The following is a 71524-nucleotide window of genomic DNA, read 5'->3' as shown; positions in this document are numbered from 1 at the left end:
CTAAAAGTAGAATAACCAGTGAGTGCATTCAGTCCTGCCTTTTTTGGTGAAGTCTCGAGACAATTGAAAAAATAATGCCCAATGTTAAGATATTAATTTTGGGGAACTCATTAATTCTCCTAATTCTGTTTCTCTCCTGCAGCTGTGAAGCTTGTTTTGTCTTTCTTTTGAAGATACATATACTTACAACATTACGCATGCTTCAATGGAGTACTTCTAATCTTTGATTTAAAAAAAATCTGTTGTCAGTTTAAATACACAATGAAACATTCAATCTTCTTGCATATCCTCAGCCTTGTTCATTACCAGGTTGTACACTACTCTACACCAAATAAATACCTTGATAATACATGAAGCACATGGTTTGTGAAGGCTATCCTAGCAGTTGAGTCAGACTCTGCTCTAGTTTCCACCACCGCTACCAGCTTCACTTCTTTCTCAGTCTCTTTTCCTCAGCTCTCCTTGATGTCACAACTTGGCTACCTCCTTGACTTCAACAAGCAAATTGCTTATTAACCAGCTAGTGTTCATTGACTATTTTGAGGGTGTTGAGTGTTAGAACTGCTGAGAATTATTGGGGTTTTTTTATACAAGCAGTTCATTAGACTCCTAAACAAAGACTTACATGAAGGCAGCACATGGGAGGGAACAGCGCAACCATTTCCTGCATTGCAATTAAAAGTGTATTCCCTCCAGCCTGCTCCAACTATCTGTGTGGCTTTGTTTGCAGTGCTGTGCACAGACCTGTGAGGATATTTTTGCCAGTAGTATCATGGTGGAGTTTCTTAATCTTTTTACCCTCTGAAAAAAGACAAGTTCACTTAAAATCAGCTAGTAACTATTTTAACATGTGTTATTCCTGCAACAGCTTGGCAGCTGGGGAGAGGAGTCAGTCACACTCTTAGAAATGTGTAACCAGCAAAATGTGCAAGCTGACCCTGTGTTATCTCTGTTGTCGCATTAAGACACGATGTTAGGTTGATAGAGGATAGAGTGGGGGACTATCTGGAGCCCTTTTCAATTTGACCAGTCTACCAGTTTCCCAAGAAAAACAAGACCCTTGTATCTGACCTGCCTGCCACACTCTGTTGGAGGGGAAGGGGCATCTCCTCAAACCCTTTGCAATTTGACCAGCCTGTCAGACTTACGCTGACAGTGTCACTGGGCCAAATCCCTCTGGACAGCCCACAAGTTTGGAGGGTGGTCGCCTAATCTATTCAGCGACTGTCACGGGCAGTGACACCGGGACAATCCCTTGTATCCTCGGTATCAATTGTTGAAGTTTCTGGAAACTCATATTTACAGATGACAAATTTTGTTACATATGCTCATGACAGGATACAGGTTCGAAGATAGATAGTGATAAGATATTGACTGCAAAGCCAAAACTTATCAGTGATAATTCTAAATAGCTATCAAGATGTTAGTAACTAAGCACGCATAACACTCAATAGGCATCCATATTGGGGGGGAGAAGAGAGGTGCAGCCTGTCAACTGATCCCAGCTGTTCTGATGGAGGTCTTCCCCCAACATCCCCTTCTCTTAAGCCATTTTTATACTTTCAGGTGGAGCTTGAGTGACTCTAGTCAAGCATATCTTTGTCATGATTGGTGTAAATTTTCCTCGCTTCAATTTAAAGCTATAGACTAGAAGAATTTCGGGGTGCATGCTCAGTGAGGGGTGGTCGCAGACCGGAGGCCAGTAGCTTTTGGGATGGAGGTGTGTTTTGGTATTATAATGATATTACAATGAGCAAAGTTCACCTAAAGAACAAGAATTTCGTGACTTGTTAAACATTAACATGGCCAAATTGCCTAGGTAAATGCCTGGTTAGGTCTTGGCGTCCTAACTTGATCCACCACCATTGTTGATGCAACAGTCTCGATCCGCCTTTCTTGACAGCTGTGCAGTTACCTTTGCCAGCATTCTCCGTCCCTGGTAACAGGGATGAGCCGTGGTACCTTTGTAGCACTCTGCTCCCCATTTCAAGGATATTGTACATTCTGTTCGGCCAGGGCAGGCCTTGTCCACGCCGACGACATTCCATTCATGGGAGCAGCAACTGTGTCTCTCCTCAAAGCTGCTTTAATATTATAGCTTGTAAGCTGAACTTTGGGGAACAGTGTTCTTCCATTTCCCTCATTTTTGGTTATTTTTCCACATCTGTGCTCTGAAAGAGCAAGGAATGGGGTACTTGAGTTAGATTTTAAAAGCACTTGCCAAAGTGGCAGACCTAGAAAGAGTATTCACTGCATAAACTTGCTAGCCTCATCCTTTGTCAGAGCACAAGCTCTCTACCTGCCAAACCAAGGAAGGTGCACATGTCCTCAAACATCACCTGGTTTGGGTATACCTCTTCATCTTTCAAAGCACCACCATTTAGGCATCTCTCCACACATGCCCCTGATCCAGGAGGTTTTCATGAAGCTGCCTAAGGCTCAATTTGGCTGCTATATTTTCTTTTGGACTTGCTGCTGTCAGCTCTAGCTGTTAGCAAGCTCTGTTGCTAACAGCCTGCCCTGGTGCTGTGTTATCCCAGCACCTTGCTTTGTACTGCATATTGAATCTAGGACTCTGAACATCCACCGAGGATTCGTGGTAACTGAAGGTGCCAGGCAGAGCCAGCGCAGCAGCAGAGACGGAGCCTGGCTCTGTTACTCAGTGGTTAGGTAAATTAGCAGGGGTACTGCCATTTTTTTTCTTTTTTTCTTTTTCCCCAATGTCTAGTCCATATGTTATCTCAGTCCATAAGTACACTTCTAGGTATCATGCCACGTAGTCATAATATGGCAGAGTCAACAGGTCTGCCTTGTATAATGCAGAACACAAGAGAAGTCCAAGTTAGTAACCTGAGAACAGCTGCCTTTATCTAGGCCAGAGGAGAAATTTGGCTCTTTCTCCTTGTAGCACGCCCTGAATCCAGGGCACTGGTTAAGCTGGAATTAATGACACAAAGCAGCAAACTGTGAGGGGCTGTGTCAAGCCATCAGAGCACTTGGCGAACTTTTTCTTTTGAAACTGATATTGGTGAGTCTCAGACGTGCCCAGAAGACAGCAAAGATTGCTGCTTGAACTAGGAAACAAATTTTTTTATGAGCTTCTTTATTCATTGAAACATCATGCAGTTGCTTGGTGAGGCTTAAATCATACTTTGCTAGCTGAATTCACCAAGGAAGGTGCTCATTGCTGTAAGGGAACTCAAACATAGCTCATGCATCTGTTGGGGAAACATTAAGCATCTGTCACGCATCCTGGTCCCTCTCCCTTCCCAAGTTTTCACATCCCTTTTCACTTCAGATTTACTTTTCCCATTTTGATGTCTCCTATCAGGACCCAATTGTGTGAGGTAATACATACATGTGACCTTGTTCACTGGGATACCACTCAGTAGTAGACCTGGGAAGCTTGCCTCAGTGTGCTTCCTATTTACCAGTCTAGGAATATCTTTCTATGTGTTATCACATAGACCTTATTGCTGCTGTGACTTAAGTGTACGTCTCTTTGGACTGATGGAGATACACTGGTGTGAAACTGTCTTGAGATGTGGACCATGGCCTGTCTCTAGCTGAGCATTTCCCTTGTGCCCTCCTGATGGGCATAAGGGGCTGTCTTCCATGAGAAGACAATGGCAACAATAATAAATCCTGGTAAAATAATACCCTTGTAAACAACTGAGTGCTTCACTATCACTTAATACTGCCAATTGAAGCATTCTTCTGAGAAACTCAAAGTTGTGTGTGTTGGGACTGCTCATGTCTTTAAGCTGTTTCTCTAGGAGGAGCAGTCTCTCTTCAGAAAGACCTAGTCTTCCTTCTACTGAAATCATGGCAAAGGATCCAGAAACTTGTGAAGCCATGTCTTCTCTTTTAACACAGATTATAAATTCAGTACTGGTCCATGGTAGAAATGAGTTTGCAAGTTATAAAGAACTTGAGAAGAGGGCTCTATACTCCCCCTATTACCCCTATAACCCACCTCTTTTCCTCCGTGGATCCATTGTTTTTTTAGTTGTCATTTTTATGATTTTTGAAAAAGTAGAATGGCTCTTCCACATCCAGGGGATTTTAACTTACTTTCACTACACTAACAATCTACAGTTCCTCTCCAAGGAAACTTGCTCTGGTACCCGCTTCACAGCGTGTTCCTCCTCAGAGAATATCCATTGCCTCTTTTTTTCTGTATCAGGACAGCCTGATCAGGGCAACCGGAGGAGGAAGGGCTGAAGTAGAAGTTGTTGTGAGAAATGGTGCTGAAGTGCTGAGAAACTATGAAATGGGAGAACGGATATGAAAATGCTGTAAAAATAGAGAGACATAGTGAAGGAAAGAGCAGCATAAATATCATCAGGAAGTTAACGTAAAATTTACTGTGTGAAGTAGCATTTCATGATGGAGTACAGCAAAACAAAGAATAATTGCCTTTGTGACAGGGATTACTGGGTAATGTTCTTTTGTTTATGCTGCAAAAGTTTTCAAGCAAGGTGAATGTCAGGGTACTTTCTGGCTATTCTGGCTGTGCATTTAGACCTGCTGTCCCATTACCTACTCAGCAGGACCACTGATACTTTCCAGACATATTCTTCCTTCCACAGCACTGGTTAAAAGTGAATGCCGCTCATTAAGCTTCATACTAGCCCTGACAGGGGCCACCAACAGATCAAACGTCTGCTTCTAAGGAAGAAACACACACAGTTATGACACTTCACTGCTGACTTATAGCACATCAGCAGAGAAATGATAGATACTTGGAAACCTGGGGACAAAACAATGAGAAAAGGTTTTTTTCATTAGAGGTGTTACCGGTCTGAACAGGACAAATGCAGAACTGGATTTTGGAATCTGGTTTTGCAAAACGTACACTGAGGAGTACTTAAATATTTATTAGAGTAGGGCTAATTATGTTGATAAATAATGATGCATTAAGATAATATAATAACAGCTTTTATTTGAGGATAAATTTAAATGTAAGGATAAATTATCTCATTTGATTGTAAAGAAAACTCTGTGAACAAGTATTATTAGTCTATTACAGTAATTAATGTCACTATTTATTCTAGACGTAGTGATTAGGAACAAATTCAGACAAATATCCAGATGGTCAACACTTGGCTTCCTTGGAAGGTCGGGGTTTTATCCAGGTTGATTAATAGACACTCTTGACGATCTTGAAGCTATTTCTGAACAGAAATGAATTGGGTATCACAGCAAGATGTTGAGACTAATAAGTAACCATACCCTTGTTTCACAAAGGAGGAAGCTGAGTCAGATGGAAAGATGCCACTTCGGTAGTGCACGTGCTTAACTTCATGCCCACAGGTAAGCCCCTGTTCAACAAAGTGCTTGCTAAGTATGGAAATTATGCACCTAAGTGGTTTACTGAAATGTGGGGGTACTGTTACACATCAAGACAGCCAGAACTAGATCTCGGACATCCAATTTCCCATTTATGCACTCTCTACTCAGCTGCCTTGCTGCCTTCTCTTTTTGGCCTTCCTCCTAAGGAAAAAAAAAAATCATGGCAGCACACCATTTGCTTGCTTATCTGTCTGTTCTTATCTATTAACTTTGGAATCTGCTGAGCAGTTCCAGGCAAATACAATGAAGAGAGAAGACCACGAGCCGATTCCTGACAGTTACACGGAAATAAGCAGCTCTGTAAAAAAAAGAGTTCTGATGCATGCCCTAACCAAAATAAGGGCCACAGCATGATACTGTACTATCTTTCATTAAACACAGTACGAGATCCTCCTCAAAGTACAATTCTGATAGAAATAACTTTCCTCATTCTATTGATCACAGAAGTGCTTCATTTACTTTGGTAAAACAAGATACTAGTTGCACGGTAGTTTTGCACACAACTGGTTCTCTCATATCCCGTGCTACAGACTTCTGCTTAGGTCTAGTCACCTGTAGCCGAGGCTGGTACGTGACTTAGTTGTAAAACAAAGTAATGAAAAATTTCAAAACACAGCTCCTCTGGCACCTCTCTTGTTACCGGTGCTGCAAAACAAGTTTATCTTGCTGTAGCATTACTTTCCTAACTCAATCGTGGCACGGTGTGATTGTCTGTCAAGGCAAATGGATGTTTTCAATAACACCCATTAGAAAATGTGTGTACGTGGTAATCCACAATTCGATGAAGCCACGGGCAATGGAAGCATAAAGGCAAAATGATGCCTGGAAAAGCTCTTCTTCTTTTACCTGCCTAGAGGACCAATGCTGCTGATGGATGTCTCAGTTGTGCGGAGCGCCTGCGGTTCGCTCTGTGCTGAGATTTGTGTGTTTACAAGCTTGCCGTCCTCCGGCACCTTCGCTTTCTTTCTAAGAAGAGAAAACATCCCAAGTTATGGCCTGGGAGGGCTTTGTCCAGCTGCGTGCAAGGGCTGCATGAAATCTGAACTCACTCTTTACCCAAGTCAGGAGCGGACCAAGCCCCGCGCTCGGCAGAGCAGAGTAGGGTCCGGCGTCCCTCCGCTTTGAGCATCACAAATTTACCACTGGCCTTGCCCTCTGCTGACAGCTTCCGATATTGCAACGCTAAACATTCTTGTCCTCTTGGAAGTAAGCCGAGTGCGTGCTCTGTTGCAAGTCACAAAATAGCGACTTTGGGTTACCTTAGGTTATACTTGGTCTATGGAACTATACCGACTATACGCAACTGTGGAAATGAAGGAAAAGATGTGATATAAGACTGCCAAGTTATAATCAAAGGCTATTTTTGGCATTTAGGTACGTAACAGAGTCTCTGGTGCAGTCTCCGGAGAGGCCACGCTGTCCAGCAGGACAGGTGGCTGTGGCACGTCCTGTCACCCTGGGATTATGAGAGGAAACATGAGCTCGGTCCTACACTGAATGAGGCTCCTGGATTTTGTTACTTTTCTGATGGGTCACACCTGATTGCTGGTCCTTTGTGCTCTGAGGTCGGTTCATGTGTGTTCTGAATCTTTGCCTTTTCTATTGGAAGCTCTAGTCCATACTTAGGTCTCTTCTGGTTAATGTTCAGCTAGCTATACTCCAGAAGCATGTATTTATGTGTCTGCATCCCCTCCATTCAGTAATTCAGCAGGTATTACCTGAACTGCTGTATAGAAGCCCTCGGATGCAGAGGCTTTGCAGTAAAGGTATTCAAATCTTTTTCTTTCAAGTTTTCCATATGTTCTCCTTCAGACATTCTCTATTGATCTCTCAGCAGGTTTAAGGCTAATAGATTGATGATATTCAGTGTATGAGGTTCTTTTCCCTAGAGAAATGTCAAAATTTTAGATGGTGAATCATAACCAGCTATGAGATCAGTCCCATTTTTCTTTCTGCACTGTGGAAAAAGTAGATCCAGAAATGACTGGAGAAGGAGACTTGGCAGGTACGTCTAGTTATTCAGTGCAGAAATCTATCAGGGTGATAGATATTTAGATTAGGATAGTTTATGCATCCAGCCCTGTCAAACATATGCTTTTACACTGTTTAATAAAGTAGAGGAGTGGCAATGTCAATGTGAGTTGCCTGGAACAGAGAAGTAAGACAACTCTTCAGAGTGATCTCCACATAAGCATCCACCTTGGCTGCCAGTAGAGATCCTGCAGTCACTGCTTGACTCTAATATCCCAGCAAAGAAATAAACAGTTTGTTGATGTGTTTAGAATAATAAGTGTATCCATCTTGTAGCTGGAGTTCATTCAGCAGCCTCCCATGCACTAGGAAAACTGGAACGGGACGCCGGCAGCTTTTGGTCAGCCTGCCAAGCAGCTGCGCATCATCTGCCAAACTGGCTGTGTTAAGCAAATGGTTTTAAATCTCCAGCAGGTAGATTTGCAATTTCTGCAGCTGCTGCTGTCTCATTACCTGCTGAGAACCGTGAAGGCGAGACCAGCAGTCAGCTGATGTGTTTTGAGTTCCTAGATGGTATTATCATGTCATGCGTACATGGCAGTTACCTCACTGAGTGTTGGTCAGTCTTGCCATTCATCTGAATCCTCTCCGCATCTTCAAGGGATACCAATTTGTGTGCAGTCTGAGTTTGCAGGGCCACAAATGGTCTTTTCCATTTTTTTCTGTAGTCTGTATGTTTCCTTTTTCAGGCCAGGATATATTCTCCCTTTTTACACAAGCTTTCCAGAAGCAAAGACAATGTCCTTCTCAGGGCTGCCCTCCAGCATTGGGTACACACAGCTCTGGGTGTCAGGTGCTACTTGTCACAGATGTTAGTAACAAGAGGTAAAAGTATGTAAAGTGCTGGGCTCTCTAAGATCGAATCTTTCACTTTTCCAGAAGCAGCCAGCGCAACCTCTATCTAAAGTATGCTAGACACTCAACAAAACAATGGTACTAATCTTTCATTAAATTAAACATAATTAAGAGTAAACATTGCACCATGATGTAACACTCAAGAGAGAAAACACTGCTTGCAGTTATTTTAGAGCTGGGAGTTTTGAAACTTAGAGCCCAAGTGACGTGTCAGTCACCCTGGAGAATTTTTATGACCAAGATAAGATAACTCTGCCTATCAGTCAGTGCTTCATCCTCCTGATTGTCAGATTTAATGTGAATCTTTCTTCATTTTGCACTTACCACTTCCGGCAGGATCCATCCATGGGCATGGTGGATACTGTCAGGAGTGGTAAGCTTAAAATGAAGCATTTTATCATTCCCCTCTTCAAACTTTCCTTCTTGCAAACCAACCCAGCTTCATTCAGGATATCAACTTCCCTCAACCTCTGCCTTTCCTCTCTGCTAGGCTCTCTCCTCTTGGTCCCCCTCTTTCTCCTACAGCGCTACTCGGCACATAAAGTCTTCCCTATGATCAGTAGTGCGACACCTCCCATGTCAGAGTCTCTACAGCTTCTTATTCATCCCACATTGTATCTTTGTGTTCTCTCCAACACTGTGATGTTTGACTGTCTACAGTTATTACCCATCCCCTTTGCTGCAAAGCTGCAATTGATTATTCTTCAGTACATGTGACACCCTCCTTTCATCCTGAGTGAGCCCTATGTATTTTTTCCCAGATGTATCTTCTCCAAGACCATTCTGAACGCTGACTCCGTCCTCCCACACTTGCCATCCCTCCCAGCTTGCCGTCGCCTGGAGGTGTAGTAAGTGTGCTCTTCCCTGTGGGAGCCGAGGAGGGAATTTAGCCTGTCTGAGGCACTGGAGCACGAAGGGAACAGAGAAAATGAAGTAAAGCACCAAGAGGGGCTTTTTCCTCTCGTGCTTCGTGCTCTGGCTCTTTGGTGAGCGGCACGTCGTGAGGCTGGGCGGCACTCGCTCCCCCACCGGCGAGCGCATTTGCAGATCCCTGGCTGTGCGCTCTGCTGAGCAATGCCTCGCTGAGCCGAGCTCAAGCAGGCCAGGCTTTTAACGCAGGAGGTCCTGGGACAGCCTAAAGTGATTTTCAAGGCAAGATAGGCAGCACGAAGGTGCACGCTCCTGAACGTGCCTGCCTTCCCAAGAGCCAACAGAACTGTCTCTAACTACATGCCCTAAGCCGTGGCAACTGGTTTCGGGAGTCGATTAAGTGTTAGAAAAAAATTTCCCCTTTGCAGCTTGAATGTATTGCCTCTCAGTGTAACTGAGTCTCCCTCCTTGCTCCTTTTCATTACGAGAGGATAGATAAGCATTGGATTTACTCTTCTAAACACAATCATTACTTTTTATACCTTGTCAGGTTGCTCTTTATTTGTCTTTTCTCTTGCCAACAACGGCAATTGAGCTTTCACTTCTTTTTCTTGCAGATTTTTTTCTGTGCTTCTAATTGTTTTTGTCACTTGTGCCTGCACTCCTCAATTTCTGCTGTGAGTTTTGCAGTGGGACGTTCAGAAAGAGTTTCAGGCCACGGATGGCCTTTACATTTCAATAGTATTAATCTCTCCTGTTCCACAAGTGATTGGTGTTGCTCCAGGGACCAGAGGTTTCCACTGAGCAGTGAACAAGAGCTCTTCTGTGCATTTTATAGAGAAGCAACAGTTACTACAAAAACGTGGCTGAGGAACATTAAGCTAGTTCCTCACCTGCAGATTACCACCAATTTATCAGTCTTATTTAACGAGTTTCAAGGCCCAAATAGATGCTATTCTTGAAACCTGTTGTAGGTGGAAGAAGCCACTGCTGATCATGAGAGCACAACATGATTTGCCTATGGTATGATATTGCTGTGGGTTAACCCTGGTAGACAGCTCATCCCCGCCCAACCGCTCGCTCACTCATCCCAGCAAGATGGGGGAGACAACTGGAAGGGTAGAAGTGATAAAATTTGTGGGTCGAGATAAAGAAAGTTTAATAAGTAGAGCAAAACAGAACAAGGAATTCATTCACTGCTTCCCATGGGCAGGCAGGTGCTCTGGTATCTCCAGGAAAGCAGGGCTCCATCACATGTAATGATGACTTGGGAAGACAACGACCATCACATCTCCCCTTTCTCCTTCTTTACCCAGATTTTATTGCTGAGCATAATGTCATATGGTATGGAATATCCCTTTGGTCAGTTGGGGTCAGCTGTCCGGGCTGTGTCCCCTTCCAAATTCTTGCCTACCCCCAGCCTATTTACTGGCAGAGTGGTGTGGGAAACTGAAAAGGCTTTGAGGCTGTGCAAACACTGCTCAGCAATAGCTAAAACATCTCTGTGTTATCAACACTGTTGCGGTCACAGATCCAAAACACAGCACCATACAACCTGCTATGAAGCAAACTATCTTAGCCAAAACCAGTACAAACATTTATGCAGAACTGAGCAATACTTGATACTGTTCAGCTTTGGTCTCTGAGATGAAACAGGCCAGAAGAGCCATTGCTGTGCTTATGTACCATTATCTCATATTTATTTGCATTACCACAGTGCATCCCCACCACTTGCATTTGGCTTAGCTGTTTCTTCCAGAGAGGCACCCCAGCTGGCTCCAAATACTTGAGGAGCCAGAGGAGCCAGCATCCCTTTGGTAGTCTTTTCAGGGGCTAATAATTTCCAATAGGATTTGACATCACAGTGAACAGCAGCAACAGTGTGCCGTGAGGGCACAAATAGGCCTTAACTGCCCTGAGCAGCCTCCCTGGGGACCCACCACCCCACCAGTACTCTCTGCCCAGGTAGAGGCACAAGAGCTACAATTCAGCCAAGGTGTGACCCTGTTAGAGACTGAAATACATAACATGAAATTGTGCCAATGTCACAGAGTAACTGAGGCTGGCAGGGACATCAGGAGGTCTCTAGTCTGATACCAAGCAGGAATTCAGACCAGTTTTTTTCTACTCTGGTCTTGAAAACCTCCAAGGGCTGGATGGCACAACCTCTCTGGACAACCTGTTGCACTACCTGAATGTCTCAACCTCTCTTGCTTCATCTTATGCCTGTTGCTGCTTGTCCTCTCACCTCACATTGTGAGGAGCCTGACTGTCTCCATGTTGACCCCTCGTAGGCACTGGATGGGCTGTTGGGTGCCCCTGAAGTCATCTCTCCTCCAGGATGAACCAGGCTAGTTGCCTCTGCATCTCCTCATGGGGCAAGTGCACCAGTCCCCATCACTTTGGAGGCTCTCCATGAGCTCCCTCCAGTTTGTTCATGCCCTTCCTGTATTGTTGGGCTCAAAACTGGACACTCTACCCTAGATGTGGTTTAACAATCACCAAATAACTCATCCCTTCCCTCTATCTACCAGCCAGACTTCTGTTGATACAGCCTAAATCAGGAACTCATCAAGTCAAAAACCCCTAAAAACCCCACCAGCTTCTCAGGGTTTGTTTTTAAGGACCAAGGAGTTCCCAAATCCAGTTCACATGGGGCTGTGTCAGTGTAACTGAGACAGTAGCATGCCATGGTACTAGGACTTAGAAGCCAAGGAGGGGAAGGGTGCATAACAAAGGGCTTGAGGAAGCCAATGCTGTGGGACACTGTGTTGAGGAATCCCAACCTGGTGTGTATCCCCAGACCTTTTTCTTTCTAACGAAGTAACTGCTCAGGACTTCAAGTTTCCTGCCCATAAGTATCTCCACCTATCAAAACACATTCCCCCATCCCATAGAGTGTCAGCACAATTGGCTGCACCACAGCTTTAAATGCCTGATTTCAGTAAAAAAGGCAGATGTTCAGAATACCTCTCATAAGTGACTCATTTGTGCTTTACAATAGCCAGTAAGGCAAGGCTGAAAAAAATACATTATCAGATCAAATAGCATCTGTGTGTAACAACAGTAGTTGTTCCACTTCTTTCAAAGTGCTGTGGATTCATCAATGATCATACTCAACCCCTTAGTTATTCAAAATAAGAATTAAATCATTAAAATGTCCATGATGATTTTAATATCTTATGCTGTTTGGGATGCATATTCTGAAATGCTGGGGAAATATATTATCTAGTCAAAAGGGCAAGCTTATAATTCATGACCCTATTAAAGATGTTTTGAGCATAAAATGCACTGTTGGATTTGAAAATTATGTATTCAGATGATTGATTTCCTTTGAATACAGTTAGAACCAGACAATGCTACACTACAACTCAATGAAATCTAGTACCTGCTTCAATAAAAAAGGACAAGAAGATCAATTAATGATTGCAAGTTTATTATATGGAACAGCAAACTCCAGACAACTGAGTCACATAATAGACAACCAGTGCAATGGGAAGTCTTTTCTTTGTATAAACCAAGTCATCAAGCTGGTAAATTGACCCATGAACTTCATATTCCATGGTACTCTGAAACAAATTAACACAATACCATATTTTATGTTAAAATGTTGACCTGAAAATTACTTCGTATTCAATTATGTGTATCTGGTCCTTCCCAAAGTTAAAAATGAAATAACTTTAAATTTTAGCAACAGAATATTAAGACAGATGAGAGCTTGGAAATTTGGATAAGTGCCCAGATCTGTTATTTGTACTTAAACACAGTTCTCTTTCCACCATGTCCTAACTCCACTGTTCTCCTCTTACCATCTGGAGGCATGGTGTGCATCTAGCAGGTGGGTTGGCTGTGGATAAAGTTTACTGCTATATATAAGACTAGGATATCATAGAGTAGTGGCTTCTACAGTAGCCATTTAATGAGATCTGTTTGATAGTACAGCAATTTTGCTAACACCAGAGTACTTCACATAAAGTACCATGAAGGAAGTCTACTCTAATTATTTTCGAACTGTTTTGCTCAAAAGCTATAGGGACACTCTCTCTCTCTGGCTTATCTTAGTGGTTGTCAGCTCATGCTTCTAGTTTTTCTAAACAGCACTACCTGTCCCTACAGGTTTCATAGATTATGAAACATTTCCTGCATGCATCTGTACCTAATAACACAAGAACAGCTGCACTGGCTTAAACCAGAGATCCACCTAGCTCCTTATCTTCCTCTCATCCATGAGAAGCAATGGATGCTCAGGGCAGTGCCTAAGACCAGAAAAAGCAACAATGCTGCTCTACAACACTCTTCCAAGTCTTTGGTTCCTTTTCTTATGAAATGTTTTAATCCTGAATATACAGCAAAGGTATTCTTTGCTTATTTTCTCTGCAGTTTCTTTCCTACCCTTCTGTCCCATCCCCCAAAACGTCAACCCTTTCAGTCAACAGCTGGAAGTAATTCTTACATTGCAAACAGAAAATGGTGATCTTTTATTATGGGGTAAAACATTGGAAGAAGAGAGGTTGAAGGAGGGACACATGTACATTGACTGTCTTGTCCATTTCCCATTAAAGCTCACTAAAACCTTTAATAGACACTTTCAAAGATGGATATGAAAATGCTAGGTGATATTATTAGGTCTCACTGTCTTCCTTCCTTACATCCCCACCCCTGATCTTTCTAGCTAATGTTTACCCCCAAACAGGTCCTAATTCTGATGTAAGGATGACTGCCACCTGCATGCAGAGGTCTGTACCAGTGGGCTGTCACATAGGATTAGGTGACTGAAGGTCTCTTGGAACACAGAGGAGCCTAGCTTTTGTGTTCCAAGCACAATTTACACCTTCTGTTTTTATACTTCATAATTTCTGTACCATTTCTATTACTTTGCAGAGGATGAAAGCTCCTCCTTACTGAAACTCAAAGAGAAGAAAACAATCCTTTTGTCAGGAGCTTATGCTGTAAGCCTCTGAGCATGAAAAACATGCATTTCTGTTCAGACACCTCCTAGTGACCATATGAAATATCCACATGGGTTTCTAGGTTTGTAATACTTCTCAGTAACTTCCTCTGTCACAAGGATCATCATTATTGAAAAAAAAACTGAACAAATTCTTGTCACTTTCAGATGCCTACTTACCACTGCCTTCAATAGTTCTTCCATTTCGAGGCTGAAAAATATAATAATTAGATAGTTGTACAGAAGTATGAGATGCCAGATTTATAAGCACACCAAAATAGATCTCCCATTATGCAGAGTACATAAGGCTACAGTAAGACTTCCTTTAAAGGAACATGTCAAATATCAGGGGATCCATGCAGGGTGAGTTTTGCCCTTGAATCTGAGAAATATTCATTGAGTCTCTGTTCAAACAGCTAAGCAGTCTGACTTTAATTATTCTCATTAAAGGTCTTGGTCCCAATTCATTGGGGTACTGTGTAGATGTCTAAGAGCATATAAATATCACTGAAAGTATCTAGCTAGACACACTTGAAGTAAGCTAAAAGGTAAATGACAGCTGAACTGAGACTCTGGTTATCTGCTACAACCTACTATATGACTTTTTTTTAATGTGTTGAAGACATTCCTAAAAACTAGTTTTGCGTTAATCATAAGATGTCTTAACCAGCATATTCTGCATTAGACTGTGCCATTGTTCAGCAAGCCAATGGGTGAAAAACATGAGGGAAATGATGATGTTGTCCATGGCACTCTGCGTAACATGGTGAAAAGCCAAAGCAGAAATCACCACTTACTGGCCAGACCTTTCAGACCAAGTGGACACACAGCTCATGCACATGTTTTATCTGGTGAATTTAGTATCAATGCACCTTGACAGTCTCAGAGATACAAGCTACATACTACTTCTGTCTTTGGATTATTTGGCTAAAGATAAAACATTTGTAGAGGCACCTCTTCAAATACAGAAGTGTTAAATCCATTATTACCCCAGATCTAATTATCTTGTGGTCTTTTAGTTGCACCACAATTTAAGTAAATGACTCCCTAAGCTTTCAAGCAAGGGGTATTTGGCCATTACTCAAAAAAAGTGCAACAAGAATTTGTGAAGGCAAACAGTTGCTCATCAATGGATATATAACATTGTTGGTGATTCAGCATCTTTAAAAAGAGATTCAGATACCCTGAAAAGGAAAAAAGGCCGTCCCAGAGTCCCATGACTATCCTGTAAAATAAAACACAAACCATTAACAAAATACTTTAAACTCAGTTCCATAGATCTGTTGACAAGTTTCAGTGCCATTCCATCAGAATATCAATAATTCAAGGCATTTTTCAGCAGCATACAAACAATAAGATGTTGATAGTCCCCAATGCCCATTCATCTGGAATGCTGATTAAAAATTAATACCCAAAGGGCATTGTCAAGAACTATTCATTCTGTCTAGTGTAAATATACTAAATTACCATAATTAAAGATTCAAAGGCTTTAGAAAATATTTAAAAGAAAGCTTTACACATGGTGGATCACTTTGCAGAAGCAGGGTCAGCACAGCTCTCTTCCCAACCATTGAAAAAACCCACCAAGCTGACCTAAAGCAGCAAAAGAAACAGGGAAAGGGCCATACTTCCCTGTCCATCTCTACTTGCTTGTCTTTACATTTACATACCTTCTTTGTAAACTTTGCAGCAGCAATCTGTGATTCCTGCAAGTGGACAGTGTGAGTTAATCAAGATGCTGTCATTTCTTTGGTTTGGTACAGTAATCCTTCAACACTGATGAGGTTACTCCACTTCACATGAGAAGCGAGAGAACATTACCCATACCACAGACAGATATAAGAACAGCAGCAAACAGATCTTTTTAAAGATTTATCTTAAATCTTGCCTTAACCAATGTTACCCCATTTGTTACATGATTCAACGTGCTTCACTCGCTGTACCGCAAAGTGCAGCCGCACACTAGGAGGTGAAGCAGAGCTCCGCCTGGAGAAAACACTGCACCTCCATTCCTCAGGCTGGAACCGCACCGATAGCTCTTACCTTGTTAAAACGTGGCTGCTCTCCACCTTTCAGACTGCCCTTGGTTTTAACCCAGACGTGATTGCTGATTTTAAGCCTTCCTCTGCACTCTTTATTCTTCTGGAAATTGATCGTTTTTCTACTCAGCCTTACATCAAGGAACAGAAACTTTCCCCATGACTTCATGGGAGCAGACTGAACTCAGTATCTAACAAAGCCCCAGATCTGCAAGGTTGGCACCTGCGAGGTTTGGGAGTTTTCCTGCCTGCAGCACAGCTGCCAGGCTGTATGATCCTGGCTGGGCAGGAACAGGATGGCTCTGTGTGCTGCAGCCGCTTGCATCAGTATTCACTGATGGGTTTAGTTACCTGGGGTGGGCTTGAAAAGCCAGCACATGTAATGAGCAAAGATGTGAAGACAGAGATGGAGAACACAGAAAAAGCATGTGGATGGGATACTGGAGAGGAGGAATCTAAAAAAACCAAAACAACAAAATATCCAATAAAGGAGAGAATCAGGATTCAAGGTATGAGATGAGGATTTCCTCTAGCTAAACTGTTCTTTGTTCAAGCCTCAAGGCAATGATTTATACATCAGCTGACATCAACTTACAGAGGTATGAAATACTATGGAAAAAAATAAAGCGTTAGCTTGATCACAGTGCTCTAAAGGATGCAAAGGAGGAGACAACAACAAAGAGACTGTGAATGCTAGTTTTGTTCTGATTATATTACACACCAAGCAAAGATAGACTTATGGCTTAGCATGCAGTTTCAAATATCCTAGCTGTGGTGGGTTGACCTTGGCTGGACACCAGGTGCCCAGCAAAACTGCTCTATCACTCCCAATTCTCAGCTGGACAAGGGAGAGAAAATCTAACAAAAGGCTTGTGGGTCAAGATAAAGACAGGGAGAACACTTACCAGTTACTGTCACAGGCAAAACAGACTTAACTTGGGGAAATTAATTTAATTTATTACCAATCAAATCAGAGAAGGGGTAATGAGAAATAAATCCAAATCTTAAAAACACCTTCCCCCCTCCCTCCTTTCTTCCCAGGCTTAACTTCACTCCTAAGTTCTCTACCTCCTCCCCCCAGAGGTGCAGGGGGATGGGGAATGGGGGTTGCAGGTCAGTTCGTCACACGCTGTTTCTGCTGCTCCTTCCTCCTCAGGGGGAAGATTGCTCACACTCTTCCTCTGCTCCAGCATGGGGTCCCTCCCATGAGAGACAGTCCTCCATGAACTGCTCCAGCATAGGTCTCTTTCATAGGGTGCAGCCCTTCAGGAACATACTGCTCCAGTGTTGCGTCCCCCATGGGGTCACAAGTCCTGCCAACAAACCTGCTCCAGCATGGGCTCCTCAGTCCTTCCAGGATCCTGTTCTAGCACAGACCCCACAGGGTCACAACCACCTTTGGGAATCCACCTGCTCCAGTGTGGGGCCCTCCATGGGCTGCAGGCAGATCTCTGCATCACCACAGACCTCCACAGGCTGCAGAGGGACAGCCTGCCTCACCACAGTCTGCACCACAGGCTGCAGGGGAATCTCAGCTCTGGTGCCTGGAGCACCTCCTCCCCCTCTTTCACTGACCTTGGTGTCTGCAAAGTTGTTGCTCTCACATATTCTCACTCCTCCCTCCCGGCTGCAATTGTTGTTGTGCAGCAACTTTTCCCCTTTTTAAATATGTTACTCCAGAGGTGATACCACTGTTGCTGATGGGCTTGGCCAGCAGCAGGTCTGTCTTGGAGCTGGCTGGCGTTGCCTCTACCAGACATAGGGGAAGCTTCCAGCAGCTTCTCACAGAAGCCACCCTTCTAACCCCACCACTACCAAGACCTTGCCACACAAACCCAATACACTAGCTAATTTATAATAGGTGATATTTTACTATGTGGAAGAAACACGTTAAAAACTGAGCTTCTAAACAGTGTGTTGGCTTGACTTTAGGACGGAAATTTAAAATTCTCATGCAGGTGATTGTGATATAGCTGCATTTAGATAGCTCTTTGATTTCTTTGTAAGTGCCATCTGCAAAATTCAACTAGATTAGACATTGAATAGTCTATTAGTTCTCCTAAAAGATCTTAACCCCTCCAAATGTAGTTCAAGATCCATTAACACCCAAATTGCCATTAACTTTGCCTTGCTGAAGCCTCATTCCTTCTCTTGAAATACCATTTACCTTTTCTGCATAATCTATAACTGACTGAACGACTTTTTTTTTAAAGCCACAAAAATATAAGATCATGTATGAAGTTGAAGTCCAGCTGGAATCAGTAGGTTTTCCTAACTGTTTCATTGACTACACAAACTCATGTTCGCAGCGTCTTCTCAAGATTCCTCATCATCTGAGAAAGTACAGCTTCATGTTACAAAAGATTTGACCAGCTGGGTAAAAATTTGCCTTTTTTGCATAGGTTTTTTCCATATCTTACATTTAGATCTGATCTGCCACTTAATCAGACCACACCTAGAAATCTTATTGCGGACATGTAGCTGATATTAGTCATATCTCTTGAAAGGATACTGTATGAGATCCAGCTCCCAATCTTGAGGACCCATAACAGAGGAAATTTTTCACAGTAACTAAAATAGTAACCAGGAGTAAGGCTCCATTCAAAGTTACCATAGGATTCAGGATCTCTGTTCATTACCTAAGCTGCAGAAGCGTAGAAGTCAATACTGAACTCAAAAACATTTATTAGACATTTATGACTGAAATGTTAAAATTTTTTACACAATCAGCTTCAGTATTGTTGAGTTTTATGGCTGCTTTAGGATGGCATGCTTGGAATTATAATAAGCTAAAGACACTGGTAAGAACAGATACTGATATCCATGTCAAAATACTTTCTATTATTGTCCTGAAGGCTCTCCTTGTGATTTGAGACAGGACTCAAACTACACAAGTAAATTGGCCTTTTTAACATACCCATGGGAAGAGTGAATTTTATGGGAAATGCTCTTAATAAACTAATGATAAAAAAGTGATCTGAAGCAGAACTGACATTGAGCTAGGTCCTAATATGACTGCACCAATGAGGAAGAGCTATACTAATAACTTCAGCTTAATCTTTTGGATCCAACTCGGAAATGCAAAAAAACCCAAGCTCAAGTAGAGTATTAAAATCAGGAAAGTAATTCATATACCTCCATGTTCAGTATGATCTTAAGTATGCTGTTGATCCAAGGTGGTACAGATTGCTAGCATATTTAACTCTATTAACCTGATCCTCACTTTTGAATAAAATACTGATCCTTGGCTATCAATGGATGTTCTTGAACTCTGATTTTGTGAAAAAAAAAATTGATATGTAATTTAATGGAGCTAAGAATTACATGCAAACTACTAATGAGAAGAAATATTCTTTTATATGCTTCCTGGTTACTGTCCTGCATCTCCTAAGCCATGATGATATTAGATCATACATTACTGTTTGGAGAGAAATGTCAAGAAGTTGCCTTTGGAGGAGGTTGCTTTTTAAGTTTAAGAAGGGAATGCTTTGAAGTAAAAGAAGCAATTATACCTTACCTCATTTGTTTGCATGCTGTCGAATATGGAATAACAGAGATCCAAAACAGTGCTGGAGATCTGCAAAACCAAATAGTGCTTCAATACATTCACTGAGAGGATGTGGTGTACGTGGTTTGATAGAGAATGGGCTTGATTCTGATCCCAGCACACAGTCCCACTAAAACCACTCAGAGTACGTCAAGACTTAATGAAGCTATTCCAAGCTGAAAAAAACATTATTTTGTACGAAGAGAATACACACTACACTACTAACGACTACAATATAGTCTTGTGCTATAAAGAGACCTAAATCAGCCTCTCACATTTAAAATATATTTTCCTATGCTAAGCATTCTAGAAATAGCTTTAGGTTTTGGCACATTTAATCTACACTCATTTTCATCTAAAAGCATTTCAGTCAATCAGTACTATAATCTTTAATCATATACTGAAATACACTGTTGCATACTCACTGCCACAGGACAAGAATTTGCTGATGCATGCAATCACATTAGACAAGAAATAACTACATCTCCAAAGGAAGCAAAATGTAAGACACCTGAACAACTGGCTCTGGGAACTGTTTTCCAGCAGTCTTGGTTTCCAAAAGAAAAACAAAGTACAAAATACTCAAAATTTCTAGATAATTACGATCCCACAAAGGTTTTTCTTTTCTTCCCTTTGGAAGTGAAAATGACCCTTGGGCTTAGTATCAAATTCAGGGAGGCTGGTCTTCCAAAGTTACTCAGTGATCTAAAGTATTTTCAAGCTCTGATCCAAAGACAACCCAGCAGAAACGAGCTGTGAAACCTCCCCCTCACACCTCTCTCCTCTGAAGGAAACCCATCCACCCATTAACACAGAGCCAGGACCCTGCCTGTAACTCCTACAAGCGCTGATCGGCACTTCTGACCCCAGTGCTAGCTACCACTGCGGTGGGAAGAAAATCATATTTTTTTCTTTCTCTAGGTCTGAGCTAGCTCTGCAGGGAGGAGAGCACATACACCAGCAAACTCGCTCTGCTCTCCAGAGACACCAGCTCTCTGGAGAAGGCTCCGCCACCTGCAGCCACTGATGCTGAGGGTTACGTGGGGCGATTATTATGTCTGGAAGAGTCCCAGCAGATCACACACATTACCAAAGGCAGCTTACCTGAGGTTGATCAGAAAGTTCCATCCACTGACTGAAACACAGCGCCAGTTGCTTAAAAAGTAAAGATAAGACATTAACAGCAGAGCTTTTACACTACAGGACCAGAATTTTGGCTCAGGGAGCCAGGACTGGTTAGTTATTAACCTGCCTGGCTTTTGCTGACCCAGGTATCCTATTCCACACCCAGCCGTGCATCACACCCCTGCCCGCACCTGTCCCATCTACCACCCGGGCAGCAAAGGGGCTCAGCCTCCCTCAGCTCTTTACCATCTATCCCAAGGATTTCATAGCATATTTCCAGCCGGTTGCCCAATTTCCTACCTCACTCTCCTGTCTCGTTTCCCACCTCCCTCGACCAGCCCAGGCTGGACCGGCTCTGCCCTACGCCTCCACCGCGCACCGCTGTCGGAGGGGCGGGCGTGGAAGGCACAGCCGGACGTACCTGGCTTTTGGGCAGATCCACGCCGTCCCTGTAGCGCAAGAAAGGCTGGGGGAACCCTGCGGGGACACGGGGAGGGAGGAACACGGCTGTGCGGGGATGCCGGGGCACGCCGCGGAGCCCAGCCCCGACACTCGAGGGGAGACGACCCTTTCCAAGGTTTGGGGGTTCGCTTGCCTGCCTCCCACCCGCACCAAGGGGCGGGACGTACCTGAGCCCCGCGGGAGGGCGCAGAGGCAGAAAGCGGCGAGCAGCCAGGGAAGGGCGGGCGGGGGCATGGCGAGGCGGCGGCGGCACGGGCGGACGAGGCCGCCTTTATGGGGCCGCGCCGAGCCCGGGGCCGCCGCCGAGCCAATGGGCGCCGGGGCGGCCCCGCGCTCCGCTCCCGCTCCTGCTCCGGCTCCCGCTGCCGCCGCCTCCCCGGCCCGGCCCGGCCCGGCGCGCCGTGACCGAGAGACCCCCGCCCGCGGGAGGCTCCCGGCGGCCTGCGTTAGGCGTCCCGTCCGCCGCCCTTGGGAAACCTCCGTCAAAGCTGGTTTTTAAGAAGAGGTGACAGAAGGGAGGGAGAGAGGGAGGGAGGGAAGGAAGGAGGCAGGGAAGGAAAGAAGAGGCTGTGGGAGCAGAAGCGGCGGAGCTGCTGGGGTTTTCGTTTTAAACCGAAAATTCAGTTTTGTAGTTGGGCTTACTGGGGCTCTGGAAAATATTTCTGCCTCGTGGCTGCTTGGGAAATGGAGTTTGCCTTCTAATTAGAAAGGATGTAAACTTTTGTATCAGACAAGTCCTGGCTCGTCTGAGTATATTTACCTTCATTTGGAATAAGGAAAGCCGTCCACCTCTTGTTTCATTTCATGAGAGGTACGGCTGTAGGGAAGACGTAGATCTGCTCAGAACAGAAAGGCGATTCTCTGTTCTTCCTGATTTAATCCTTGTGTTAGACTTTGGAAAACACTTCCCGGTTTTCTCTGTGCTGGTTCTAAGGGCAATGCTTTCTAATCAGATCTGAGACTGAGAAAGGCAGAGTCCTCCCAACCTCTTTTTTAATAGACTTTGGGCCCTCTGAAGCAAATACATATCCAGTTGTCCAACTTCTAATATATATGTAGTAGAGATGCTTGGGAGGGAATGGCTCCATGTGGGATATAAGACATAAAAAGCTGCAGAAGGTATTATTGGCCCAGCAGCCCACATCATCTCATAATGTCCCTCAATGGCTGTGCTGCACACTAAAAGGATAATGGCAGGACCGTGCCTGGTGGGAGCATCTCAGAGCAATCAGAGAGGAGAGGCACCCGCTTTCTTGCAGAGAAGAAAAGGGAAGCCAGACTTCATGTGACTTCGTCAGCTCCGCAACTGTGTGTCCCGAGTATGTAAAGAGGCACAGGAGCAGCTGAGTGACCCCAGCACCATTAGTTCACCCTTTGTTCCTTCCCCCAGGAGAGGTGGCCGTCTTTGCCTCATCACAGCCCTTTGGGTGCAGTACTTTGAGCGAGGAGCTGTCAGAAGAGGTCAGACGTTGCTACAGCAGGCACTCAGCTGTCAGCTTCTCACTCATCTTGTCTGGAAATGGGAGCTTCAAGATAGGATAGTATTCAAAGAGGTTATTCCCTCTGATTGTAGAATTTTCACCCTTTGCAGGAGCTAAAGCAGATTGCAGTGAGTTTTGTGATGAAGGTTTCTCATAGCAAATCCTCCCAGGCTTCTAGTAAGGAGGAGATGCCGGGTTCCGGGAAGCCCATATTCCTTGTCCACAGTGACCTTGCTTTCCATCCAAGCCCACACAATCCTGGAGGGAAAGGATTCTCTGTGTTTATTAAATTTTCTCAGAAAAGGAGGATGACATTTTGGGTTTGATGGCAGCAAGAAGCAGGTTCCTGTTCGGTCTAATTTTGTTTAAGCCACACCGTGGCCACAGAGATGTGAAAGCAGAGCTGCACTAGCCTGAGCTGGACCCATCAGATGTAGATAGTAAATGACAGAAAGTAAAGATACTCTGAAGGGTTGCACATTTTAATATTAACTATCTTCCTTCTATCTTTTGACACTTTACTTTAACCAAACTGAAAATTATTGTTCACCAGTAGCGTTTCTGTTGTCATGCTTATCACAGATTTTGCACCCAAATCACTTCCATGCTGCAGAAACAGGGGCACTTAGAGAGCCATTCCGGATTCAGTATTTGTTACTCTCTTTTTGAATACTAGTGTATTAGATACTAATACTTTTAATTATTTGCTATATTTTTGAGTAGACTACTATTAAATGGTTACTAAGTTGCTAGTCATTATTCCCTGGAACAGGACATGGCTCTCCAGCTTTCCCTGTCTGGTAGGAAAGGCACAGTCTGCTGCTTTCTTCCTCAGGCTACTTATTGTCTGCCTAAATTCCCACTCCTGTCCCACACAGCCTGTTAAATAATAACTCTTTTTAAAGTATTTGAACATATCTGAGTTTAGGAGTGGGGATTTTTTTCAGTAGCATAGGGAAAGGGGTCTATGATCATGCTGGGTGGATAAAATCTACCCCACTCTGACTTAAAATACTGGATGCTGCCTGAGTCTTTGCTTCCTCCTTCTCATGCCTGATGCAGGATTTGCTGCTTTATTGCACCCTTTCCCAGTGAGCACCCTAAATGTACCCTGGGCTTTCCTTCAGCAAATTTTGCCTACATGTCGTTCCCATGAAGCCTGTTATTCATTTGCTTCAAGTGAGGCTTATAAAGATGAGATAAAAATTAAGTCACACAAGTTCCATTAAAAAACATCAGTACAACTTATTACCAAACTGAAAATAGTATTTTATCAGTGTCTGTGCAGTATGAGGGAAGAATAGGGGAAAGTGTTTAAAAGTAAAATTTCAAATAGCTGAATGTGTCATATTATGAGCACATTCTCCTTCCTTAAATCCGAACTTTCTGCTGCTGCTGTACATTTCATTTCATAGGTGTTAGCTAAGGTGCAGCACCACCAATGGATATACCAGCATCAAGCCACATTAATGAACCTTACTTTTACTGCACAAATGAAATTCCTGCTTTAAGGTCCTGCATGCAGAGAGCGAAATAGGTTAAGAGCTTCAGTGCCTACAGTTATTCACAAAAGAGTTAAAAATGAAGTTTTGGTGGGAGTCAATGAGAAACAAGAAAATTTTTGCAGTGATCAGGAGGCTGGGCATGCATTTAGCAACAGCAATATTATGGCACTCAATTTTAGATTAAAACATGCTGTGATTGAAAAATGAAAAATAAGAAGAAAATCTGGCTTCAACAGGCATAAGGGTGAAGGGCTGACTTCCTCTTTGTAATGGATCTCTGCAATGAAAGCAGCAGGCTGTCGCAGACAGTGAGGACAGAGTTGGCAGAACGTCACCATCGTGCAGTTCCCCAGCGCATCCCAACTGGCTGCTTCTGCTCCCGCACACCTCTCACCCTCTGCAGCTCGGCGGTGCCTGGCAGAAAGCCTCATCCTGCCCTGAGGGGCATCCATTTGGAAAGATGAGAAAAGCTGCAGAAGTTGGAGTGTATTTATTAAGCAAACTTGCCATACAGCCTGCTCATCTGGTATTAAATATGCCAGTGCTTGTTTATGCTGAATACTAGGCTGGTTTACTGTGGGTTTAGTTAACACGCATTTACCTTTCCAGCATAGACAAGCAGTCCAAATGGTGAGAGCTCGCCTCATTTTTGTTTCTACATGGGCAAGGCTACACTCAGTGCTCAGAGCTGTGGGCCCAAAATTTGCTCTCACCAGCATGCACCAGCCATTGAATTTCTGGTGTTAAAAAAGACTGTGGAAAGAAAATGACACTTTTGTAAAATAGACACCTAGTCCATTTTTTAATATAGGTGTTGATTTCATTTTCAGACTGTCAGATGATCAGAGGGCTGGAACACAGGCTGAGAGAGGTGGGGCTGTTCAGCCTGGAGAAGAGAAGGCTCCGGGGAGATCTCCTAGGAACCTTCCAGTACCTAAAAGGGGCCTACAAGAAAGCTGGAGAAGGACTTTTTACAAGGATGTGTAGTGATAGGACAAGGGGAAATGGCTTTAAACTGAAAGAGGGTAAATTTAGATTAGATCTAAGGAAGAAATTTTTTACAATGAGAGGGTTGAGGCACTGGCACAGGTTGCCCGGAGAAGTTGTGGATGCCCCATCCCTGGAGGTGTTCAAGGCCAGGTTGGAAGAGGCTTTGAGCAACCTGATCTAGTGGAAGGTGTCCCTGACTGTAGCAGCAGGGTTAGAACTAGATGATCTTTAAGGTCCCTTCCAACCCAGACCTATGATTCTATGATTCGATGAAATAAGTACAGGATAGTTAATTTCATTCTCTTTTTTTTTTTTGTGGCTGGATTGCTATACTTTACAGATATAAAGCCATAGTCTTAAAGTTCAGTAGGGCAGCACGTAAGTATTTCAAGGGGATCAGTAAAAGCATGGCTCATAGGGCAGGAGTTCAAAGAAAAGACGCTAAGCAAGAGCATCAAAATGGAGGGCGGGTGCTAATGAGGAAGTTACGGAACTAGACCAGGAATCTGAACATTTCCATTCTTTTGAATAGTTTCTTGGCTAACTTCCTGGATAAACGTGATTTCATGTCTGCTGTGTTCAGGCAGAGAAGTGGAAATTCCTCTGAAATGAATCAATTTACACCTACCAGGTTGTATCGTATAGAAACAGTACTGTGGCAATGTGCTATATTGGGCTACACTGGGCTGAGAGTTCATTACAATTAATATGCCTTGAAACATTTGAAAAGATCTTCAGTCTGGAAATTTCACTTGGCCTAATTTTATTTAGTGCTTCCCCAGTTGGACAGGGAAGCAGTATGCTGTTCTGTTTAGGCAACCGGTGGGATAACTCAATTGGTTTGAGTTGGGTGGGCCTGTGAGAACCTCATGAAGTTCAACAAGGCCAAGTGCAAGGTCCTGCATGTGGGTCAGGGCAATCCCAAGCACAAGTACAGGCTGGGCGGAGAATGGATTGAGAGCAGCCCTGAGGAAAAGGACTGTGTTCAGCTCTGGAGTTCCCAGCACAAGAAGGACATAGAGCTACTGGAACGAGTCCAGAGGAGGGCCACGAAGATGATCAGAGGGCTGGAGCACCTCTGCTATGAAGACAGGCTGAGAGAGTTGGGGCTGTTCAGTCTGGAGAAGAGAAGGCTCCGGGGTGATCTTATAGCAGCTTTCCAGTACCTAAAGGGGGCCTCCAGGAAAGCTGGAGAGGGACTTTTTACAAGGATGTGTAGTGATAGGACAAGGGGCAATGGATTTAAACTGAAAGAGGGCAGATTTAGGTTAGATATAAGAAAGAAATTCCTTACATTGAGGGTGGTGAGGTACTGGCACAGGTTGCCCGGAGAAGTTGTCGATGCCCCATCCCTGGAGGTGTTCAAGGCCAGGTTGGATGAGGCTTTGGGCAACTTGGTGTAGTGGAGGATTTCCCTGCCCATGGCAGGGGGGTTGGAACTAGATGATCTATAAGGTCCCTTCCAACCCTAACCATTCTATGATTCTATGATTCTGTCTTTGAGGTCCCTTCCAACTCTAACCGTTCTATGATTCTATGGTTTCTGTGGTTGAGCTTTCATCAAGGATTTGTCCAGAACAATTTGGTCCTGACTCCTTAGTTTATGGCTTACCAGAAATTTCCAGGTAGTCTCCCAGTCAAATACTGGAGTGGTTAAAATATACTTTGCATCGACAGCTGAACAGATCTAATTTAATAGCTGAATTCTAATGCCAACACTCATTCGTCCATGCCTCCTAGACCTGAATGAGTTAATTTGTAGCTTTAATTTCCTTTGAGTGTAGTTATATGTAAATTATAATTTTGTGGTTATAGAGGGATTACCACAGTCTGTGGTAACAGATACTTTACACTGATTACTAGAGTAGAGGATATAGGCTAATGTATATGCCCTACATCTCAGATTTCTGGCAAATACCCAGATTCTAAGTCTCTGTTAGTATACGTGAAAAGAACATGTAAGAATATGTTAAAATAAATGTTTGTCTCACCAAGAGCCTGCTACAGGGAGAACCAATCCCAGAGCATTTTTACTACCCTACCAAGTTTCCTCAAACGCCACTCACACTAAACCTACTAGCCAGAGAGAAGAAACTACCAGATAACATTGATCCATTTCAATATCATATGAGCCACCAACCTGCTGGTGGTGACATCGCTCATCATCCACCTGAGTTTCAGACCACGCGCAGAAACAACCCATCTAAGAAGCTGCGTGTGTAAATAACTGGGAGCCGAGGCCTCCAGACATTCCAAGTTATGCATCTGTCGCTGAGTGAGGAGCAAGGAATTTAACCCAAAGCTTTGCTTCCCTTAGCCATATTTAGCAGCACTTTCTCCTATCAGAGATCTGAGTTGAGTGCCATTCAAAATGAGTAAGTACTCAAACACTCACAATTATTGCTGAAGATATCTGTATTTTTCTTGTTAAGTAATTTGACTCATTTAATATGAAAGCAATTAATTTTCTCACTCTGTTTCAGGTCAAATGTATTTATACAGAATTTCACCGGCACTGAAAATGAATGGATTGCTTCCCTGACACGGTAAATTTCATTTGTATGAACTCTTGTATGCCTTCTGACTCCTGACAGCTGTAAGACCTGAGCTGACTTTCATTCTCCTCTTTGGCTGAAATGGTTATGCCTGGACACTCATTGGGCTGAGTATTTTCTTATCTCATTAGATTTTATCACTCCACAAAAGCTTTACTGTAGCAAAAAGCAAAAGCTTTTCAGCTTTCAAAATATTTTGTTGGCCTGAAAATATTGGAACTATAAGTTTCATGGAAATGGCCACTCCTGAGCCTAGCAATCAGACCAGACTGGCAAACAACAATAAGCCAAGAGCCATTGATACCAAGGCCGTTTATACTATTTAGATTAGGGTCCAAAATAGCCTGTCAGTAGTGATGCCTCCCCTACAGCCTCTACTGAGAAGTGCATTTCACCACAGAGGGGTGTTTCTGTAGACCCAGACCCCTTCATGCGCAGAGTATATATGACCCATTCCCTAAGGTGGATCGCAGATCTGCCTGCTCTGCCTGTAAGCAGCTGGCCACAAGAGTCACTGGCAAACAAAAGGCAGGTTTTCCTTCAGAGAGGACTCTCTGTTTTGCAGTTAAAGCTTTTAATCTCCTCAAATAAATTTGAATACAGCTTTTTAAATTGTTGTCCTTTCCCAAAGGTCTGTTTTCCCAAAGCACAGTGGCTTTTGTTACAGGCATAGAATTAAGGATTCTGTCTTACAGACTTTGGCTCCATTAACAACTTATTTACACATTATCTTCTTGAGTTTAGTTGTTCCATGTAGGGAAAAAACTGAGAGAGAATAAGCATGACTTGAGGGAAATAATGACAAAGAATGGAGCAGAGAGCTAGTTACTCTCAGAGTAACTATCCACAAAGAAAATCAAGTTCTGACTCAGCAGAGAAGCGCTTTATCCCTCATATTCTCTCAAATGCAGTACCTGCCTGTCTCAGCCCTACTACCAGAAACAAGCAGAGGCTGGAGCCTCTCTAGCATTCTTGTCTGCATACAACTGGAGAAGACAGACTTTCCTCCACAGTATAATTTGCTGTAAGACACCGCACTTAAAAACAAGCAGAGTACTTATGTTTTTTACCTGGAAAGACTTAATTGCTAAAGAAGGAGGAAAAGACAAAACTCAAAAAAAACCACAAGCAGCCACACTAATCGTAATGTCAGCCATCTTCTCCTAAGTACATCCCACTGGGGAGAGCTTTTAGCAGAGATGACACATTGGGACTGCATCTCATTACTTGTTAATATAAAAAGATACCGTGCAATAACTGCTGATTCCTGTTTGGTTTATGATCGCTAACCTGAAAGATTTTAGATGGCTAGAGGTATGTGACTCTCATGATGTCATATGAAACTGGAGATCACATTGTGCTTATTTAGATGGATGAATAGTCCTGAGATAAGAGAATTAATTGTAAGCAATTGACATTTTCTTCTCCTTCTGCTGACAAAGTCATCATATTCCCAAACAGCAATACAGTGTCTAAAGAGGGCAGTGTTTAATGAAAGAGTGAGGACGGCTGCAAAATTAAAAAAAACCAATTATTTGATGATGAAATGCAGTAAGATACATGAGTACACATTAAAGAAGTCAATAAAGACTACATTAAATCTTCATGATGCATAATAAAGTTTCGGAAAAAAATTCTAGAGAGTGCATTGGATGCACTTACAAAATCCAATCTATCAACTGAAAAATATCTTTAAATGTTCTCTGTTCTACCTGAGAAAAATATTTTTGAATACAATTTCTACTTGTTTTACATTAAAAATAAATTACACATTCACTTTACAGTGCAACCTGACAGGTTCTAGTCATTTTCTGAATTTTTGGCACATAACAATGATGCTGCTACTATTCATGATAGAATCATGGAATCATAGAATGTTTTGAGTTAGAAGGGACCTTAGAGATCACTTAATTCCAACCCCCCTGCTGCTAGATCAGGTTGCTCAAAGCCTCATCCAACCTGGCCTTAAACACTTCCAGGGATAGGGCAGCCATAGCTTCTCTGGGCAACCTGTTCCAGTGCCTCACCACCCTCAGGGTGAAGAATTTCTTCCTTAGATCCCATCAAAATCTACCCTCTTTCAGTTTAATTCCATTACCCTTTGTCCTATCACTACATGCCCTTGTAAAAAGTTTCTCTCCAGCTTTCTTGTAGGCCTCCTTTAGGTATTGGAAGGCTGCTAGAAGGTCTCACCTGAGCCTTCTTTTCTCCAGGCTGAACAACCTCAACTCTCTCAGCTTGTCTTCATAGGAGAGGTGCTCCAGCCCTCGGATCATCTTTGTGGCCTCCTCTGGATGCACTCCAGCAGGTCCATGTCCTTATTGTGTTGAGGACCTCAGAGCTGAACGCAGTACTCCAGGTGGGGTCTCACGAGAGTAGAACAGAGGGGTGGAATCACCTTCCTGAACCTGTTTTCCATGCTTCTTTGGATGCAGCCCAAGATACAGTTGGCTTTCTGGGCTGCCAGCATATGTTGCCAGCTCATGGTGAGCTTCTCATCAACCAATACCCCCACATCCTTCTCCTGAGGGCTGCTCGGAATTCATTCTCTGCTCAGCCTGTATTTGGGCTTGGGATTGCTCTGACCCATGTGCAGGACCTTGCACTTGGCCTTGTTGAACTTCATGAGGTTCTCACAGGCCCACCTCTCCAGCCTGTCAAGGTCCCTCTGGATGGCATCTCTTCCCTTCAGCGTGTCGACCACACCACACAGCTTGGTGTCATCAGCAAACTTGCTGAGGGTGCACTCAATCCCACTGTCCATGTCACCAACAAAGACATTAAACAGCACCTGCCCCAATACCGACCCCTGAGGAACACTACTTGTCACTGGCCTCCACTTGGACTTTGAGCCGTTGACCGTAAGTCTTTGAGTGCGACCATCCAGCCATCTCCTTATCCATGAGTGGTCCATCTATGAAGTCCATGTCTCCCCACTTTAGAGACAAGGATGTTGTGCAGGACAGTGTCAAATGCTTTGGACAAGTCCAGATAGATTATGCCAGTTGCTCTTCCCTTGTTGCAGAGAAGTCGATCTTTCCTGTAACTCTGAAAGGCAGTGCGTGAGTAACTTCAGTATCAAACTACTATTAACAATAATTTTTTAAAGCAACTTTATTTTCACCATGGAATAAATAATGCGCTTTACTTATCCAGTTGTGAAATCCTAGTGAAAAAAAAGTGATTTTTCCTGGAGGAAGAGGAAGTTGGATAAGATGAAACCTGCGTGGCTTAACATTAACCTCGTACTGACTACAGTGTGACCACAAAACAAAGAAAGAAGCAATCAAGCAGAGCTCCCCGCCTTCTGTTAGGTGAAAACATAGCGAAAATGAATTTTCCCTATTCAAACTCCAGCAATATCATTGAGAAAACAGCAGAAATTTATTTGACCCAATAACTGCTATAACAGGAACACATTTAGACAATAACAGTGCTAGGCACAATCTACCACCCTGAGTTATCCAAGAGAACGAAGCCCTGTGTGTTGCTGTTGTTATCGTTCCTGGAGAACAAAATAATCTACGGTCTTTACATTGCCTGGATCAACGAGTCACTGCTCAGTGGCATTGCTTCCTTAATGAAGTGAGCGCTCAAGGAAGCTGCGTGTAAATTAGGAAATAAGGATGTTGCAGAAGAGCACATGCTAACTGCTCTGGTGCTTTTTTCAAACCTGAGAAAACCTACTAGTTAAATGATGTTAAAAATAAAAGGACAGAATGTCTAAAGGGAATTGTAAGTGGGTGGATGGATGGCAGCCTCCTTCTTTTCTGGGGATATGACTTAGAATAAAGACTGTTGCTGGGGAAACGTGCCTAAATGGTATGATGCTTCTAAATGCAGGGCTGGGGTGTCCCTTATGCTAAAAAAAAAAAGTAGCTGTGATTCTGTAAGATCCTTGTGAGCAGGGCATGAAGATGAACAGAGGATCTAGTGCCCTGCAGCAAGAGCTGACAGCCCAAGAGAGGGAAAGGTTTGGCAACATCAGCTGAAAAAACACATCCTGAAACTTATTTGAACACTACAGTGATGGACATAAAAGTCTAATACATTAAACAACAATGACTTTTTTTCTTTGTTGAAGTATAAAACTGGCACCTTCAATATTGTTATTTATCAAACACGAATTGCAAATGCAACAGCAGCTTCTTTGTTTAACTCTGTGCTTTGTAACTGAGAGATTGTCTGTGAACACAGATTTCATCTCATTAACCCTCTTTCATTTAAGTTGAATACATTGCAAGAAGATGTAAAATCATTCTCCCTCTTTTTAGATGAAGAAATTCCTGGGGATAAGCCATGATGCTTCTCATGGTTGACCTAGCACAGCTGGTCCTAACATAAGATATGATGGATGGTTAGTGGTCACACAGTTCCAAAACATCAACTGCTCTTAGGGTGAGCTGAATCAGTGGAGAACTTGGTTGATGACCATCAGTTATACTTGAAGAGATGTCAAAGCTTTATATGAAATGTTGAAATCATCTTATACTCTCAAGCCTTTTCCTTGTAGTGAGGCTGAAAGCTGTGTCATAAAACTTTCTATATTTACCCAACCCCTCATATTTTCAGGGCTCTCCTTGGTGGTGGTTGCCATAACTGGTTAAAACAGACTCATTTTAAAAATGGGATCTTTCAAATAGAAAATCTTCCATGTGTTCTTACCTTAGTGAGAATAAGACCAGTGACGAGTGGCGTTTCTCAGAGGTTGGTATCGGGGCTGGCACTGTTTAACATCTTTGTCAGTGACACGGACAGTCGGATCGAGTGCACCCTCAGCAAGTTTGCTGACGACACCAAGATGTGCAGTGTGGTGGACACGGTGGAGGGAAGGGATGCCACCCAGACGGACCTTGACAGGCTGGAGAGGTGGGCCTGTGAGAACCTCATGAAGTTCAACAAGGCCAAGTGCAAGGTCCTGCACGTGGGTTGGGGTAATCCCAAGCCCAAATACAGGCTCGTCAGAGAATGGATCGAGAGCAGCCCGGAGGAGAAGGACTTGGGGGTGTTGGCTGATCAGAAGCTCAACATGAGCCAGCAATGTGCACTTGCAGCCCAGAAGCCAACTGTATCAGCCTGGAGAAGATAAGGCTCCAGGGAGACCATAGAGCAGCCTTCCAGTACCTGAAGGGGGCCTACAAGAAAGCTGGAGAGGGACTTTTTGCAAAAGTAGTGTATTTTTTCATAATAGTAGTGTATTTTTTCATAATAGTAGTGTATGTAGTGATAAGACAAGGGGTAATGGCTTTAAACTGAAAGAGGGGAGATTTAGATTAGATCTAAGGAAGAAATTCTTCACTAGGAGGGTAGTGGGCACTGTAAGAGGTTACTCAGAGAGGCTGTGGCTGCCCCATCCCTTGAAGTGTTCAAGGCCAGGTTGGATGAGGCTTTGAACAACCTGGTGTAGTGAAAGGTGTCCCTGCCCGTGGCAGGGGGTTGGAACTAGATGATCTTTAAGGTCCATTCTAACCCAAACCATTCTATGATTCCATGATTCTATGATAAGATTTTATTGTTGCAGCCCAAGACTTGCTGTGCACTAATATCTTGGGAAACATTAAACTGAAGGAAACAAAAATTTGCCACAGAAAATCAAGGTAAAGCTAGAAGATCTTGTGGGCCTGATGTCTCTGTTTTTCAAGAGCAAAAACTTTTACTTACGTTTCAGTGGCTGAAGAATTCTGTTCACCTCTGCGTTGCAACTCTGAAGACCATATTCTTGGAAACCAATCAACTTCTGCCTCTTAGCTCTTATTCCAATCCCTATTTCTTTCTACCTGTTAACTGGGGAAGTTCCTTGTCCCTTTTTAGTCTTTTAATGTTTTAGCATGTGAACATGCACACTCAGTTCAAGTGTGTATGGTAACATCATTGACAGCTCGCATTGGGGAAGGCAACAAATTAATCCCCTGAAAACACAAAAAATTTCCACCTTGTGGTTTCTCTTTTTAAATAAAGAATCAAGGAAACTATGGACTAGGGTCCAGATTCTGTAAAAAAAAAAATATTCTCTTAATTCCTGTTTAAAACAGTCAGACCTAAATAGCTCCAAAATTACTCTTGTTTGAGGACCAGGCACCAGGAGGACCACGCACTGAGGTAAGGCACAGGGGCTGCACCGTGCAGGACGACATGGGACCTGAGAAGTGACTGCCCTCAGCCAGAGCACAGACTGCCTTTGCACTGCCTTGGCTGGGAGGACATGCCAAGAAAAGCTGTGGAGGAAGTCCCAACTCTCACAGGCTTGCCTTCCTGAGTTCGGGTTGCAGAGTGATGCCTGTCATTTTAGGATTACCCTTCTAGACTTACATCCCATAGAATTCGTGGCATGAAAATTTTCTTCTTGCCTTCACAAGAGTGGTGCTGTTCCTAGTTAATTACTGGGATATGGGAAACAAATGTTCAAATTCCTCCTGATAGATATCACATCTGCCACCTCCCAAGAGCCAGACGCAACCAGCAAGTTATAAATTATTTGAAGCACTCGATGTCCCTGTGAAAGCTGTTCCATTTAATGTAAAACACTGTGACCCTACATGCATTCATTAGCAAACAGGACCCAGGTTCTGTGTCGATGCCTCCCTCCACCTCTATTTTTCTCTTCTCACACTCCTGTGACCCAAGTCACCCCTCAATCCTCCTTCAAATGTTTCTGCTTGCCCTAAAGCTGGTCAGTTTTCTAACAGGCTGATAATCAAGCAGAAGGCAACAGCTCTCTCAATCCTTGCTACAGCAGCACTTCTGGTATCAAATGGGTCAGGAATCGTGTATTCTGCTTAGCAAGCTGTCCTTACATGTTTCTTCAACATTTGAGAGTGTAATCTCAAAGACTTGCAAAAAAAGTATTGGCTCAGGTAGTACAGTGGCCTTCACCCAATATTCCTTTTTAAGAAACAACAAAAAATCTCAAAAACCCGCCTCGCTGCTTTATCTGTGTCCAGAGCAGCTCTGGTTCTTCCTGTCTGCGCGTTACTCACCTTGCAGCTCCTGGCGAAGCATGGCACAGCAGCTTGCCCTCGTTGGAACCTAAGTCACAGATGCAGTGGTGAGCACCGTACCTGCAGTGTCACAGCAACTTTGTCACCTGGAAATAGCCTGGAACTAATTTGTCCCTTGGTGGATGCAGCAGCTGAATTTATGACTCAATTGTTTGCCAGTTTGACCCTGCCAGCCACAGAGAGAAATGAAAGTTGGTAAATCCAGCTGTCTGATTCAGACCATGGGGAAAGGGGAGGGTTAAAGGAGGGTAGCAGGTTACTTTGAAGTAAAGTAACTTGTTTTGAATACTAATTGATTCGGTCAATTGTCTTAATTTCTCTACTTTGGAAAATGCCCATAACTGGTACTTAAAACTTAATTGTTATTTCTGATTTTTGTTTAAAGAATTGACTTATCTTGCTGCATTGACATGATAATTTGCTTGTTGGCTGCACTCATTTTATGACCTATATAATTAATTTTGAGTTATTGGGTTCAATTTTAATTGACATTGATTTGATAATTAAATGCAGTTCTTAGCTACTCTACCCCGGTCCTGGCAACATTTTCAGCTCATTGCTGTTAATAAACCCCACAAAGCTGTTTTCACTTTCAAACTACCAGCTCAGACTAAGTGTCTTAAGAATATAAGGCAAACTAGATGGTTCAGCTAATGACCTACTTACCTCAGTCTAAACTTTTTGTCTCCTACTCAGAAGGCAATTAAATGGTGTAATGATATACAAAGATCTAACCAAGGCACTTATCATGAGATAAAACTTGCCTCTACCCTGAAATAAAAAGTGGACTTAATTTTCAAATGAAAACAAGTCTTATTTGCTGCTTATGGATCTGATCTTGCCCCTACTACAGCCAGTCTGATTTTGCAGCAGATATCAGCCCTAAGCCCCCCTTCAAGCCCTCCACACAACTCAATCTTTCATATACACCAGCTACTTTAGACGTGCACCTCATAGGTCACTCCATGCTCAAGCTATTCTAGATAAAGAATAACCTAGGAATTAATATTAATACTTTATAGTATTATATTACATATAACACTTCATAGGAATCAAGATTTACCCCATAATAGTAAATCCTTCATCTGTATGGGGCTGTACACCTCTGTTGGTATTGCTGTATTCCTCAGCCTGATTTTTGTGATTCCTGCAGTGGCTCTTAATGACTGTAGAGGCCACAATGTATGCTATGTATTCTGTCTTATATCAACCAGATCCGCATTTAAACTTTTTTTACTCAAGTTCCAGAAAGAGACAGAATCTGGTGACGAAGATCACATCCTAATAAATGTATTATGTGTCAGAGGTACCGTGTCTGACGAGTCGCAAAGCAAAGGGCTTGTACACAAGAGATGTCCTTTGGTGATCAGTTGTGCCTCAGAAATGCAGACACGAAGCAGAACGGTGATTTCACTAATAAAGGCACTGCAGTAGGAAAAGCACGTGTTCCTGCCCATTTAAGTAAGATTTATTCTTCCTGAGTACTTGATGCTGAACAGGTGACTTGTCTTAAGGTCAGCTCCTATGGAGGCAAAGCACGACCAAAAGGGCTACCAAGACTAATCCCAGGAATTGGCACTGGATTAAAACCTGAAGTAACAGCAAAGAGCAAAAAATAAATGTAGCATAAATTTAACAAATATGGGCAAATCTATGCCTCTGCTGAATAGGATGAGTTGGAAGGTCAAGGAAAACGAGGGTGCCTTCAGTGTGATTAGGCTGCATGTGTTCAAATGCAAACTGCAGTATGGATAGTTACTTATCTTGTCCAAGACAGGGGCTCATTTAAGCATTCCGGTTTGCTTAAATGCTATTTAGAATTAACTCATACTGAGGGCAGTCAAGACAGCTTGCCACTGACAGATAAAAATTTCTTAAAATGCTTGAATATGCTTTTGCAGCTCAGGTGTCCAGTGCCACACTGGGTCCTCCTGGCTGGCCAAGCTGCAAATGGTGATCTTTTCAAGTAAGATTCTTCTGGGAGAAATATCAAACCTTGAATAAAGATATCCAAAAGTTATTAGGACATAAAAACCTTTTTCAATGGCACATTAAAAATCACATATATTATTAAGATGAAATTTTCCAGTTTAGGCCCACGTCCTTAGAGAAAATGGATATGTCGCTCTCATTGGTTTCAGTGGCATATCTCTGAGGAAGCTGCAGTCACTCTAGTACATCCTAGAGAGAGGATGGTGACTTTTCACCAACACAATTGTCTTTTACATTGCTCTGGCACTGTAAAAATTCTGTACTATTAAAAAGAACCCAGACTCAAACATTGATTTTGCTGCCTATTCAAAGCACTAAACCCCACTACAGTTCAGCATTGTTAGTAGCAAGACTCCTGTTGGCCTGAACTAGCAACCGTACCGTCCAACTGTACAGTTGCCTATGCAACACATTCTTCAACTTCATCAGACACTTTCAGGCCCAATTACTGACAACAAAGCTTATTAACTGTGCTTAGTTTGGAACATTGGTTCCTTTTATACTGGATTAATTATTATACATGTCAGTAACAACATACTTGAAAGGTTAGAATACTTGGGCTGAGCCTGATAATCTGGCAGAAATTGGTTCCACAGCTGGAGACCGCTTATTAATAAATCTGTGTGTGGCTGCAATTGTAGTCATCACTCTGAAGCCTGAAGAAAGAATCATGGAATCATAGAAAGGTTTGCATTGGAAAGGACCTTTAAGATCATCTAGTTTCAATCTCCCTTCCATGGGCAGAGACACCTTCCACTAAATCAGGTTGCTCAAAGCCTCATCCAACCTGGCCTTGAACACTTCCAGGGATGTGGCAGCCACAACTTCTCTGGACAACCTCTTCTATTGTTTCGCCACCCCCATTGTAAAAAATTTCTTCCTTATGTCTAATCGAAATCTACCCTCTTTCAGTTTAAAGCCGTTACCCGTTGTCCTATCACTACACATCCTTGTAAAAAGTCCCTCTCCAGCTTTCTTGTAGGCCCCCTTTAGGTACTGGAAGGTTCCTAGGAGATCTCCCCAGAGCCTTCTCTTCTCCAGGCTGAACAGCCCCAACTCTCTCAGCCTGTTTTCACAGGAGAGGTGCTCCAGCCCTCGGATCATCTTTGTGGCCCTCCTCTGGACCTGCTCCAACAGGTCTATGTCCTTCCTATGTTGGGGACCCCAGAGCTGAATGCAGTATTCCAGATGGAGTCTCACGAAAGCACAGTAGAGGGGGAGAATCACCTCCCTCGACCTGGCCACGCTTCTTTTCCCTGTGCAAGACTCAAACTGGTGACAGCCACAGATTTCCAATGTGCTTTGCCAACAGGAACGATCACTATCACCATTTCCACTTCACAGATAGAGGAAAGAAGACTCAAGGATGCAGTGTCCCAAGGTGCTGGTACAAACGAACATAGAGTTAGGCAGAGAACTAGCGTTTCTGATCACTGTTTTTTGGCCACTGGTTCACAGTGAGATCTACTTTTCTGCTGCTTCACTGGTGGCTAGCATCTGTCAGTGTAGCTCTGAAGGCACCATTGTTAATGCATTTGCATTAGCTTGTTCTGCTGCATAGGCAGGCCACAGTGTCTGTACCAACAACAGTGACCTTGGGCTTCCTTGGTCAGGCTCCACCATGGTAGTCAAGTCCGGAAAGGCGTGGATCAGTTTTACAGGGAGGAGTGCTGCCTCTTGATCATTCAGTGAGGCACCTAATGTTGCACGTGGAGTTCTACTACCTGCAGCTCAGGACTGGAAATCATGCAAGTTACATGTGCGCATATGTCAGCAAGTCTCGAACTCAGGCTCCATACAGTGATGCAGGCTATAAAATGAGAGGTTGGGAAGTACGTGGGGTGAATATCTAAGTTAAGGTTGCCTGTTCTAACCTATGTTTCTTCTCCCTTATTCTAGAAGAGGCACGAGTTTAAACTTACTTGTATCAGTCTTGATTTAGACTCTAATAAATTTACAATATATTTTTTAGCTGTGAAAGCATTTTAAACTCTACGTCCACTGGCTTATTTTCATTAATTGGTAACTGGACACACAGAGACAAACAGAAACTTCTACTGTCTGTCTCTTCTGAATTTCTCCTGTCTTGAACTGTTGGCCTGATCCTGCAGCAAGCTTTCCTGTGCTCCTCAAAGACTTTATTAGGGTTCAAGTCTTCTGTGGCAAACTGGCTTCAGGGGACTGGACGTTATTTAGGTATTTACTTTATTCACACAATCTCATAATTGACAATTTTGTCTTACGTTCTCCACACAAGACCTCACAGGAGAACCAGGGTGAAGTGCTGCATAGCATGAAGAGAGTCTACTGCAGAGAGGGCCAACCCTGAATAGTGTGGTCATCAGACCACCTGGCCTGGGACTCAGGGATCATTCCTCAAAGCCTAAAAATCTGCTTAGATTTCTCAGTCATGTTTTCTTCCTCGTGTGGATTTTGGGACCCCCACCTCTTCCATCACTGAGCTCAGAATTATCCTGTTTGTGTGGGTTTTTCCAAGGACAGAACATGCTTGGGATGAAGATGCAGAGATGGAAGAAGAAGGCTGGAAGCAAGGGCTTCGCATGCTGCATGCCTGTATGACTAGTTTAGACTGATGAAGATGACTGTCTGTAGGATGCTGTTTATTCTGATTCTTCGTCTGGGATTTCCCTGAGCCCCCCACTCACTTTACCCATTCCCAGTGGGCGAATCAATTCTGTTGACCACATACAAGAGGACACGCTAATGGGCAGTTTTTGTGCTGGGTCAGGTAACAGGATCACATCTTTCGGGATTAGGTGATAAAGCCCACCCTTTGCAACATCACCTGATTTCATGCTGGAAGACGCGTCCCCAGCGTCTCAGTGTTCAATGAGCTTTAAAATGGGGCGGCTTTACTCTGCTGTTACCCCTTCCCTCAGGCACTGTCCAGAGGGCCCTGCTCCACCATTTTAGCTTCATTTCTGCAGAGTTTAGGAACCACCACCTCAGCACTCTTAATACAACCCTACAGCCACGTGCTGCGATACGTCCCCAAAAGGAGTTGTTTAAATAGCTGTTAAAAATAGACCCATCACCAGCACCTGGTTTTGATGAGATTTGTGGGCATTTGAGCCCTGCAGGTGCACGCACAAAAGTCACATTTTCCGCCTTTTTTTTTTTTTTTTTGAAACACAAGCGTTGGAGACCTAGTAAAGACATTTTTAAGAGGAAAAGAAAAAGAAACACAGCTATACACGTGCATACATGTGAGTCCAGCTGACCACTGGCGGTGCGCCCCGCCAAGAAACACCAGCCACCCTGCCAAAACTGGAAGCCACCGGGGGCCGGGGCTCGCGGCGGGGCTGGGAGACGAGGTTGGGGGCTGACGCCGAGCACCGGGAGCGCCCCTCTCCTCGCCCCGCTCCCGCCGGGGCGAGGCGAGGCGGGGCGGGGCGGGGCGGGGAGAGCGGGGAGAGGCAGGGAGCTCAGCCCGCCCTCCATCCCTCCCTGCTTCCCGCCTCCGGGCGGCGGGGCGCGGCGCTGCGTCTCTTCGGAGCCGCGTCGAGCCATCTGCGCGGCGGCCTTCACCTTCCTCTCCTTCCCGGCGACGGGGCTGGCGGCGCGGCCGAGGCCGAGGCCTGCCCGCGGCGGGAGGAAATGGAGGCGGCGGCGGCGGCGGCAGGGCCGGGCGGCGGCAGCAGGGGCTGAGCGGGGGCGGGAAGGCGCCGCCGTTGCCGCCGCCGCCTGCAGCCGGGCGGGGGGGGATGCAGCAGCAGCAGTCGGGGCCGCCTGAGCGGGCCGGCCTCGCTGCCGAGTGAGGCGGGACGCCGGCAGGAGCGGAGCCCCGCCGCGGGGGGCCGAGGCTGCGGGGAGCGCGCTGGAGGGCCGGTAAGGCGGGGAGGGGGCGCTGCGATGGAGGCCCGGTACCCCAGGGCGGGGCCGTGGCCGGGGAGGGCCGCGGGGGGAGGCCTGGCGACCGGCAGCCCCGAGTAGAGGCTCCTCCGGCCCGGGGGAGGAGGAAGCCCGCGGGCGCTGCGGGCGGCTGTTGTCTCCACCTGCCGCGGCGGGTGAGGAGAAGCCCGCCCGGCTGCCTCCTCCCGAGCGGGAAAAGTTTACACCTGTTCAGCCCGGGTCCGTGCGCCCAGAGCCCGGCTTGTGGGCTGTGGGCGAGCTTTGTTTTGGCTGGTCCCGTGCCGGTCCCGCCTTCCTGGCGAGGACCCCTCTGCTTTTATCCCCCTCCTCGGGCGGTGAATGGAGCCCCCAGGAAGCCCCGATGCTGAGGAAAGAGCCGCCGCTGTCCTGCCCAGCTGGGAAGAGCGTGCCGTGCCCTGTGGAGCGGGACTCGGGTGCCTGTCGAGCAGCGCACGGGGGCGCCGGCCGGGGCGGCGGGGTCCCCTGCCCGGCGGCCGTGGGGCTGCGCCTGCCCCGGGCTGGGGCGGGCTACGCAGCTCCTGCAGGGGCTGCGGCTCTGGTCGTTGGTTTTCTTCCCGCTGACAGGTGAACTGTGCGTGCTCAGGGAGGACTCTGTTCTCCAGCGGTAGCTGGAAGAGCGGAGACGGTAGGCCTGTGTGTGCCGTCGGGGTGGAGGAAAGCCTGGGGAAAGCACCAGCTTTCAGAAGCGCCTGTTACAACGTACGTTATAACATTTAGCAGCGCCGCAGAACTTACCAGAAAAGGAGTGTGTGATAGGTTTTTAGTCGTCTTTTTTTTTTTTTTTAAAGTGTAATAAATTGTCCAGATCTCTTAACTTTAGGATAACACAAAGGAGGCAGGTATCCCGGCTAGCTGTTGCTTGGCCTTCATCACCAGTTGCATTTCAGATTACATCATTAGTCATGTGCCAATGGGCAAGCAGTTGGTAGTTTGAGACTACTGCCGTGCCGCTGTCATTCACGATGCGTGCGGGGACTGTTCTGCCAAGGAGGCCCTATCCAAGCAGCATAAGCTGCAGAGCAGGAGCCGTGTACTGAGTTTTAATGTTGTTCAAGTCTTCTGCACTTTGTCCCATCATTCACGTGAGGAACAGCAGCCTTCCCCAAAGTAGGAGTGTTTTTTCCAGGTAACAGGGTACTTACTGGCCATGGGTCAAGCCTGCCACGCCTTGTGTCCTGATTTTGGTTAGTCTTTATATCTGTGTGTGATCCCATTTTTTCTCATACAAAACTGGCGTCTGGCTGATCTGAGGGTTATGTGACCATTTGTCTTTAGGGTAAGTAGCCTGTGCAGGGAGGGACAGAGGAATGGGTGGAGAGAAGGGGTTTGGGAATCTTGTGCTCCTAAAAAGTGTAGGAATTGCAAGGGAGAAGGAGTAACCTGAAAAATCCCTGCATACTTCATTGTGAGAAAACAGACTAAACCTTCAACAGCTTTCTTGTTTTTTCTGCTTGTAAAGAAAAAATATTTTAGGCAAGAAGTAAAGGACACATTCGGAAGCTGAAGGGAACTATTAAAGAGAAAAGCCAGAAGCTAGCACATGTATTCGCTAGAAAATAAGTAACAGGAGAGGCAACAGAAACGCAGTAAGATGAGAGATCTAACAGGAAGTGCAATTACCCTATGTGAAAGTGATAAAAATATTAAGAAGCTAGAGAAAGGGAAACAACATTAACACATTATTTTAAAAATGTTACTGATCATTCGTTTAAGTGAGCATAATGGTTGAGTTACTTGTGTACATAGTTTTGAATGGTCCTGCTTCTTGAGATGTGTAATAAGCTGCTGATATAGATGTAGTTTTGTTTTTAGGATGCTAGAAGTGCGTAACAGTGCCAGCCATTGTAATTACGTTATGACAGATCCTCTGAGAAGACTCTTACATCAATGACTGTGGTTGCAGATTTGCTGTGTGCATAAAAAAAGCGAGTACACAAAACTACTTAATATTTTCCTCTCAGCTTTAACGTGTGGAAGGGGAGTAGCAGTGGTTGTTATGGATGTGACTGTAATTCTGTCCCCTTTCTGGTTTCTGAGTCTAGTCCTTGAGGTAAGTAATGTACTGCTCATAGGTGTCTTTGCCTGAAACGTTCTCCTGTCCCTAGAGCAGAGGATCTGGCAGCAGGGTCCTGTGTGCACTAACTGCTTTTCAGGTCAGAGCATGTGGAAACTGATTTTCCCATGTCATTTAACACAACTTCTTAGAAATCCATACATATGACGTGGTTTAACCCAGCTGGCATCTAAATGCCATGCAGCCACTCGCTCACCCTCCCTCAGCCCTGGGGATGGGGAAGAGAATTAAAGGAAGGGGGTTTGAGATAAGAACAATTTAATAATAATAATAATATAAAATTAAAAGTAGTAATGATAAAATAATAATAATACACAAATATATATATCTATAGTGATAATTATATATACAAACAAGTGATGCACAATATAATTGCTCACCACGTGGTGACCAACACCTGTCCCATCTGGCAAGCGATCCTGAGACAGATAAATCCCAACACTGCAATCCTGGATGAGCGAGAGGCCCGAAAAGAGAGTGAGAGAAGGATAGAACTCTGAAAGACCAAAAGAGTCCCACCAACTTCCCGGTCAACCCTCATCCATATACTGGGCATGACGCTGCATGGTATGGAATACTCCGTTGGCCAGTTTGACCCTTGATCCTAAGTCTGAGTTCAAACCACAAGGAGAGCTGTGGGTTCTTTGTCCTGGCCATGCCCTCCACCCCAGCCTGTTGTGCTCCTGCACACTGGCAAAGCATGGGATATTGAAAAGTCCTTGATGTCTCACCCCCAACTATCATTTATCACCAACTATCAACTCGCCACCATTGCGCTATCGATGTTCTCATAACAAATCCCATCATAAATCCAAAACACAGAGCTCTTCTAACTGCTGAAAAGAAAAACTAACTCTGTCCCAGTCAAAACCAGGACAACATAAATTACATAAGGGGATATAGATCAATAATCCTTACTGAGTGGTGTGCAGCCATCACCATTATAAAAGCGGGTAGACTAGCTGGGAGTAGCTAGAGTGTTGGAGGCCTTTTCTATCATTCTTTATGTGAAACAAATACAGTGGTTTAGACAGAAGGGTCTGGCCCAAGCCATTCATTATGCCTCTGAAAGGCCAGCAGCTGATGATTAGAAAGATACTTTCCTCCTGGAGAGTGTTCTCTGCAAGCTTCTGTCAGTCTGCTGCCTTGAAGAAAGGTTCAATTGTAATTTGAATGTTGAAGGGTTCTCATGGTTTTAGCAGAGCTACACAAAAAGTAAAAATGTCATTGCCACATTTTGTCTCCTGACATCTATTTTGTACTTCTCATCTGTGAGAGTTGGAAAATTTTCCAAATTATTGTAACGTCCACAAGCAAAGGTGATAAATTTCAGTGCTCTAAATGAGAGATGGTGGATGTTGCCACAGATTGAAAAATGAGGACCTTTGAGACCTGGTGGTTTTCAGCATGAATCTTAGGGCAGGTTTTGCACTAGTGCAAAGGTAGGATGAGAATAACTTTTGAACTACTTAGCTGGAAAGAGGCCAGTGCTCTACAATTCACACCATATTATTTGTCTTTTCTGGCCAAGAGTTTCCAGTGTTGAAGAATAATGTGTCTTGGACATGGCATGCTCAGTTGGCAGTTAGGAAATTGCAGCAGAAAATGGGAGATGACAAACATCATCTTCATGGAGGTCACAGGACATGTAATTCTTCAAAAGACAGTTGATGCATCTTTTTACTTAGTGTTTTTTAGGAGTGTTCTTACAAATGAAATCCTAAAAGAAGGAAAAAAAGTACCTCTTAAAAGCCAAACTGAAAAAGATTGCACTGAGAAAATAAAAATAGGCCTGAACACTGCCATCCTAGCTAAAAATTATGAATTTTGTTTTTTTTTTATAATTGGAGGTATTCTTTTTCTCCTTTTACCCATTTCACATACATCCTTAGGGTCTCCAGTCTGTTTTGAACTGCTTATCTGCCTGCACAGGCTTTCAACATACCCTGAAGACGTTTCCCTTCTGTCAGCTGCAGTGAGAACCCTCCTGGAAACATTGCTGGAAGGCAAAAGCTAGTTGGAAAAGCTATCTGCACCTGTAGCAGTAGTACTGATGTCACAGGTGGACGTACTGAAATAACGTCAAAACCAGGCTTGCTTCCATGATTTAAGCTTTGTAGGAGTGAAAAAGGTAGAATACTGATATATGTCCGAAACACTTAATACACAGTTTGCTTAGAAGTGTTAACTAGCATGTTTTTAAAATCTTAGCTGGGGACGAGGGCATCTCTCTTACTCCCTGGCAACTCACTCGAGTGGCTGTGTAGAAAGTGTGATCACAAACCACGCAGATGTGACTCTCATTGAAATTGCATGTGGCTACTTTAGGGCTGAATTTGATCCTATTGCTAGTTACGTGGGTGGTTTTGGTTTTTTATTCTTCCTGAGGCTCTGAGCACAAACCTCACAGAATTGTTGAGAGGTTCTCATTGTTTGAGATTTTTATTGTAGATCCTCTTTGGTTAAGTGTTCTGAAGTTGTGTTGTATGTATCCTCAAAAGGAAGCGTTCACTTACATTTGAACTTTCCAGCACCTGAGTTCAGGCCCTCGAGTTTCTTATCTCTCCAGCAACAACTGAGACAATGGTGCTTTATTTTTGCAAGATAAATATTCAAGCTTGAGGAGGCTTAGGTTTTGGTAGGTAGGCAGTGATGTTTGCTGTTATGTTTTTGTTGTTTTTTTTTTTTAAAGTTATGGGAGCTTAAATTTTGCAGTGGGGCTTTCACAGATACTCGGTGTCAGCCCCAGTGCTTCCCTGGGTGTGTTGCCCATCAGAAACTGGAAATTCAGCAAAAGATGTAGCTTAAAATTATACATTTCTCTTAATGGCTGGGGACTTACATCTTTTTTGTAATTGGTTTCCTTATATTGCATCTTAACTTTTAACCATGAAAAATAACTTATTAGGATTACAGTTTCTGAAATCAAGCTAAGAAGTGCTCAGAGCACTCCAGCAAACTTAAGAGCTGTGTGAGGTAGGGCAGACACCATGTGTTTATAATACTGTGCAGTATCCCCATCCTCAGTCTGCTTGGATTCAGTCAGCACCTGTGGTTTCTCTGAGCATTAGATCTGTGGTCTCAATTGTTTGGGTAACCCTTCGTGCGCTTCTGGGGAAGTCCTATCTTTAAGGCTTACCTGCAGGGATGCAGCTCCAGGTAGTAGGCACTGCTGCAAGGAAACCCTTTTTTATTGTTTATGTGAGTAGTGCTTAGAGTGATGGAAATAAAAAATCTTCCAGAACCTGTGGTCGACAGTTTGGCAATAAAAGTGACAAGATAAAAAGAGATGTTAATATATTTAAATGTTTTGTCAGGTTAAGTTTACTGTTCTGGCTTGGTAGATTCCAGCCTGTAATTCATGTAGGCTGGGCAAGGGAAGAGTTCACGTTACATGTCATGAGCTGACTTGGGATAACTAGGAATACTGCTAATGTTACAGCTTGGATGGTCTGCTGACTGGCTACCACTGAGAGGGGAACTTTTTTCATTCTCCCATCCTTTCCTGCAATAAGCTGTCTCACATTGCTAAATGGGGAAAAAAATCTACACTTGAAAAAACTAGGGATTTTGCTGGTCTGACTCCCTTGAGCAGGCAGACAGACAAACAGTGCTATGGCCAACACAAGGACAGGATTGGGAACGTGTACATGGGGGTGAGTGAAGGAGGAGTGAAACCTGCCTTTGGTAGCAGCAGATGGTTACATTGCCTTAGCCATAACACCAGCTAAAAACCCAGCCAAAAGGACAAAAAGCAAGAAGGGAAATCTACTGCTATGTTTTATGGCACACGTACATGTTAGATTTTCGTCATTTTGGTTATGGATAGTCTTTTTCTAAACTGGAACAAAAACAATTAACGTGTCAATCTTTTCTCTTTCAAACAGGAAGCAACAACTTTATATGGCTCGTGTCTGACAACATGCACCACCAGTGGCTGCTGCTAGCTGCATGCTTTTGGGTGATATTCATGTTCATGGTTGCTAGCAAGTTTATCACATTGACTTTTAAAGACCCAGATGGTAAGTTCAACTTTAATGTTTGATATTAAACAGAAAATTGAATAGTGCTCCACACAAATACTCGTTGTGTGCAAAATAGTTACCAGCGTGTTACCACTTCTTCAGTAGGACTGAGAATAGAACAACTAAATTTCTAGAAGTGACAGTGCTGATGCTCAGTTTCTGCTGTTCTTGATAGAAGTCTGCAAAACCAATGTCATGTCTTTTTTTTTTTTTTATGGTTAAGAATAGAGGGGATCATGTTTGGCAGTACTGCTTTGTGAGGTCCTCTTTTTCAAATGCACTGTTTCAGTATCTTGGTCTTCTAGGAGTAGAAGTCGTGCAAAAGAACAGAGCACAATTACCTGTTTAAAGCCAAAGTTGATTCACAAGGAATTAAAGAGTTCATTTCACATGATGCTAGTTTCTGTCCTCTTGTGACTGCTTGTTCTGTGGCTGCAGTATTATGTAAAACTTGTGGAAAGTTTTATTTCATTTGCAATGCGCTTAGCCTAGCCGCCTCTGCCCTGCTTCTTGCATTCAGTTTTATCCTTTGCTTTTTGACTGACTAACAGCTTATAGGCTTTTGCTTAGCTTAAGTAGCCCAGATGGTATTAAGCTGATGAGGAATTTAAGCCATTTGATGACACCACATGGCATGTTACAGTTTTCTGTGTACTAAGTAGCTACTATTTGCAGAGCCTATACACTCTATAGAGAGTTTAGGGTGAAGGTGATGACATGACTTACAGTCCTAAGAGATCTGTATTTCTGCATCTTCCTAAGATATGCAAAAAATTTGTAACTTTTGAAGCACTCACATCACTAATGCCATTTGTTTCAACGACTTCATAGTGGATAAATATATTAGGTGTACTTTTTAAAATAGCATACCTCTGTGTGAAGATTTATTCAGCAAGTCTTGCAGATGACAACTGTAGGCTAACTTAGCTTTCCTTGGTCTCAGCTGTTTTCGAGCTCTAGTACACCTGCAAATAAGCTGGCCTTATGTTGGCTAGTTAAATCTTCCCGTATTTCATTCTATGCCAACTCTTGTTTCCCAGCTCGGGAATTCTTTGAGTGGTTCTTTCCACCAGAATCTGTCAGGAGGATTAAAATGTAGTTTTAAAAAAATTACTAGAGTTCACCCTTTGCATTTGCTTGCTTTTTATTATCTTGGCTTTCCAATTTTTCTCTCTCTTTTTTTTTTGTTTTGTTTTTGCCTATGCTGAATCTTCTTTCCACTTTGAATAGTTCTCTGAGCAGAAGATTGTATAATTCCTTAGGCTCCAGTCCTGCAAAGGCATGACTGTGATTAAGTGTCCGTATGTGTTGGAGATACCGGTGTTTCTACTGGAACTAATGATGGGAAGTAATGTGAATATACCAATAGGATTTTGAAGAAAATCCAAACAGGGTGGCAAATCCTGGAGGAACTCTTCGAGACTCAGTGAAATATGACTTGTCAGAAATTTTCCCTATTTGGATGTGTCTACTTAGCAGCTAGAACAAAACCATCAGATGCTCAATGAATCAACGTTCTTTTGTTTAAGCATTTTACTGATGTCTTGGGTGCATGAGCAATAGGAACTTTGAGAAGGAGCAAGTTTCTGTCCATCATCTCTAGTAGCATCTGCAGGCATGCTTTCACCTAGTGATAATGAAAGATAGTTTAACTACTCTTTCACTGAGTCAGATTACTTTGATTTTACAAAAGGATACTGTGAATTAAGTCTGTGTACAATATTTACTGTAGCTGATTGCTTGGATGCTTACCTCATTTCAGTTTTAATTTGCTTTACCACGTGTGCTCTTTGTTGAAATCCAGTGTAGGCAGAGTACTCCTGTAAGAAAAGGACGTAGGCAGTACACACATTTTCTTGACCCATAAAACAGCCACTGTGGAGGCAGACGAAGAAAGTTTATTCATAGAAGAAACTTTATGAAGGGAAAAGTAGTCCAATGTGGATGGAAATAATTTTTTTTTTGGGAAATCATGTTCTTTTTGCTTTGCGGTTAGGGAAAGCTGCTTTAAATTATTTTTGATCTTTCCTCGCCATGTAAAGTAAAGCTCCAGCCTTGTGTTATTTTTCAGTTTTCCTGTAGCATACCAATTGCAAAAGATGCAAAGGGTTCTTCCCACACATATTTTAATTTGATCTCAAACTATTAGCTGCCCTAAAATCATTAAAAAGAGAACAAGAGTATCAGCTGAGTTTGTTCTTTCGTTGTGGGAGTCTCTAAGGAAGGCCATGAGTCCTGTAATAAAAGAGGGAGTCTTGTATTTATTTCTAGTTAGAGATGTTTACTTAGCACACCAAAGAAATAAAAGGTGATCCTTAATGATGCTTTTCTTCTGGTAACGTCTAAGAGTTTACAACAGAAGAAACCTATCTACTAATATGAGGAGAGGGAGAAACCTGGTAGATTAATTTTTTTTGTTTGGACATGCTTTGGGAAGTTTATTGGAAAAGAAAAATCTCCTACTGTCAAGTCCATGTAGTTACACTCAATTGTCTACCAATAGTGATATTTGGATTTATAGTTTCTATGTCTTTACACAGTTTATTTAAAAAAGAACAAAATGAAAGATAATGGACATGTTTCTTTGATAAAACTCAACTGAAGTTGCATCCAAAATTCTCACAGAGTACCTCCTTTAGAATATTCATAGTCTCGTCTTCCGTCTTATCTAGTACCTTCTCATTTGGAAACAAATCCTAATGTTTTGTAAGCCTAATGCAGAAAGCGATGTTCAGTTAGCAGAAATAGTTGCCTTCCCTCCACCTTCTGTAATGCTCTTATCTCCCTTCCTTCCTTAGATTATGGTGCCAAGCAAGAGCCATTGATACTGACAGCTGTGACAAAAGTGGAGGAGGTACATGTGCCAGAGGAAAAACACTGGCCTGAAGAATTCCAGGTACGTACTGTTGAGATAAGGGTTACATATATTAAAGACTGGGAGAAAATAAGAGATTAAGTAAGGACTTCCTGTTGTTAAAAGGAATTGCTAGACAGGAATTATTTATTCAGACTGTTCTATTTAGATAGAGCCAGCAGAATTCATTTTAGCTTCACAAAGCTAGTTTGTTACGGTAACCTGCTGTCTTGTTTCATCTGAATGATTCAACTTAATGTGTTTCCATTTCTAGGAGAAAATCATTACAGTACTCCTTTATCAAGTCAGGACAGTCATTTTTGCTAGCCTTTTTAATATAATGGCCCAATTTTGGATTACTTGTATTCTACCTTGCTGTAGCCATCAGGTTCGTGGGTCTTGAGGGCAAGCCTGTGTCTTGTCTATTCTCTTAGTTCTCTACCCAACCTTTCAGATTCTTTTTATCAGTCTCCATTTCTTTTTCATGTTTTGTGCTATTTGTTCTTCACATCTCAGCATTTTTCCAAAGTAGGACATGAACACAATAGTATTCAATACCCAGTGATCCTTTAGATGCATAGTTCTGTGCTTTCAGCAATAAAGCAGAACAAGTGTGGTACTTGCTAATTTACAAGGAAACTCTGAAAATCTCTTGTGGAAATGTAAATTTGAGACTAGTTGCACAGTGGGCTAAGGCAAATTTTTTCCCATCGTTTACATAAGTCATCTTATGTTTAGAGTGTTTTTGTGATGCAGTATTGAAGGTAGGTTTCTATATAAACGTGATGTTTTTTGTTTTCGTATGTTGTCCTCAAAATACTTGGGAGAAACACTTTGTTCAGTGGAAGGCTGGCAGATCTGTGTAGTGAGTTTTAGTATCTTCCTTTCCTTGTATGGAAGAGGGTAATAAGGTTTCTGGTTGTAAAACCATTCACTCTTGACTTCCCGACAGCATGAAACACAGAAAAATAATATTAATCCTAGTTGCATGCAAAAGGAATTGTTTTGACAGATAAGCAATCTGTCAGACTTTTCAGATTACGTTCTGACCACAGGATATTGGAGAAGAGTAACAAACACAGAAAGAATGAGACTTGCGTTTCTTATGGAGGATTGGGACAAAAAGTAAATTTATTCCTTCTCATGTGTAGCTCAGTCACTGTACCTAAAATCATAGAATCACACAATGGTTTGAGTTGAAAGGGACCTTTAAAGATCATGTAGCTCAACCCCCCTGCCACAGACAGGGACACCTTCCACTATATCAGGCTGCTTAAAGCCTCATCCAGCCTGGCCTTGAACACTTCCAGGGATGGAGTATCCACAACTTCTCTGGGTAATCTGTTCCAGTGCCTCACCACCTTCATAGGAAATAATTTCTTCCTTATATCTAATCTAAATCTTGCCCTCTTTCAGTTTAAAACCATTATGCATCGTTCTGTCATTACAGGCCCTGGTAAAAAGTCTCCCTCTGTCTTTTTTATAAGCACCCTGTAAGCATTGAAAGGCCGCAGTAAGGTCTCCCCAGAGCCTTCTCTTCTCCAGGCTGAAAAACCCCAACTCTCTCAGCCTGTCTTCAGAGGAGAGGTAGTCCAGCCCTCTGACCATATTTGTGGCCTCCTCTGGACTCGCTCCAACAGCTTCATGTCCTTATTATGTTGGGTGCCCCAGAGCTGAATGCAGAACTGCAGGTGAGATCTCACAGGAGCAGAGCAGAAGGGGAGAATCAGCTCCCTCGACCTGCTGGCCACGCTTCTTGTGATGCAGCCCAGGACACGGTTGGGTTTCTGGGCTGTGAGCGCACATTGCCGGCACATACTCTATTTTTCATTGATCAGTATCCCCAAGTGCTTCTTTGCAGGGCTGCTTTCAATCAGTATGTCCTCTAGTCTGTATTTGAGCTTGGAGATAGTCAACTAGTGGAAGGGGGAAGATTTGTCAGTAGAAATGTAAAATTTCTCATCACCTGTTAATCAGACAAGCTCACTAATCGTCAGGCAGAGGTGGTCATGATTCCTATCTTAGTCTCAGAAAAATGAGACATCAAACAGTTCATTTATTTTTGGGGAGAGAGGATCCTGCCTGCTTCTCTCATTTACCACAATAAGCACTGATACTCGTTGTGTGAATTTTTGTCCACTTATTTTTGTTGCAGCTTGGATAAATAGAAACACTGAATGCCTGCAGGTGCTAGAAAATAACACAGAACTTTTATCCTAAATTATTCTTTCCCAGCCAGATGTGTTAGCATCCCTAAACCCTATCTTCTCAGAGATTAAAGCTTAATTTCTGTTGAAATTCCTGTCCCAACCCCTCAGGAGCTTTCTTACTGGCTGTTGAAGATTTGTGGGAGTTCCAATATTTAGTCAAGGCATGTTGTATCCACACAGATGAGACCCTGCTGATCTGCAGCAGGCTTACATTGCTGTATAGAAAAGCTCTTACTGTTGTCTACTACTACGTAATGACTCGAGTTGAACTAGTGTGAACAGCAGCAGCAGAGGAAGGAAACTGTGTGATACTCCTTTAGTTAATACATAGCAATGTTTTCATCATGAGTCTGGGAGTCATTAGGATGCACAGTTTGGGGATTTTTATACTTCAGAATTTGATCTGAAAACTAAATTCTTGCACTTTTTTTTCTTTCCTGCTTCATTTCATAAAGCCAACTGGAAAAGCTTTTTCTGGAAATCTGATCCGCCAACCCCTGGTTCATATGGAAAGACTTGAGCTTCTCAGGAATGCCTGCAGAGACACTGCATTGAGAAATCTCTCTCACACCGCAGTTTCCAAATTCGTCTTGGACCGAATATTTGTGTGTGACAAGCACAAGATCCTGTTTTGTCAGACGCCAAAAGTGGGCAACACTCAGTGGAAAAAAGTCTTGATCGTTTTAAATGGTATCTACTCTGCTGTGGGTGTGGGGGTTTCTTTGAGGAGGAGGAAAGAACAGAATTGGTCCAACTGGGACAACACAAAAACCGATTATTTCTGCTTTTCTGTACACTGATAATTTCAGCCTTTTGTTATTCACAGTTGCTTCTAGTCCTTTCAAAACATCTCTTTTAAAGACAATAAAGCTATTCTTTCTGTGAAAATAAATATTATTACTTGGCTCAAAAGTGGTTTGAGTCATGAAAGAGTATCCATATGCATGCGGTAGGTAGATTTGTTGTCGTTGAAGGGGTGGCAAATATTTGAAACAAATTATAAGGTATCACAATTCCTTAAGAACCAATAATATAAAATTTCTGATTCGAAGCCACTGAGATTTAACTAGGGTTTCTTAGCCATGAAGAAAGCTAGTTAAGACTTGGCAGCTGCTGTTGATCTGTACTGCTGAAATGCTGTGTATGTGCTGTCAGTGAGCCATCACAGGAGTTAAAAAGATCCTGAAGTGCTTAAGGCGATGGTTTGATCAGCAGAGGTATGTTAGAAAAGACTATAAAAGGAGGAGTAAAGGGACTAGTGAGTTTGAATAATGATCTACAAGGTGAACGCTGCCTGTCTGTATGTAGCCTACCATCCTTTTCTAGTAGCCTGCTCTGCCAATAAAAATAACTCATTGCCTCAGGGTTTTCTGTTGTACTGCTACCTGCTCACATAAACTTAACTTGAATATATCTAACTTAGCACACATTTCTCTGACCTGAGATCCTCTTGGCTGTCGGTGCACCAGGGCTGTGAATTTGCTACATATAGTCAGGTCAGTTGAGGTCCTTGTGTGGTTTTGCAGGTGGTGTAGCTCACCAAAATGTGGGCAAAACCTGTGCATCGTAAACCCAGCTTGCTTGTTACAAGCACCCTGTGAACAGCCAGCTCTGCACTTGTGTTTTTCTGGTTTCCGTACCGTGTGTGATCTAGTTTGCACATCCAGAAGGAAACAGTCACAAACCGGCAAAGGAACTGTGTCCTTTAGCAAAACTTTTGCAGCGAGGAGCATGTCTTTAAAAACCTTAATATTAGTTTCAACATTGATCTATGGATGGGAGCTGAAAATCCAGCAGACATGCACAGTGACAGTCTGATGAAGACTACCGCTGCAGTTGACCTAATTTTCTCCTCTTTGGGTTGTTTCAGCAGGCAGGTCTGATACTTGAGGGGGAATGGTTTGCGTCCAAATACCTAAGTGGTATTTGAGGTTCAGGATGGAGAAGTACAGCTGTGGCACTGTGAGGGACCTAATTCTGCTACTGTTTGTACTGAATCTCTGCTCTGGATGAACGCAAGGTTTTGGTTTCTGAGGCTGGCTGATCTAACATCTGTTGTCCACATGTAAATCACCCAGAGTACCAAAATATATAATTAGAAAACTGAAATTAATAAAACACACCACCGCCAAAAAAAAAAACCCTCAACAAAAATCCCAAGAAACATTAGAAAACTGAGCAGCTGTGTGGTATGGATATTCACTGCAGTTCTGGAACAGAGAATGCTGTAGAAGCTTTCACCTGAAGAGCTTGATTGTATCTCCCTGTTCTTGTTGGAGGTTGGTATTCTGAAATGATGCCGTTGTGTGAAGACTTCTAAAGCCCAAGGGGCCCACATGAAATATTTCTCAAGGTCGTAAAAACTTCCAGGATCAGGATCTTAAAATAAATGCATCAGAATTTAGTGACATTATTTTTCTTGTCAGCTTATGTGCTTGCAGAAATTAATATCTAGAGGCTTTCTGTTGTTAATTTTAGTGCTTTTTTATCTATGTAGTATTGTATGATTGGAATTTTTGTTTTAGCACAGCATAGTCATTAAAACAACTTCATGGATCTTGACGGCTTTTGTGTTGAAGCAGTTCCAAAAGCAGCCCACGGCATTTATTTTTTGTTGGTGGTAGAAACTCAGCCAAAAAGCTGGTTCCTTCTTTGGAGTTAATCCTCAAAGTCTTCCTCCATTTGTATGTGTGGGCAGAGGGAAAGAGAATGGGGACACTGGGGGGGGGAAGTTATAGGCTTAGACATAATTGTTGATGAAATTTGTGTAATGTGCTTTTCTGAGGGTTTTGAGGCCATTTGGTCTTGGACCTTGATGTCACGTATCCTAAAGAATTTTAACAGCTTTCAGCTTTGCAGTCAGAATCTCTCATCATTGAACAGTTTTAAACATAGTAACCATAAATGCTAAAAATACAGAAGAGAGAAAGATGGGAAAAAAAGCTGTCAGCCAAAGGCACACATACTTGCTTGTGCTCATTTTTTTTTCCCCTTGAAAGATTCACTTGTTCTGTGTTTTGGATTTGTCTAGGAGCATTTTCTTCCATAGAAGAGATCCCGGAAAATATTGTACATGATCATGAGAAGAATGGCCTCCCACGCTTGTCCTCCTTCAGTGACTTTGAAATTAAAAAACGGTAAGAGGTGGCTTCCCAGGGTGGGTGGGAGGGATTTGGAGGCAGTGGTGTTATGGGCAATCAAGAGTACAGCTGGAGTCTACATCTGGAATTGAGGGCAACAGGGTTTCTGCTCCACCACTTATATGATGGCACTGTTTTGTCATGCTCGCAGCTGTTGCTGTGACTGCCTCCCTACTGGCTTTGAAGGATAGCACTGGTGTAGGTGGTGGTATAGTTAGGTAAGCCAAGTGATTCCCTGTGGATATAGGGTTTCTATAGTTCAATTCATACCTAGTTGTTACATAGTTCACCTTTAGAAAGGAAGATATAGTTGAAAGGACCTTAACGCTTTATACAGTAAACCTTACTGCCTACATGTAAGATTACCATTGTGGGCAGATTTACTTACTGGGATTGACCTGGATAGGTTTAAAATGTTGGTGTTCCTTAGCCTGAGAGTATTGTCCATTCAGCTGAACCACTTTTTCTTCCTGTTTGGGTGCTTCTGATTCTTCTCAGAGCAGAAAAAATACTTCTCTGCAGTAGAACCTTCTAAATTACTTTGGATAGATTTTTTGGCTGTGTCTGCTCTCATCTTTACTAGAGCCTATGCCATATACTAGAGCCTATGCCGTATACAATCCCTGTAAGTGGTAGCAGCATGGAGAGAACAGGGCATAAGATGACAGCAAACACTTGTAAGGTTGTGTTTGCATGGTTTTTGTGTGAGTTAAACCATTCTGAAGAGTCAGCCCCTTACACATGTGGTGTCAGCTATCAGTAGAGCTCGGTCCAAGGTCTGTCACATTCAGCAGTACAAATACATTTCTGACAGCTGTGCCTGTGGAAATGATGTCACTTGATTGTGTTGATAGTGTGCAAGAGAAAATACTGTCACTATGTTCTTGAGAATGTGGATCCTTTCTCCCTCCCTGTGAACAGCCCTGCATAGAAAGTAACTGTTCGCTGAGGGGATGAGCCGTAGCTAGGGTATTTGAAGTTGAATGCCATTATGATTCGCGTTGTTGCAGTCAGCCCACCACAGAAGTTGCATTAGTGATGCATAACGTGGATTTGGTTGGGAATTCTGAAATAAATTATCCGAGTTTAAGTGTAGAGAGAGGGATGGTGTGGATGTGTTGATCTACTTCACTGACCTCTAGCCCTGCCTGGTTAGGAGTAAGTCAGGACAACCTGAAGACTCATCCAAGTGCTTGTTGAGGCTGGAAAGAGTCCATCCATTTATTTCATGAAGACTGGGCTCTCAATCTCCTTTCTCAGCTATTTACTGAAATAAACTTTGTTTTCAATTTACTCCTTCTACAGATAGTATCTGACTGCAGAATGTTACGGTTCAGAAGTATCACATCAAAATGTGAAATTCTGTTGAAAACTGTGGTCTTATGAAAATAATACTCTCAGCCATTATTGAAAGCAGGACAAAACATCATAAAATAAAATATCAGAATTTTTTTTTACTTAAGCAGTGATTTGTCTCACTAACTGCCAGTGAAAAATGCAACCCTCTGAATGCATTTAGCGGCACCAAGCCACTTTTTCCATGTCTTTGTGTATTTTGCTTCTTGAGCTTAATCACATGGCATTAAAAATATCTTTGACTCAGAGCTTTCAGCATCTTCCATCTCCTGTTTATATGGATTGAGATAAACTAAGCTCCTCCAGTTTGAATAAAATGTGAATAGGATGAACTATTTCCACTTTGTACTGTATACAAAAACTGTAAGTAAAAAGACAGAAATTGTATTTCTAGTTCTATTGATAATATTGATAGACTGTGCAAATGGTGCAATATTCATGTTGCTGTGTCTGTGGTCAGAGTTTATGTACATTTTGTAAGTCTTTGCTAAGCATGCTTTAAACACTTTGCTAAACGCTTTTCTTAATTATTTAATTTCTTATTTTTTTTCCTTTCTCTGTTTAGACTGAATTTATACTTCAAGTTTTTTATTGTTAGAGATCCATTTGAAAGACTCATTTCTGCATTTAAAGACAAGTTTGTGCACAATCCTCGGTTTGAACCTTGGTACCGGCATGAAATTGCTCCTGGCATCATTCGTAAATATAGAAAGAATCGCACAGAGACCAAAGGGCTGCAGTTCGAGGATTTTGTGCGCTATCTGGGTGACCCCAATCACCGATGGCTGGACGTTCAGTTTGGTGACCACATCATTCATTGGGTAACGTACGTGGAACTCTGCGCCCCTTGTGAAATCACGTATAGTGTGATCGGACACCATGAAACCCTGGAGGACGATGCTCCATATATCTTGAAAGCAGCTGGCATAGACCATCTGGTATCATACCCCACAATTCCACCAGGCATAACAGTGTACAACAAAACAAAAGTAGAGCGGTATTTTTCAGGAATTAGCAAGAGAGACATAAGACGCCTCTACGCACGGTTTGAAGGCGATTTTAAACTCTTTGGTTATCGGGAGCCAGATTTCTTGCTTAACTGACACCTAGGATAAGCTCTGAAGAAGTGTCTCATGGATTAGTCTAAACCTGCGTGAATACCAGCTGCAACACTGACGGAGCTGAGAATGACCATTTGTTTTCTAGCTTTTTGGTGTTGCTCCATTTTTCAGTGAAATATTTGTCATATGAACAAATAGGGGCTTATGGTTGTTGTTTGCTGGCCATGTTTTCAATATGTGACATTACAGTCTGTTAGGGAGAAGTCTGTTATCTGAAATACAGAATTCCACTTCTCCTCAGGAAAGAAGAGGGAGAACAAATGGGCTATTATCTTCCTCTCCTTCTCCCAGACAGAATGCCGTGTTTAAAATGTTGTGAAGTATTTATAAAGATGACAGTTTCCCTGTAGGTTAACTCTGACATGCGGGCAAGCTCAATGCATGCCCATGAGAAGGACACGTATTTCTCCCATGAGCTTTGAAAATGAAAGGCCCATGCAGGACTAAAAATTGATTAAATGCTTGACAAGTAAAATTATCTAGGTTCTGTCATGTGGCTGCTGTAATAACAGTAATACTGATCTAATCCCACTTTTATTTGTCACCAAATGAACCTAAATTAGACAGAAGATTTAGAGTTGTTAAAAAAGGGACTGGTTCCAGAGCCCAGTTGTCTTTGTATTTTTGTCAAGTGTTTACGGGACTTACTACTGGTCTATTGAGCCTCATAAGTCTACTTTTGATTTTCAAAATATTATTTAACCTGGCTCTGTAAGTTATGTAAGAACACCAGATGCAAATGGAGCATAGAAGAAATATGAAACTGCTAGGGAAACTTTAAGGAAAATTAATTTAAAATCATTTAAAATATTAATTGTATTTGCAGGAGCACGTGTAGAAGTCATGAGATGCTCTCTAAGTACCATACAACTTAACTTATTTTGTCTTCTAACAGTAAAGATTAATAAAGAAGCCACAAAAGCCGGTTGTCATATAAAAGAGCTGCTAGAGTTACTTGGATTAATGATCTACCTTTTTGTTATATGCAGCCTTGCTTAATGTTCAGTAGCTCAGAGAACAGAAAATTTGCCCCTCTCCGAAAATTCATCTCGCTACTGCTAAAGGAGACAGGATGAATCCCTGATTTGTCCAGTGATTCACTGCCATGGTGTCCTGACTCAAAAACACACAACATTTGTGTTACCAGTGGGGGAGTTGGCAACTTGCCAGGAGTTTGAATGTTACTTAAATTTGTGTACTCGTTTTATGCATTTAAAAAAAGGAAGACAACTGAACGGATGCAGCCATCGTATTTGCCTGTGCTTGCGTTGTGTCTCATAAAGAGCAGTTTCTTGTGTGAACTCACCAGCAATAAACATCAGTGCGCTGCCACCTCATCCCACAGGGCATGGGAGAGACAGACCACGTATCTGAAATACAGGAATGGCTCTGTCACAGTGAGCACATGAACTGTACTTTTTAAATCTTAGTTCTAAAAGATTAATTTTCGGATCAGCATAATGTTGCTGGCTAGAATTGCTATTGATGGTCAGTGCTATGGGATCTGCTCTTAAATCCAGCCACAGTATGTTTTTGGTAGCTTCCTGTGTCAACACAAGGAAGCATCTTGCACTTGTGAAAAAAGAAAGCTGTGCCAAACTGACATGTGCTGCTACCCACAAAAAGGAAGCCCTGTTGTAGATGGAAATGATTTCAGGAAGATCTCAACAGACTAATTGAAATAAGGGGGGGGTCATTAACTGGGTATTGTTAGCAAGAGAATACTCCAAGGTGGCAAAGCTGGAAGGTGGGATTTGGGGGAAAAAAAAATAAAAATTAAAGCAACAATTACAGTGTCCTAACTTGTTAGTTCTTAACCAATGATAAAAAGATGTTAACAGCCCCAGGTTTTTCTGTGGTTTTCTTAATATGGAACTTAGCAAAATGTACTGTTAAACGCATTTTTGAGCTAATGAGCTGATTGATTACCTCTCTGCTGATTTAAAATGTAACAGTGTGAATAATGTATAGTGAATTCAGGCCTTAAAGTTTAATTCTAATAAAGGTAAAGTAGAATTGTTTTCCTCTGAAAGCATAAGCTACTGATCACACAGAACACCAATGTATGTTTTTATTTTTCTTGGTAAATTGCTTAATTTATCAATTGCTTAAAAATTGCCAGGTAGAAAGTGCTATGTAAATATTAATAATATTTTTTTTCTAATAGCTTTCTCTACATTGAGTTGTCTCGCGCATCTGACAGCAATTGTGAGCAGAGCTGTGGACTGACATAGGCAGAGGTGTGTACTGCTCTCCCAACTCCGTGCTCCCATGCTTTTCAGGCTGGGACTGGAACACTCGTTACCACTTCTTCAATTCAAATACAAAGTTTATCCTCTCAGTGATACCCTCCTGAGCTATATTTTCTTTCTAGAAGAGTGGGGTTTTTTTTCCTCACATGGCTGAAGTAATGATGGTGCAATTTTGGCACGACTCGTGCTGAAATTTGGATAACCTGAAAGCCCTTGGTGAGGTACAGCAGGATTCTTGTTATCTAGGTCCAATGCAGGTAGGGTGGCCAGAGCATACTGTGTTGGGGAGGAGGCTCTTACCCTCCTTCTTGTGATGATTTAAAAGCTTGTGTTTTATTTTAGCTTAATTGTACACCTTACAAGACTTTTACAAATTTAGTCCCAGGGGCATGCACGAGGGTCATTTGGCTGTCACGGCATCATTTGCATACCACTTTCAAGCTGCAAGTGATATTTGTGTCATGTATTGGGAACTGCTGGCCCAGATTGTTACATCTCTTTTTTCTGTCATTGTTATAGCTTCAGAAAACAAAATCACATGCCTGCTTCCTACATATCTGTTTCTTCTTGTCTCTCCTCAGCAGCTTTTCAATCCTTTGGCCAGTTTTAACCACATTTTACAGAGGAAAATTGGGCTCTAAGGGTTAATGAGTTGCAGAAATCTTGAAAATAGGAGGGGAAGTGTTCTTTGTGCATCTAAGAAAGAGTCCATGCTGTATCATGGACTCGATCGAGAGCAGCCCTGAGGAGTACTGGTGGACGAGAAGCTCAGTATGAGCTGGCAATGTGCTCTTGCAGCCCAGAAGGCCAACCGCATCCTGGACTGCATCAAGAGGAGCGTGGCCAGCAGGTCGAGGGAGGTGATTCTCCACCTCTACTCTGCCCTCGTGAGACCTCACTTGGAGTATTGCGTCCAGTTCTGGAGTCCCCAACATAAGAAGGACATGGACCAGTTGGAGAGAGTCCAGAGGAAGGCCACGAAGATGATAAGAGGGCTGAAGCACCTTTCCTATGAGGACAGGCTGAAAGAGTTGGGGCTGTTCAGCCTGGAGAAGAGGAGGCTCCGGGGTGACCTTATAGCGGTCTTCCAGTACCTCAAGGGGACCTACAAGAAAGATGGGAGAGGCTGTTCAGGAGGGCCAGTTGTGATAGGACAAGGGGTAATGGTTTTAAAATAGAGGGAGGTAGATTCAGGTTGGATATTAGGAAAAAATTTTTTACCATGAGAGTTGTAGAACACTGGAACAGGTTGCCCAGAGAGGTGGTGGATGCTCCATCCCTGGAGACGTTCAAGGCCCGGTTGGATGAGGCCCTGAGCAACCTGATCTAGTTGGAGATATCCCTGTTCCTTGCAGGGGGGTTGGACTAGATGACCTTTGAAGGTCCCTTCCAGCCCTAACGATTCTATGATTCTATCATAGAATCATAGAATGGTTTGGGTTGGAAGGGACCTTATAGATCATCTAGTTCCAACCCCCCTGCCACAGGCAGGGACACCTGCCACTAGATCAGGTTGTTCAAATCTTCATCCAACCTGACCTTGAACACTTCCAGGGATGGGGCAGCCACAACTTCTCTGGACAACCTGTTCCAGTGCCTCACCACCCTCAATGTAAAAAATTTCTTCCTTAGATCTAATCTAAATCTGCCCTCTTTCAGTTTAAAGCCATTACCCCCTGTCCTATCACTACACGCCCTTGCAAAAAGTTCCTCTCCAGCTTTCCTGGAGGCCCCCTTTAAATACTGGAAGGCTGATATAAGATCAGCCCAGAGACTTCTCTTCTGCAGGCTGAACAGCCCCAACTCTCTCAGCCTGTCTTCATAGGTGCTCCAGCCCTCGGATCATCTTCGTGGCCCTCCTCTGGACTCACTCCAGCAGCTCCATGTCCTTGTGTTGGGGACTCCAGAGCTGAACGCAGTACTCCAGGTGGGGTCTCACGAGAGCAGAGTAGAGGGGCAGAATCACCTCCCTCGACCTGCTGGCCACACTTCTTTTGATGCAGCCCAGGATACGGTTGGCTTTCTGGGCACACGTTGCCGGGCTTTGCTGAGCTTCTAATCAACCAACGCCCCAAGTCATTTTCCTCAGGGCTGCTCTCAATGCATTCTCTGCTCAGCCTCTATTTCTGCCTGGGATTGTCCCTACCCATGTGCAGGACCTTGCGCTTGGCTGTGTTGAACTTCATGAGGTTCGCACAGGCCCATCTCTCCAGCCTGTCAAGATCCCTCTGGATGGCATCCCTTCCCTCCAGCGTGTCCACAACACCACACAACTTGGTGTCATCTGCAAACTTGCTGAGGGTGCACTCGATCCCACTGTCTGTGTCACCAACAAAGATGTTAAACAGCACCAGCCCCAATACCAACCCTGGAGGAACAGCACTTGTCACTGGTCTCCACTTGGACATCGAGCCGTTGACCGCAGCTCTTTAAGTGCAACCATCCAGCCAATTCCTTATCCACCGAGTGGTCCATCCATCAAAACCATGTTTCTCCAGTTTAGAGACGACGATGTCATGTGGGACAGTGTCAAATGCTTTGGACAAGTCCAGGTAGATGACATGAGTTGCTCTTCTTTTATCCACCAAGGGTATAATCCCATCATAGAAGGCCACCAAATTTGTCAGGCCCGATTTGCCCTTAGTGAAGCCATGTTGGCTGTCACCAATCACCTCCTTTTTTTCCATGTGCCTTAGCATAGTTGCCAGGAGGATCTGCTCCGTGATCTTTCTGGGTGCAGAGGTGAGACTGACTGGCCTGTAGTTCCCTGGGTCTTTCTTTTTTCTCTTTTTAAAAATGGGGGCTATGTTTCCCCTTTTCCAGTCAGTGGGAACTTCACCTGACTGCCATGACTTCTCATATGTGATGAGGTAATGATTTAGCAACTTCATCCGCCAGTTCCCTCAGGACTTGCGGACGCAACTCATCAGGTCCCATGGACTTCTGCACCTTCAGGTTCTTTAGATGGTCTTGAACCTGATCTCCTACAGTGGGTGGTTCCTCATTCTCCCAATCTCTGCCTTTCCCTTCTGTGACTTGAGTAGTGCAGCTGGAGCTCTGGCCAGTGAAGACTGAGGCAAAAAAGTCAGTACCTCAGTCTTCTTCATATCCCAGGTAACCAGGTCTCCCAATTCCACCTGGAGAGAGCCCACATTTTCCCTAGTCTTCTTTTTATCACTGACATACCTGTAGAAGCTTTTCTTGTCACCCTTGATGTCCCTGGCTGCTTGGACAATTTCTCTGTATTTCTCCCAGGCTACCTGTTCTTGCTTCCACCCTCTGTAGGCTTCCTTTTTATGTCCGAGTTGGTCCAGGAGCTCTTTGTTCATCCCTGCAGGCCTCCTGGTCTTCCTACCTGACTTTCTCTTTGTTGGGATGCACCGCTCCTGAGCTTGGAGGAGATGATCCTTGAATATTATCCATCTTTCTTGGGCCCCTCTTCCCTCCAGGGCTTCATCCCATTGTACTCTAACTAAGGAGATCCCTGAAGAGGCCGAGTCTGCTCTTCTGAAATCCAGGGTAGTGAGCTTGCTGTGTGCCCTCCTCACTGCCCTAAGGATCTTGAACTCCACCATTTCATGGTCACTGCAGCCAAGGCTGCCCTTAGAGCTTCACATTCTCCACCAGCCCCTCCTTGTTGGTGAGAACAAGGTCCAGCAAAGCACCATTCCTCATTGGTTGTTCTATCAGTTGGAGAAGGAAGTTATTGTCAACGCATTCCAGGAACCTCCTGGATTGCTTATGCTCTGCTGTGTTGTCCCTCCAACAGGTGTCAGAGTGTTTGAAGTCTTCCATGAGGACGAGGGCTGGTGAATGCAAGGCTGCTCCTCTCTGTCTGTAGAGGGCCTCATTTGCTCCGTGTTCTTGGTCAGGTGGCCTGTAGCACTATAATGTCACCTGTCCTTGCCCTCTCCACTATAATGTCACCTGTCCTTGCCCTTCCTTTAATCCTGACCCATAAGCTCTCCGTCATCCATCTCCAGGTGGAGCTCCATGCACTCCAGCTGATATGTTAGCTTTAAGGAAAGTGCAGACAGGAAATGGAGCTGTACTGCTTCTGCTCATCATGGAGCTCCTGGTTTCTCATGGTCTCCCTTTCCTAGTGCTCCAAGTCTGGCCTCTGATCTTAGCTAACAAAGACAAAAATAATGAATTAAAATGTATTTCATAGGTCTATTATTTTCACTTTCCTTACAGAATGAAGGACACTTCTAGAGATTAACTGACTGGAGGTGTTTTTGAGGTCTTGGTTTTGGGTTTTTTTGTCTTTCTTGTGGTGAAAATGGATCCAGAATTCACTTGCTTGTGAACCAACTTTAAGGGCAATTCCTGTCTGCTTTTCTTATAACTTCAGCACACAGTGCGCTGTCACCAGTGTGCTTTCTGATCGCGTGCCATGAAGGTGTTTTTCCATAGTTAAAAATACATTTTTTTGTTTTGGGAACTGTTCCTTAAAAGAAGTAGCAATTCAAAAGTGGCCTGAAAAAGCGTCTTTTTCACAGATGAGCACGTTGTTTTCCTATTCATGCTCAGATGCTGCCCTCTTTGTACTGGGGGTAACAGCCCCTGCTGCTAGCTCAGGTCCTTAGATCAAGGAAGCCGCCAGACAGCTCTGGCTTTTGTGTGGAGTTACTTTTTCCTTGAGGTATTAATTACTTTGTTGGCGAGGAAAGCCACCTTTGATCTTATCTGTGCTCCAGAAAGTTTGCTGAGAAAAGAGTGATCATATAGGGATTGCTTAAGCTTATTTTCTCAGCCAAAAAAGGATGTCTGGTTGGTGTATCTGATATTCCTTAATTGATAGAGAGAGGGTGAATGATCTTTCTGCTTAATGGCCTTATCGTGATTTACACTAAGCCCCCATCCTATTATTGCGGCAACACGAAGGGACCTGGAAGGAGGCGTAAATTCAAGGTGTTGTTATTTTAGATGTGAGGGTGTAAAGGAAACTTGATGCAGGAGTCAGGCCCTGAGGATTTACCGTGGCTGACTGCACATTACATGTCGTCTGCAGCGGCTGGTGCGGTTTCTTCGTGGCCTGTGAGGCAGAACGAGGGTTGGGGGGCGGGGGGGGTGGAAAATTCCCTTTCAGCCTAAGTTAGCCGTGCGTGTTCCTGGGCCGCTGCCGAGGGGAAGGTTTTGGAAGAAAATGATCCTATTAGCAGCAGAGCCTGCAGTGCTGGGGCTGGCAAGCAGAGTGCCTCTCTCCCGCAGGAGGATTTCGGCTTGCGCCGATGTGCGCAGCCGATTTCGGTGCTGCCGTGTATAAATCTCTATTTTTGTGCTTTTGATGCAATTGTGTGCAGCCGAGCTGTCGCCTTGCGTTCCCGTGCGTGGCGGTGGCCTGAGGCGCCTCATCTGGTCGCACCGGAGCAGCTGTGAAAGGCTGGCAGCCCGTTCTGCTCTGCGGTGGGAGATGTTTTCCTTGTGAAGTGAGCAGCATCAGGCCCACAGCCATGCAGCTGGTGTCAATGGGCCGGTGTAAGCACATAGATGGTTTTTCCGTTTTAATCCAGGCAGGAGTGAAAGGCAAAAACGATGCGTGTTTGCTTTGAGTTGTAAAAAGGAACTGAGCTAATAGAAATTCCAGACTGGTAAACCCAGGCGAGGCAATGTCTAGGAGAGCAATGCTGAAAAAGAACGTGGGCAGTCGCTTTAAAGCCCTTGGATGTGCTGGACTCCATGTTAAAAGGAAGTTGCTGAAGTTTTATGGGAGGTGTTAGAGGAGCAGGGATGCTCCCCACTATGGTGTACGTGCATGCCAGAGGAGCAGCTGCCAATGGGACAGCATGCACATGGCAGGCTGAAAGCATGAAGCATCTGCTGCAGGTGGCTGTTTGAAATCACAGAGAAAAAAAAAAAAAAGTGGAAAGGAAGTAATGACAAGATAATGCTGAAGGTTACACACTTGGAAATGCAGTATCCACCCTAACTGCCAGAAATACATTGATCACTTTGGAAGTGTACAAGTCATTTCTGAGCAGTTTGTGGAACAAAAGCAAATCTGCAAATAGGACGGTAAATGTGGACCATAGGGCATCTGTATGCACTCTGGAAAGCAATTTAATACTGAGAACCTAGCCAAGGCTCTCAGTTGTGCCTAAGTAAATGGATCTCATCTAGGAAAAATGTATAGCTATTCTGGAGGCATACAAGGAGAAGAAAAAGCTTTTGTGGAATAACTAGCTTTTTCAACAACTGCATATTATGCACCTACTGTGATTTAAGAAGTAGGAACATTTAGTCTTGTAGATCTTTTTTTCTTCCTATCTACAGCCTTTCTGTTTTATTCCCTTTTCTTTCCCATGTCCTGAGAGGTCTTTGGATGATACACCACAGTATGACCTGTTGTTCTTGTCAGCAGAATGGAAGAGGCTGTAGGAAATACAAAATGTTCTCCATGATTTTGAGGAACACAAAGAGAAAATTCAGGGAGTTGTTATCAATCACAAATGACTTGTGGTAACTGTGAAATATCAAGATTGCATGAGCTACTTCTTAGATGTTTCATGTTGTCATGGTTTATGCCGGCTGGCAACTAAATGCCACACAGCAGCTCGCTCACCCTCCCCCACCCCCTGGGGATAGGGAAGAGAATTAAAGGGGAAAGGGAAAGAGACCCGTGGGTTGAGATGAGAACAATTTAATACTACTACTACTAATATATGAATATATACGTATGTACAATGATAATAATATATACAAACAGGTGATGCACAATGTAATTGCTCACCAGCCCTTGACCAAGGCCCATCCTGTCCTGAAATAACAATCCCGAAACAGATAAGTCCTGACACTGCAATCCCAGACGAGCAAGAGGCCCAAAAAGAGAGAGAGAGAGAGAGCAGTCTGAGAGTGAGAGCCTCAAGAAGAGCAAAGGCTCTTCTTTCCGGTTAACCTCATCTTTATGCTGGGCATGACGCTGCATGATATGGAATAGTTCATTGGTCAATTTAGCCCTCAATCCTGAGTCTAAATTCAAAATCAGAAGGGAAGTTGTGGGCCCCTTGTCCCGGCCATGCTTCCCCCCAGCCTGGTGTGTTCCTGCACACTGGCAAGAACATGGCAGCTGAAAAATCTTCGAGGGCCTCAGTGCCAACTATAAATGTCAATGTGCCATCAACATTCTAAACTAAAACCAAAACACAGAGCTCTTCTAGCTGTTAAAAAGAACTAACTGTCCCAGCTGAAACCATGACATGTGTTGGTCAGAAATTCACTTAGGGAAAAATTATCACTGTTCTGTTCTGTATTTGGCATCTTATGTTTTGAATGGCTTCCTGTAAGGTTTTACAGCAAGTAAAATTTGAAATCTGCCATACTGCAAAGCTTCACTTCAGATCCACTTATTTTCCTCTTACTCCACTTTTAAGCGTTTTGTAGAGTAAGAGTTGACTCTTTGCACTTACTCATTTTCCCTGGTTTCTGACTATTCTTTGCAATGCTATACCATTGGTACTTGTGAAAATGCAGCAAGCAAGAAGAATCAGCAAACACTCTGGAGAGAACAGGACTCCAAAGTGGACCATTATTTGTATGCCTCCATCCACTTCACAAGCTTCTTTCATCTGCCAGCATCTGTTTTCTCTGCATTATCTTTTCAGTCTAGCTCTTCGCAGTAAAACCCATTGGGATATGTGTTCATGATTAAAATTACAGATTTAGAAACGTGTGAGAGGAAAGGGATTATGGATAGAGTTGCAGCAAGAAAGAAGCAGTGCAAGGAAGGGGCTTCCACACCCTGTTTCACTTCCCCACCATTCGCTCCATTCTGTATACACTTGTTTGGGTGCTTTTAGGACCTAAGTTCTCAGCCTTTTGGCTAAGGTCAAGTGTAGTGTGTAGTGTAGGTGGGTTTCCCATTGCATGCATGCATGCATTTGCTATTCTCTGGTGCAATCAGGATAGGTTCTCATAGGCTAGATCTTTGTCCCATCAAGCATTACAGAACTGCATAGCAAAGATGAAGCAAAGGTGTTATCTCCTTGCTTTCTAAGCAGTGGCAGTGCGTTGCTTTACTCCTCTTGACTACTAGACAATATAAATATAATTTAATTCTTCTGGAAGCTGACTAGTGATAACAACAGTATTTTAATCAGGTTTTAATCTCAGCACACCATTTAAATACACCTCTGTGAGACAGCAAGGTACTGCAATAAATTGTAGTTGTTTTTTGTGGGTTTAGGGTTGACTTAGTAGGTTATTGGAAATGCCATTGTGATGGAAAACAACTTAGGCGCATTGCTGCTATCTCCATGTAAGGGTCTATCATATGATTGCTTGCCAGTCAGAGAAAAATCACTTCATTAGATAGTGATACTTTTTTATTGTAATCCTCTTACTGATGGATTTGAGGCTTAAAATACAGCACAGTAGATTTGCTTTGTGCACTCCTCTCCTGTTCTGAAGTAGTATTGGCAGACATTTCATACCTCTGTTATTCTGGGGCTTCTTTCCTGCAGCTTCTCGTTGGAACTGTTTCAGGTTTAAACACTTTGCGTTGGAAAGTATGTAACTGGGCTGTAGGTAGACCAGAGGGACAATGTGAAGGCTTGCATGAAGAACTATAAGCCAACAGTGTAACATGGCTGTGACAAAGGTACCACCTGATTCTGCACGCATTCAGCTAAGTATTTCCAATAACGGCCAATAAAAATGAATATGGTGACTAAGGCTGTGGAGAGGCCTTACTTTGACACCGTTTCCAGTTCTTGTCATCTGTGACCAGGAGGACCGAGTGCACCCTCAGCAAGTTTGCAGATGACACCAAGTTGTGTGGTGTTGTGGACACGCTGGAGGGAAGGGATGCCATCCAGAGGGACCTTGACAGGCTGGAGAGATGGGCCTGTGTGAACCTCATGAAGTTCAACACAGCCAAGTGCAAGGTCCTGCATGTGGGTCGGGGCAATCTCAAGTGTAAGTACAGGCTGGGCAGAGAATGGATTGAGAGCAGCCCTGAGGAAAAGGACTTGGGAGTGCTGGTGGATGAGAAGCTCAACATGAGCCAGCAATGTGCACTGGCAGCCCAGAAAGCTAACTGTATCCTGGGCTGCATCAAAAGAAGCGTGGCCAGCAGGTCGAGGGAGGTGATTCTGGCTCTCTATTTTGCTCTCGTGAAACCCCACCTGGAATACTGCATTCAGCTCTGGGGTCCCCAACACAAGAAGGACATGGAGCTGCTGGAGCAAGTCCAGAGGAGAGCCATGAAGATGATCTGAGGGCTGGAGCACCTCTCCTATGAAGACAGGCTGAGAAGTTGGGGCTGTTCAGCCTGGAGAAGAGGAGTCTCCGGGGTGATCTTATAGCAGCCTTCCAGTATTTAAAGGGGGCCTCCAGGAAAGCTGGAGAGGGACTTTTTACAAGGGCATGTAGTGATAGGACAAGGGGTAATGGCTTTAAAGTGAAAGAGGGCAGATTTAGATTAGATCTAAGGAAGAAATTTTTCACTCTGAGGGTGGTGAGGCACTGGAACAGATTGCCCAGAGGAGTTGTGGCTGCCCCATCCCTGGAAGTGTTCAAGGCCAGGTTGGATGAGGCTTTGGGCAACCTGGTGTAGTGGAGGGTTTCCCTGCCCATGGCAGGGGGGTTGGAACTAGATGATCTTTGAAGTCCCTTCCAACCCAAAGCATTCTATGATTCTATGAGATGCATAGAGAGGCTGCTGGCGTTTGAGTGAAACGAAGAGCCCAGCTCCCAGGCAGTGAGCAGAACTCGTTTAGCCTAAGAAAGGAAAAGGGGTATAACTGCTTTCTAAACCTATACTGGGGGAAATGAAGGAGTGGGAGAAGCTCACGTCCAGAGAAGGAGGGGAGCCGGAAGACAATGCAGTCACAAACACAAACCAGTCTGAGTTGGCCAGGAGCCAGCTGAGGCTGGAAACTGGGAGGACGGTTCCTACCTTGATGCTGTGCTGTCATTTTGGTGCATATAAAGGAAGCAAAATAGTACGAGGCTGCTATGCCACTGTCTGCTAAAGCAGCTGAGGCCTTGACTTCGTGTCCCAGCTGATCCTTCAGGTCCCATCTCTTCTCTCAGACCAGTGACCTGTGGTTGTGAGGATGGCGGAGCAGCGCTGGTGTGCAAGCGCTGGGTGATCCGACTGGAAGGAGAAGGATCAGCAGAGGCAGGTGGGGCCAGTCTCACATGGTCACGTACACCCAGCCCAGTCTTTTATCCCTAGAGATGGGCTATAGCAGGAGAGCTGTTGTCATCTCCTGCCTCCTTGTCTTCTTTGGCTTAAGTTAATCATATTTGGAGATGATGGCAGAAATGTCAAATTTTGTAAGAAGTCCAGAGCTTGGAGTTAATTCCCTGACTTTCTTTAGTGGAGCACTTATGGTGCTTCCCCCTGTCCATGTTTGAGTTTGACACAAACAGGAGTGACTTGGGAGGAAACAAGAGGGAAAGAAAAAAGCATCATGGAGTAACTTCTTCATTTAAAGTTTCTGGTATTCTCCTGCCCCTCTCCCTTCCTAATCAAAAGGCAAGGTTGGGCAGCACACTGAAACTAGACTTCTGCACCACGTCCAGATATCCCATCCCTGGTTGGCCAGACTGTCAGCGTGGCCCAATGCGCACAGACGTCGGTGCAGTGTCATTGCTTGGGAGGACCTCTACAAGGCTTTGCCACCACAGGCTCTGCCAATCCTGCTCAAAAGGTATCGCCTCCTGAAAATGAATCACGAAGCTTCATCTCCCTGATGGGGAGAACAACGAGCACTTTCTGCAGAGGGTAACTGCCATCATCAGACATGAAGAAGCCATCGCTGTGGGGACAACATACCAAACAAGCTTTATTAATGACTGCTCCCTGGAAACAAAACTTTTCCTGTGAGGCTGGGAGTATTGAAGATATCTGTAACATGTTTAGAGAGGGTGAAAAGTTCCTGTAAGATATAGAGCAGGAATAAAATATGAATAGCTCTATCATCAGCGCATACCTTTAAAAGGCAATTGTAACCCCTGGGTTCAATCATGCAGAGTGAACCTCGCGCGTAGGCTGCCAGTGCTTTCGGCTAACACAAGTTACGCTGAATACTGTCAGGAGCTTAATTTGATGCATTATTTTAATTTTGTCCTGACGCATGAATGATCAGAGATGTATGTGTTTGCAATTGGTGCAGCAACCTAACGCTCCAGACTGTGAGCGATACTTCCATTAGCCACCTGAAAATTTAACATACAGTTAAGGGCTTTGTTTGTAATGTATTTTTCTGAAACATATTGAGTCTGCTAGGCACTTTACTTGAGCTAAAGGCACAGAAAGATTTAGTGTATTCTCTGTTCTACCTAAGAGGGCAGGAGTAGGTGAGAGTCAGGGAACCTGGGGTTTCGTGGGATTACTTGAGTTTTGTGTTGTTTAACCCCTGTATTTAAGGTGAGTTCTGCAAACATGACTGGATCCTAGAGCACCTCGTCTTCAACTTAGAGGAGTTTACAAGCAGTTTAGGGCATTTGGTTGAGGCAGTTTCTTTTACAGACTTTAAAGCTGATAATGCCAGCTGCAATTATGTTTCCTAAATGCTTTCTTTATAAATGTCTGGCTTTGATTACTTCTAATTTTGCTGACTGTTTCTAAGGGCTAAAATGATTATGCCGTTTCTGGGAATACCCTTTAGGAAGATTACTTAGGTCATGTTGTGCCCTTGATGGAAAAAAAAAATCTTGATGTGCTACACTGATCTCTTGCAAAGGATGAAGGACTTAAAACTCAGTGAGAAGGTGAAGTCACTCTGTTGTTTGAAATGTGCCTTTTGCTGTTTGTCTGATAAAACTACTGGGAAAAATGACAAATCTATGAGGAATTCAGGCCACACAAATTGGGAAAAGCCGTAGAGCTTGGTGG

General features: G+C 43.6%; 2 protein-coding genes across 2 annotated transcripts; one reads left to right on the top strand and one right to left on the bottom strand.

The window, feature by feature from the left end:
- Positions 1–12663: 12663 nt before the first annotated feature.
- Positions 12664–27364, bottom strand: NMS (neuromedin S). Its single transcript, XM_086615781.1, has 9 exons — positions 27349–27364; positions 21400–21720; positions 21192–21247; positions 20750–20800; positions 19616–19675; positions 15730–15765; positions 15243–15284; positions 14240–14270; positions 12664–12680 (listed from the first exon to the last, which is right to left on the bottom strand). Exons 1-9 carry the CDS (start codon positions 27362–27364, stop codon positions 12664–12666), a joined length of 630 nt encoding a protein of 209 aa, XP_086471907.1.
- Positions 27365–40987: 13623 nt separating this feature from the next.
- On the top strand, positions 40988–57509 carry CHST10 (carbohydrate sulfotransferase 10). Its single transcript, XM_086610042.1, has 7 exons — positions 40988–41106; positions 41138–41211; positions 46609–46743; positions 49545–49642; positions 52266–52500; positions 54842–54947; positions 56872–57509. The coding sequence occupies exons 1-7, from the start codon at positions 40988–40990 to the stop codon at positions 57407–57409; spliced, it is 1305 nt and encodes a 434-aa protein (XP_086466168.1). The 3' UTR covers positions 57410–57509.
- Positions 57510–71524: the final 14015 nt, after the last annotated feature.

The sequence above is a fragment of the Tauraco erythrolophus genome, chromosome 1 (assembly GCF_009769465.1).
Source record: "Tauraco erythrolophus isolate bTauEry1 chromosome 1, bTauEry1.pri, whole genome shotgun sequence".
Taxonomy (NCBI): domain Eukaryota; kingdom Metazoa; phylum Chordata; class Aves; order Musophagiformes; family Musophagidae; genus Tauraco; species Tauraco erythrolophus.
The sequence above is the reverse complement of the archived record's forward strand: the minus strand, read 5'-3'. Positions and strand labels throughout refer to the sequence as shown.

What these genes read in the sequence shown, in the direction of transcription:
- NMS (XM_086615781.1), bottom strand. An exon ending in TGGATCTGCCCAAAAGCCAG is followed by an intron (nt 20,801 to 21,191) that starts GTACGTCCGGCT and finishes TTACTTTTTAAG; the next exon opens with CAACTGGCGCTGTGTTTCAG. An exon ending in AACTTTCTGATCAACCTCAG is followed by an intron (nt 19,676 to 20,749) that starts GTAAGCTGCCTT and finishes TTGGTTTTGCAG; the next exon opens with ATCTCCAGCACTGTTTTGGA.
- CHST10 (XM_086610042.1), top strand. Translation starts at nt 40,988, where the DNA reads ATGCTGAGGAAAGAGCCGCCGCTGTCCTGCCCAGCTGGGAAGAGCGTG. An exon ending in GGTTTTCTTCCCGCTGACAG is followed by an intron (nt 41,212 to 46,608) that starts GTGAACTGTGCG and finishes TCTTTCAAACAG; the next exon opens with GAAGCAACAACTTTATATGG. An exon ending in ACTGGCCTGAAGAATTCCAG is followed by an intron (nt 49,643 to 52,265) that starts GTACGTACTGTT and finishes CATTTCATAAAG; the next exon opens with CCAACTGGAAAAGCTTTTTC.